This window comes from Herpailurus yagouaroundi, unplaced genomic scaffold (genome assembly GCF_014898765.1).
Source record: "Herpailurus yagouaroundi ecotype Mexico unplaced genomic scaffold, PumYag 181, whole genome shotgun sequence".
In the NCBI taxonomy this organism is placed as follows: Eukaryota; Metazoa; Chordata; class Mammalia; order Carnivora; family Felidae; genus Herpailurus; species Herpailurus yagouaroundi.
The window spans coordinates 37,524,176-37,596,264 of record NW_024412412.1 but is presented as its reverse complement, the minus strand read 5'-3'; the positions used below and the strand labels follow the sequence as shown (position 1 = coordinate 37,596,264).

General features: G+C 39.2%; 1 protein-coding gene across 3 annotated transcripts; it reads right to left on the bottom strand.

Annotated features, from left to right (window-relative positions):
- Nucleotides 1-49,254: 49,254 nt before the first annotated feature.
- On the bottom strand, nucleotides 49,255-71,322 carry SLC18A1 (solute carrier family 18 member A1). Of its 3 annotated transcripts, XM_040490411.1 has the most exons (15): nucleotides 71,199-71,322; nucleotides 70,202-70,565; nucleotides 69,308-69,366; nucleotides 66,368-66,451; nucleotides 65,134-65,226; nucleotides 63,476-63,565; nucleotides 63,184-63,227; nucleotides 60,598-60,658; nucleotides 60,419-60,514; nucleotides 53,742-53,820; nucleotides 52,789-52,840; nucleotides 51,241-51,304; nucleotides 50,862-50,981; nucleotides 50,509-50,642; nucleotides 49,255-49,608 (listed from the first exon to the last, which is right to left on the bottom strand). In XM_040490411.1, the coding sequence occupies exons 1-15, from the start codon at nucleotides 71,320-71,322 to the stop codon at nucleotides 49,495-49,497; spliced, it is 1,578 nt and encodes a 525-aa protein (XP_040346345.1). In that variant the 3' UTR covers nucleotides 49,255-49,494. The 3 variants fall into 3 exon arrangements, with proteins under 3 accessions (XP_040346345.1, XP_040346347.1, XP_040346346.1); XM_040490413.1 differs by lacking the exon at nucleotides 50,509-50,642; XM_040490412.1 differs by lacking the exon at nucleotides 60,419-60,514.
- Nucleotides 71,323-72,089: the final 767 nt, after the last annotated feature.

Sequence of the window (72,089 nt, the reverse complement as noted above, 5' to 3'; positions counted from 1 at the left end):
TTTTTATTAACTTGTTTTATTTTTTATTTTTTAAAATTTACATCCAAATTACATACAGTGCAACAATGATTTCAGCAGTAGATTCTTTAGTGCTCCTTACTCATTTAGCCCATCCCCCCTCCCACAACCCCTCCCGTAACCCTCACTTTATTCTCCATATTTATGAGTCTCTTCTGTTTTGTCCCCCTCCCTGTTTTTATATTATTTTTGTTTCCCTTCCCTTATGTTCATCTCTTTTGTCTCTTAAAGTCCTCATATGAGTGAACTCATATGATTTTTGTCTTTCTCCTCCCCTTTCTTAGGAACTTTTGATCTCACTACAGGAAAGAGTCATGTGAAAGTATTACTAACAGTTCTTTAGATACTAAAATCTTTTAAAACAAAGGCAAATTAAAAACTAGGTACATCAACATAAGAATTTAATTTTAGTTTAGGGATGAAAAGACCAACATTATAATTTCCAATGTACTTTTTAGGATCGGATTGTAATCATGATCTTCACAGCAATTTACTAGGGCTGGTATTTGTGGTGATGACCCTTAATGATACAAAAAAATTAGAATCTGCTCAATGTCATCTGTACAAAAGTCTGCAAACATATATTTTACATTGATTTCTATTCAAAGCATCTAGAATGTATTCATATTTTAGTGCTTAAAGGCATAGACTTTCACCCATTAAAATTAAAATTCTCAGAAATGGCTAATTCCCTCATGTTGACCATTCAAAATTTGACTACACTTTGAAGTTGAAGAGAAAAGGCCATGAAAGGTTTCTTGGAGGATGATCAGAGGGGAGTTTCCTCCAGTCTAGATAATCCTGAACAAATTTAGCTTGTAACCTCTGTCCCAGTTTCTGGTGGACATGTGTAGGTTCAAGGCACAATTTCCCCTTTTCTCCTTAAATTTTTTTTTTTTTTAAGTCAAGTAGCAGCATGATTCATACAATTACTTCCTCCTCCCACAAAGTCTTAAAAAAGGCCTTCTAAATGAGAACAGATTTAGTGGCAGGTCAAGATTAGCTCATTGAATTGCAAAATTTCCCTTTCTGATTTTTGTTCTGTGTTTTTATTCAGAAATGGAAATAGTTGGATAGTATTTATGTATGCATTTAGGTTTGTGCCCCCCCCAACTCATTCTTTGTGACCTAAAGAGCAGAGTTTCATCCAGTTATGAGTGGCAATTTTTTTTAATGTTTATTTTTATTTTTGAGAGAGTGAGAGTGAGAGAGAGAGACAGAGTACAAGAAGGGAAAGGGCAGAGAGCAAGGAAGACACATAATCTTAAGCAAGCTCCAGGCTCCGACCTGTCAGCAAGGAGCCTGATATGGAACTTGAACTCACAAATAGTGAGATCATGACTTGAGCCTAACCGACTGAGCCACCCAGGTTCCCCATGAGTTGCAACTTTAATTAGGATGTTGATATTCTAGCATCACAAAATATTTTCCTTTCTCATTGCTGAAGGTAAATAATTTAGACTATAAAAGAGAAGTGAGCCTCAATGAGCCTCACTTTCCTCATTTATTAAATGAGGATTAGGAGTATATATTTTGTCTACTTTACAGGCTTATTTTGAGGATGAAATGAGCAGTATTTTGTAAACTTGCTCAGTCATAAGAACTACTTACTACTTCAGTTGCTTGTTTTTAAAAAATACCAATTTACCTAGATTCCTATGTTTTCCAGAGAACTGAGTAATTCTTATCATTAGATAGGTTTGGAAAACAATGAGATAACAGGAAATGTAATTTTCCAGCTGGAGAAGATTCAGAAATATAAGATGCTTGATTTTCTGATAGTGTCTTAGAACTGTACAAAAAAATCTTTAAAAATTATTGTCATTTGTTGTCTTTCTTTTCAGAGTAGAGATTGTTTTACTATCATTATTGTTGTTAGTATTGTTGCTTAAGACCTGGGTTCTAGTCTCAACTCTGCTACTATTTGGGTAATTTGGGTGACTTGTTTTGTTTCACTGGGCCTCACTTTCTTATCTGCAAAGTGACTAGGTGGTATCCATGCTTGATGTTTTATTTTCCCTTGATAATCTTCTTTCCAATTCCTAGTCTCTAAGTGCCTAGTATTGTGAAATATTTGATTATTCAGAGTTTAACGTACCATCATTTTTAAGAAGTGATCATAATACTTCAAACATGTCAGTTGAGGATTTACTGTTTTTAAGATTCTATACTAGTATCACGGGGAATCCAAAGGAGTTCAAAACATTAAACAGTGTAATTGGGGAGAATAGAGATAAATGAACAATTACATGGGAACTCACAAGAGGACACTGATAATTGAAAATGAGAGATATAAGTGAATGTGCCATGAACACAGATGAAGGTGATAATACTGTGGGCAAGGGCAATCACAAAATGTTTTAGGAAGGTTTTATTCTTATTCTTATTTTTATTATTTTTAATGACAAAATTTTATTATTTCTTAATAAAACAAAGCAAATCATGTATATTTTTTAAAAAATCAATAGAACCCAAGAGTAAGTGATTACTTACTCTTGTAAGGATTACAATCCTCCTCCCTGATTAATTCCCAAACATTTCTTCCTCAGAAGTAAACTTAATGAATTCTGCATGTCATTTTCCAGAAGTTTTCTATATACACACATACACACTCATGTTGATGAGTGTTTTCAGGTCTTTTGGCTATTAACTAATCACTAAACAGTTCTTCATTGAATATCCTTGCACAATATGCCTATGCATGTATCATATGGTTTATCTGTAGGATAATTCTTCTAAATGGAATGGCTGGATATGTGCATTTAGGATTTTGAAAGATATTGCCAAATTGTTCTCCCTTTAAGTTGTAGCAATGTAAGAGTGTACTATTTCCCTACACTCATATAAAAATTTTGCTTGTGAAAAACTTTGATATTTTAATAGATAAAAATGGAACGTCATTATTTTATGTTTTGTATAATAAGGCTGATTTTGAGAATAAGCTAAGATTTTTATCTCCTTTTTTCTGCAGCTCTTGTCCATTCCTATTTCTCATTTTTATATTTGATTTGATTCTTATTTCTCTATAAACTCTTTATATTTTAAAAAATGAACCCTTTGTTTAACCTCATGTCTAACCAATATCATTCATTGCTAATTATTTTTGTCTTTTTGTTATGGTGTTTTTGTAAAGCACAAATTTTTATTAAATAAATTATCAATATTTTCCTCTCATAGTCCTGAGTTTTGTTTCTTACTTAGACATTCCTAACAAAATTATCCCATTTTTTTTCCTTAGGTACCTGTGGTTTATTTTATAATGTTTATATTTATGGACCACCAGGGAAATAATTTAATGTAAGAAGTAAGGTAGGGATTTATTTTTTCCAAATGGCTAGCTTGCTGTTTTCAAACTGAACCATGATTCCTCCCATGATTTGGAATGCCTTTTTTATTATATATTAAGTTCACACATACATTAGGTCATATTTCTTTTTTTTATTTTTTTTTATTTATTTTTTTATTTTTATTTTTTATTTTTATTTTTTATTTATATATGAAATTTATTGTCAAATTGGTTTCCATACAACACCCAGTGCTCATCCCAAAAGGTGCCCTCCTCAAGACCCATCACCCACCCTCTCCTCCCTCCCACCCCCCATCAACCCTCAGTTTGCTCTCAGTTCTCAACAGTCTCTTATGCTTTGGCTCTCTCCCACTCTAACCTCTTTTTTATTTTTTTTTCTTCCCCTCCCCCATGGGTTCCTGTTTAGTTTCTCAGGATCCACATAAGAGTGAAAACATATGGTATCTGTCTTTCTCTGTATGGCTTATTTCACTTAGCATCACACTCTCCAGTTCCATCCAAGTTGCTACAAAAGGCCATATTTCATTTTTTCTCATTGCCACGTAGTATTCCATAGTGTATATAAACCACAATTTCTTGATCCATTCATCAGTTGATGGACATTTAGGCTCTTTCCATAATTTGGCTATTGTTGAGAGTGCTGCTATGAACATTGGGGTACAAGTGCCCCTATGCATCAGTACTCCTATGTCCCTTGGATAAATTCCTAGCAGTGCTATTGCTGGGTCATAGGGTAGGTCTATTTTTAATTTTCTGAGGAACCTCCACACTGCTTTCCAGAGCGGCTGCACCAATTTGCATTCCCACCAACAGTGCAAGAGGGTTCATTAGGTCATATTTCTAAAACATCTATTTAATTGTATTGATTGATCTGTAAATATGTCATACTATAATTGTTTCAATTACTATAACTTCATAATATATTTTAATAACTTGTAGGATTTGTACCTTGATACTCTTCAAATTTTTTCTAGTTATTCTCATATGTTTATTTTCTATATTAAAATTTAAGAGAAGCTAGTCTAGCTTCTAAAAACATTTTCTTGGGTTGCCTGGGTGGCCCAGTTGGTTAAGCGTTCAACTTTGGCTCAGGTCATGATTTCACTGTTCATGGGTTTGAGTCCTGTGACGGGCTTTGTGCTGACAGCTCAGAGCCTAGATCCTGCTTCGGATTCTGTGTCTCCCTCTCTCTCTGCCCCTCCCCTGCCCGTGCTCTGTCTCTCTCTCTCAGTCAAAAATAAATAAAACATTTAAAAATTTTAAAAAATAATAAAAACATTTTCTTGGCGTTTTTACTGGGATCATATTAATTATAAATGATTTTGAGGAGACGTGACCTCTTTACAATATTGAGGTTTTTTTTAAATCCAAAACAAGTTATCTTGTTCCACTTATTCATATCTTCCTTGGGTAGTCAGAGCAGAGAGAAATGGAAATGTAAAGAAAGAACAGCAAGATCCAAGAGCTGTAAAAGAAACATTCTGGGAACCCTGGGCAAATTTACTGTTTGGAGTCAAAGGGAAAGTAGATAAGACTGGGTAATATAGGAGTCAGGTTGCTGAAGAGCCTTGAGTGCTAAGTTAAAGAATGTGGACTTAATTCAGGCTGTTATAAGTCTTGCTTCAGGAAGATTCTTAACAGCTATCAGTGGTTTTCAACCAGGAGTGATTTTGTATGCAATGTACATTTGACAACTTCTGGAGACTTTTATGTTTCAGAGTGGCATGGGAGGTGCTACTGGCATCTAGAAATATTGGCCAGGGATACTGCTAAGCACCCTGTAATGCACTGACCAGCCTACTACAACAAGAAATAATCCAACACAAAATTTCAATTGTGCCAAAATTGGAAATCCCTTCACTAGAAGGATTAAAGGGCAAAAAGAGACTACAATCAGGGAATTTATTTATAAGACTAATGCAGACACAGTGGGCTTTGCCCATGCTTTAATGTAGTTCCAATTGACATCTCCTTCCAGCATCTGCCATTCAAAAGCAGAATGGTATGAGTGAAGCCTTGAAAGTCCTGGTGGACCCCATGCCTGCAAAGGAATTGTTTAGTGGTTTGCACACTTCATATTTACCTACATTAATTAAAACATAGAAAAACCTCAATCCAGAAAATATTTTGAAAAATTCTTGTAAAACTTTCTTTCAAAATAAAAGCTTGTTTAGAGTTTAAATGCTTGGAATTACAGAAACCACACTGGGCTAATTTTAGAAATTCAAGTACTTATGGATGGTTTTTCTGGTCTTGAGAAAAATGAACAGCATTTCCTGCTAAGGAAGCACATCTCTGAAAATGTTATACCTCTCACTCATCAAAATGGTCTCTGTTCCTGGGCTTCTAAAGCAACACTTAGCATAATACATACAAATAGTAGGCACTGATGAATAAAAATGAGTGAATACATAGTAAGGGAAAAGTAAACATATAACTATATTATTTCAAATAATTGCATTATATAAGTGAATAACAACAATTAGGTTTATTTTGTGTTAATATTGTTCAAACATTCTTGAGTGGGTTATCTCTTTGACTTCTTACAACAATGTAATAATGAGGTGGGGGTCATCATTATGCATAAGGAAATAAGGCCCAGAAGGGAAGTGGATTGCCCATGGTCACCTAGCTAGTGAGTAGAGAATGGTGGTATAAGCAATCTGTCACTAGAATCCATCATTTAAAGCACTGGGTTATAGTGACTCTGCTACTCTTCTTACTAGTGATATACAATTCCCCTATCTGATTTGACTCTCACCATGGCCTGAGGGAGAAAAATATAGGATTCCATTTTGTAGTCATGGAATTTGAGGCTCAGAGTTGAACCTGCCTGAGGCCCTACATCCAGTAAGACATAGTACTGGATCTAGAGGAGCCTAATGTTTCTTGTAATATATCACAGTCTATATCAGCTATCAATGTATTGTCTCTCAGCTCAAAATTCACTCTTTATCACTATGGCAGATGGAGTTGGATCCTGCAAATATTTCTCTTTTGCCAGTTGACACAATGTTAATTTTTGTTAGTGGAATGCTGGAGAGACACTGCCAGAGGAGGGTTTTTTTCTCTTACTGGTTCCAGAGTGCTCCTCTCTCAAAGCTCTAGCAGTGCATGATCTGTCCAACATTAACTTCTTCAGGTGAATTACTTCTTCAGCACCCAGCTCCTTCAGGGCCCAATGCCCAGTAGCATTCCTTAGCAACTCCCTGGGAAGCTTTGCAATGAACTCTGAGGCATGACACCTCCTTGTAAGCAGCTCTCCCTGGCATGTTAGAGGACAGATTTCCAGCAAGTTCAACCAGCATGTTACCTGAGCAACTTCATGGCCCTCCAGGGAGTCATGACTGTGCCCTACAGGAGGTCTGGATCTCAGCCATAGGGAAAGTGACTTCTCTTGATATCTGCAATCCTATATTCTTCAGGGTTCTATTTCCTCCTTACTAACCAATACCCCATAACTTCAATGTCCTGTCATAGTTAATAACTCTTTATTTTAGGGACACCTGAGTGGGTCAGTTGGTTAGACATCTGAGTCTTGATTTTGGCTCAGGTCATGATCTCACAGTTGGTGAGATCAAGCCCCATATTGGGATTCTTTCTCCCCATCTCTGCCCCTTTCCAACTCATGTGCGTGTGTGCACGCACACATGCTTTCTCTCTCTCTCTCAAAATAAATAAATAAACTTAAAAAATAAATAACTCTTTATTTTAAACTTTCTCTATCCAACTGACTGTGTGGTCTGTCTCATGGTTGGTTCCTGACTAATGTAAGTTGCTTCCCTTCAGAACATCTTATTAAGATTAAGAACTGAAAATTACCTGGCACTCCATAAACATGAGCAAGAGAATCATGAAGCCAGGAGCCAAGGGAAATTTGCTTTTATCTTCTTTTCTTGGTCTGTTATCTAAGCTTCATGGAATGCAGGAAAAGAGATAAACCATATTGTACTTTTTATAACTGGTATCTATGAAATATACAAATGTTGATTGTTTAATGCTCTAAAAACAACTCAAATCCTGTTTACTTCTAAACATTTTTCGAATGTATCTGTAAGTATAACATTCAGCATCCAATTCTCCAACCATGGGCTTGACTGCTTTCCATCATTTGTAATCTCAATATGTCCTTTCTTCCAGGAATGAGTACATTTTATCACCAGCTTTCACAAGAACAATGCCGCTTCAAATGCACCCAGCAGCTTCAACCATTAAACCGTCAAAGAAGCTCCACAGCAAGTTTCACAGTCCCCTCTTTAGACAAGCAAAACCTGTCATTGGGAGAGTTAAAGGGCTCTCAAAAGGGCAAGTGATAAACATCAAAGCTGCAAGCTAGGACTGAAATCCATGTCTTCCAAGTTTATTGTTCTTTTTTCTATACTCCTTCTTCTCCCCATCTCCCTAATTTCTGGACACAAGCTTTATCCTCTGTTAAGGAATTTCAAAGAAAAGCAAACAGAAGAGTGTGGAGGACTATTTGGGGGGCTGCAGGATTCTTTTAGCACCTGTCATATCACTGTTGAGCAGAAAGTATCTCAGGTACTGGACCAGCTACACTCCCATCCCATAACAGAGGTGGGAGTTGGGTATAGGTGCGGCCATGAAAATGGTATTGCATAATCTGAATGGGACTTTAAGGTCTTTCCCCAGCAGAGTAAGACTGCATAGAAAGGGAAGTGAGTATGTGTGTGTGTTTTGGGGGATGGGGGTGTCAACAGTCATTTTGTCTGTCCTTCTTGAATACTAGCAATGCTTTGTGAAAGCTGTCTGCCATCTGAAGAGGCATGCAGGCTGCTCTCACGTGGTGACTTAGTATTTGCACACGAGCAGAGGACTAGCATCACTTTACAGATAAGATGCTGGTATATCATGTTTGTACGAGACTGTCTTGGTTTACACTACTCTAGAGAAATTAATTCCTGTTAATTATTTTTAGCACCCATTTCACTCTCAAAATTAAATTACAGTCACCCTGTTAAGTCTACCACAGACAGCAGACACTGGGATGCTGGACGAAAGGTTGTATAATGATGTCACCACTTTGAATGTGAATGTTCATTCCTTCTAGGGAAACACTTTGGTAGAATTGATGTTTTTTAAGTTTCCCTCATTTTGTGGAAAAATTCTCTCCTCCTCTTTTTGCTACTGATTCAGCTGTTTCTCTGCTTACCAGCACCTCCATTGAAGGTTTAGTAGAGTAAATCAAATTCATTCTCTAATTCTGTCATTCTTACAAAATATCTAAAGACACATTTATAAATCAATCAATCTATTTTATTTTTAATTTCCTAACAAATTATAGTACAGTTGAGTAAGAGTCAAATTGAGAGAAATCTAACTGGGGGAAAAAAACTATAGTAGATGTGAAAATTTCCAATTGAAATGTGTGTGTAACCAGAACACCTCTAGGCATCACCAACTTGTAACAATGATGGCAGCAATTATGACGACATTAGCAGTGACTAGCATTTATTAAGCACTTACCCTGGGCTATTGACTGTTCTAAGCATTTTATATGCACTCTTCTACTTACCCCCAAAATAGCCATATAAACTCTGAAGTGCTACATTTAATATAATATCCAAAAGGTAGTAGATACTTCTACTGTAGTACTCTCCCACACCTTACCAAAGATCTCCTAACCATACCCTCACCCAACTCCAGTTATTTCTGAAACCCTGGAGAGCCTCACATGTACTTGTGTTTTCCTTTTCTTTTTTAATTTTTCAAACTTCTCATTTTGAAATAATTTCAGACTTACATAGAAGTTACAAGAATAATTCAAAGAATTCTAGTATACTTTCATCCATATTCCCCAAATGTTAACATTTTATATAACCATAGTCCAATGATCACAGTGAATAAATTAACATTGCATAAATGACACTATTATCTAGTCTATTAATAATTGACTAATGTAACTTTTTATGCTCCAATATCCAGTCCAGAATCATATATTGCATTTTTGTTTGTCACTTCTCCTTAGTAACCTTGAATCTGACATAGTTTCCCAGTCTTTCTTTGACTTTCCTGACCCTGATACTTTTGCAGAGCACTGACAGTGTAGTGTTCTTCAATGCAACGCTGTTTAATGTTTCTTCATGATTTAAGTTCAAGTTATGCATTTTGGGCAAGATTATCATAGAAGTGATGTTGACCTTCTCAGTACATATAAGGACACACATGATGTCATTTGCCCCTTTACAGGTGACTTTAATTTTGACTGCTTGCTACAGTGCTGTCTGGTAAGTTTCTCCATAGTAAAGTTACTTTTTTTTTTTTTCCTTTTGGAAAAGTATGTTGTGGAGAGATATTTTGAGAACACATAAACACCATGTTTTCATCACACCTTTGCCAATTAAGTTTAGCCTATATTGATGTTTCTTGCCTGTAACAGTAATCACTGTTGTGTTTGCCAAATGGTATTGTCTTATTTCCATCAGTCCTTTTACATTTGTTAGTTGGAATTCTATGCTAAGAATGAGCTTTCTTTTATCCTCCACTTATTTAATGATTCGTTATTTATATTAGTATGGACATAAGAACCCTTATTTTATTCCATGGTTTTATAATCATCTCAGATTTGGCCCCTGGAGACTCTTGCAAGTTGGTGCCAATAGGACTCATGTTCTCTCTATCCTTTTTTAAAGTTTGTTTATTTTGAGAAAGAGAGAGTGCAAATTGGGAAGGGGCGGAGAGAGGGGGACAGAGAGAATCCCAAGCAGGCTCCATGTTGTCAACACAGAGCCCAACACTGAGCTTGATCTCATGAAGCAGGAGATCATGACCTGAGCCAAAATCAAGAGTCAGACACTCAACCAACTGACCCAGGTTCCCTGGACTCATCATCTTCTCTTGAGGCTCTTTCGTTATGGAGGTCTGTGTCTGAGAAGCCACTTTTTGTAGGAGGTTCTATATCATCATCATTGCCTGAAAATACTGCTTCTCTAACCCTGTATCCTGCTGGGCACTCCTGCTGCTGCTACTCTTTCTGTTTTTCTTCTCTTCTGAGGGACCTGGATGCTCTGGGTTTCAGGGCAGAAAGGAGACATTTCTCAGCTCTATGTGCACCTATGTCACTGGGCCTCAAGTGGCACTGCCCATATCCCAGAGTCACACATCAAGTGTGTGTGTTTTCAGGAAGTGACTTTCTTCAGCTTCTAACTTTCCTATCTTGTGCAGAGAATTTTAGGAGTCCAAACAGGAAAAAAGGTGGTGAGTCCAGAGGCTTTGTAACAACTGACTTCCACAGAAAAGAATTGAAAGAGTCATGGAAAGGTGAGCAATAAACTGTGAGGTGGAGGTATAGTCTCTGAAGCCAAATGTATTAGAAACCCTCCCATTGGAGGAATAATCACTTTATCAACCTGTTTCTGAGTAATTGTGAGCATCCCTCATACCATATGCAAATGTTTTTTCCCCTCTCAAATGGCTTTTATAATCATCATCTGTCTTGCTCTTGATGCATTTTTATGTAAAGAAGCAAAACAAGGTTGTTATTGTTTAAATCCTTATAAGGGTGAGAAAACTTAGGTAGTTATAGGATCATACAGGCTAAAGGGAGGATCTATACCTGATTTGACTATCTGATTCTCCAGTTCAGGTCTCTCTTAGGTCACAATGCTGATCAAGTCACTATCCTTCTCTTGGAAACTTGGCTGGGTCCTTCTATTATACAAAGGTATTGTTGGGTTCAGATTATTTTTATTCTGAGAGACATATCAAAAATTGGTGAGGAGATGATATGAGATTAAAAACAAAGCAGATTGTTGGTGGGAAAATAATATGGAGATGCCTCAAAAAGTTAAAAGTAGAACTGCCCTGCAGTCCAGCAATTGCACTACTAGCTTTTTACCCAAAGAACACAAATATGCTAATGCAAAGGGATACATGCACCCTGATGTTTATAGCAGCATTATCTACAATAGCAAATTGTGGAAACAGCCCAAGTGTCTATTGACTGATGAAAATAAAGAAGTTGTGGCATACATACACAATGGAATATTACTTGGCCATCAAAAAGGATAAAATTTTGCCATTTGCAGTGACGTGGATGGAGCTAGAGAGTATTATACTAAGCAAATTAAGTCAGTAAAAGAAAGACAAATACCATATGATCCCACTAATATGTGGAATTTAAGAAACAAAACAAACAAGCTAAGTGCAAAAAAGACAAAGAGACAAAGAAACAAACTCTTGACTCTAGAGAACAAACTGATGGTTACCAGAGGGAAAATGGGGAGGGGGGTGAGTGGAATAAATGATGGGGATTAAGGAGTACACTTGCTGTGAGGAACTCTGGGTATTGTATGAATGTGTTGAATCACTATATTATACACATGAAACTACTATTAAACTGTATGTTACCTAACTGGAATTTAAAGAAAACTTAAAAAGAAATAAAAAGAAATACAAAGCAGAGTTTTGATGTATTGCTTTTATTTATTTATTATTCTTTTCTTAATTTGCTTTTTATGGCAACACTTAAATTTTGACTAACCTAGAAACAGGCTATGAGATCTTTATGTTTGTCAAAAGGGATCCATACAGAAAACACTGCACAACACTGAACTGAATGGTAGGCAAGCTCTTATCCAGCACTTTCTTTTTTTTTTTTTTCAATATATGAAATTTATTGTCAAATTGGTTTACAACACCCAGTGCTCATCCCAAAAGGTGCCCTCCTCAATACCCATCACCCACCCCACCCTCCCTCCCACCCCCCATCAACCCTCAGTTTGTTCTCAGTTTTTTTTTTTATTTTTTTTTAAATTTTTTTTTCAACGTTTATTTATTTTTGGGACAGAGAGAGACAGAGCATGAACGGGGGAGGGGCAGAGAGAGAGGGAGACACAGAATCGGAAACAGGCTCCAGGCTCTGAGCCATCAGCCCAGAGCCTGACGCAGGGCTCGAACTCCCGGACCGCGAGATCGTGACCTGGCTGAACTCGGACGCTTAACCGACTGTGCCACCCAGGCGCCCCTGTTCTCAGTTTTTAACAGTCTCTTATGCTTTGGCTCTCTCCCACTCTAACCTCTTTTTTTTTTTTTCTTTCCCCTGCCCCATGGGTTTCTGTTAAGTTTCTCAAGATCCACATAAGAGTGAAACCATATGGTATCTGTCTTTCTCTGTATGGCTTATTTCACTTAGCATCACACTCTCCAGTTCCATCCACGATGCTACAAAGGGCCGTATTTCATTCTTTCTCATTGCCATGTAGTATTCCATTGTGTATATAAACCACAATTTCTTTATCCATTCATCAGTTGATGGACATTTAGGCTCTTTCCACAATTTGGCTATTGTTGAGAGTGCTTATCCAGCACTTTCAATCACTGATTCTAATACCATTTTCCTTAGCACCACCTATAATTTCATTTGCATATTTTGATACATATTTCCAAAACTCTCAGATATATTTGTTAGGTTTGCTTTTTAAAAATGTTATTCATATATGTATGTACATATGTATGTATTTATGGTAACTTAACTCAAAAAAGAGGGTTACATGATTTAAGATAGAATCTAGCCCAGGAGTAATGGAATAATTTGAAGATTTTACAAGGATCTTCCAGTTGAAGGTTCTAAAAAGGAAGTAGATACCACCCAAATTAAATATTATTGTGACAACCCAGAATATCCATGATTTGTCTTAGTAGAAGTTCATTCTAAACAAAGTGTTGTTAGAACTCTGTTTCCAGGCTATAAATTGAGCAAAGCCTCTTTGCAGAGAACTGGTTAAAGCAAATCCTGTGAATTCAGTATAAGGAATTAAATGTATGACTACACATTCTGCATGCCAGCTCCTTCTTTCTCCAAACTCTTCGATCTTGTGGGATCATCTTTAACTTAAATGAATGATCTGGAAATGGTTCCAGGTATGTTTCTGAATGTTTGTGGTATAGAGGTATGAATTGAAGAATAATTTTTTCTAGAAAGTAGAACAGTAAATTTAGCTCAGAACTTCTTTCCTTTCCTTCTCCTGCTGGATTGAAAGAAACAGAAAATCAAGTGTTTTTTTTTTTTGTTTTGTTTTGTTTTTGCAATCATAAATGATGATTGTCATCTGGATAAAAATCAGGTAAAACATGTATTGTAAATGGCTTTTGTAACCACCATTTTTACTGATCAATTACTCAGAGAAGGAAATAGGTTCATTTTACAGAATCTTCCTTTTAGTGTTCAGTGTTTAGTGGGCTGAAGTAAGGAGACCTAGATTTGAGTTCTGACTCAGCCATCCACTAGTTAAATGATCTGAGCATGACACTGGACCTCATGGAATGTCTGTCTCCATGTACACATTTGTGGAGCAAATAACACCTGCCCTGTTCATACTGAATCAAGTGAGGGGATTCTTATATGTTGTAAAGTGCCACAAAATTTTTATGCTGATATTATTATTGTCATTATTATTATTATTACTATTACTATTTGCCATCTGGGGCTTTTATCTGCATATCCTATACTAAATTTCCATATCTTCCAAGACCAAAGTAGACCCTGTCTATGGTTTTAAGGCTTGTCTCAGACCCACAAGGAAATAGGGGGTTGCCAGAGTGTGCTATTGTTCCCTTCCCCAAAACTGAATGTGCTGTGTGGCTCAAGACCCTTCAGCAGAGACTGCCAGAAACAGAATCCTCTGTCTTGATCTGAACACAACCTGGCATATGATAAGACATGATACAATGTTATTGTTCCAACAGACCCAGTTTCAGGCTAGGCAGCTTTTCAGCCAACTTCCTGTCCCAGGACACTGCAGAGCAAGGCTGATTCCACCTGGACCACACACTAGAAACCATTGACTTTAGTGTCAGGAATGACTATGTCTTCACCACATCTAGCGCACTAAGTAGCAGACTTGTGGGAAAAATCAAGGCAGATACTGCTTGTTGGTTTGAATTTTTTCTTTATTTGGGCTTACAGAATTGTGTGGACAATTTGATCAGGTCCTCTTTCACCTACAAGGATGTGTCTCTAGCTTTCCTTGCCAAATATAATGAAATGCCTTTACCACAGCTCTCAGGGGAGACATAGTCATATATTTTAGGAGCATTTGGCTCAACACTATGAGTTATGAAATGATTTTGAAAGAGCTATCCAGTGATATCCTGTTTGGATAGAAAGGGAATGTGGTATATTTTGTTGTTTTGCTTTTTAGTGGAAAAGTAAATCTTACAAAACCAGACCAATTCCCTCTGCTTTCTCTAGTTCCTTTCCCCTCTGTGTAGGGGAGAAAACATAGAAGTACTGTCAGTGTCTTCATGCTTCCTACTATACAGAGAAAGATTTCCACCAGTGAGCACTTTAATCCCACAGTGATCTCTCTAGTGCAGTATATTTCCTCAAGATTGTATGTATCTAGCACCTTGGGATATCTGATTATGGTCTATCTGGGCTGTTGTATGATTCTTGGCTCTCCTCATGCTGTTCTTTCATCTCTTTGGTACAAACAAGATAAAAATTTTGAAAGAGTTCCTTGGATTTCTGCACCCTACACCAAATTGTGCAATCTCCTCAATTCTGAGAGAAAATGAAGTCAGGGATTAACAGCTACAATATGGCAACTACAATGCAAGATCTGAGACACTGTTTCAGGCTCTCCTCCTATGGTAGGGGGCACTACTGCAGCCTCCTCCCCAGTCTGCCCTCTGTCGCGCATAGCCCTGCCAACATCATCTTCCTAGATGATAATTGTCAAGGGTTTCCTACCACCAGCAAGATAAATGCCAGCTTTCTCCAACCTGGCTTTTGAGGTTTCTTACAACCCAGGACCAGTATGCAGCTCCTTTGGCTCCCATTTTGATTAATATGGGACTTATTTCCTGTCCCATTGCCTGTCTCTGCCACTGTCACTGGTGTTTTGTTCAAAATATCTGTTTCATTTTCTTAAGATATATTTCTGGGATTTTTAGCCCAACTGAAATCAACTTCTTCTTGAGAGTGATGCTCAAACCCCATAGCTTCCATAGTACCTTCCTTCACATGAAGTGATGTCTCTATCCTTTGAATTGACTCAGAAATTTTCTGTATTTTTCACTTCAATCAGTCAATCTTCTGCAATTGTAATATTCAATAATGTTATGGACTGAATGTTTGCATGCCTCTAAAATTCATATGTTGGAATCCTACACCTCAATGTGATGGTATTTGGAGAGGGACCTTGGGGAAATAATTAGTGTTAGAAGAAGTGATGAGGGCAGGTGCCCTGGCCTCATGAGATTAGTGCTTTTATAAGATAAGACATGAGTTCTCTCTCTCTATTCTCTCCCTCTCCCCATCTCCCCACCCACTTCCTACCCTCCCTATTGGCAGGCACTAAGGAAAGGGCATGTGAGAACAAGGCAAGATGATGGCCATCAGTAAGCCAGAGAGAGGCTCATTACCAGAATCCAACCATGCTGGCCCCTGATCTTCAGGAGGACTTTCAGCCTCCAAAACTGGGAGAAAATAAAACTTCAGTTGTTTAAGCTAGCTAGTTTACAGTATTTTGTTATGGCAGCCTGCGCTAACTCAGACAAATATTTTAAGTCTTTTTCTGGGTAACTTCTCTTGTTTTACTTCCTACTTTCCCAACAGGATACCTTACACTCCTGGAGATCAAGGCCTTAAACACCTTAGCATCCCCCACAGGGCTTGATATTCAAAATATTAATTGGTCTCCTTTGAACTTAATCTTTCAGACCAATTGAAGAAAGATCTGTCTATATTTATGGAAGTATTTTTTTTTGAAAATAATTCAAGAGGTCCAGTTTTTATCCTCAAAACCATATTCTAAGTAGAATAATGTTTCCTAAAAATTTTGTTCAAGAAAATTCTTTTTGAGACTTTAATGTATAAATAGAAATTATTTGCCCATTCCCCTAGTAATTGGATATTCATGTGTATTCCTTACTCTTGATAAAATTTAAGTTAGTTTTTCATCCTTCCGACATAGTTTGAAACTCCAACCTGCTATCTTGTTTACACGATTTCTTCACAGGAGCCCTTTCTTCATAATTGCAAAGGTTAATGTCAGTTTATCCTTCATCCTGAACCACTGTGATTTTTTAGGAAGCTGAGTCAGAATTGGTGAGGTTTAACAATATAAGCATTTTACAAAATAAGTTTTCTTTTCCTAATCATTCCACATTTTGCAAAAGCTTTATTTTTCCCTTAGTGCTTCCACTTCTATATGGGAAAGAAAATAAAAAGCCTCCCAAAATGGCTGAGAGCTTGTTTCCCACTTCTTCCCTGCATGTGTGGTAGGGTTCTGACTCTCTGAAATGCATCCTGAAACAATTCCAAGAATAGCAAGACGGAAGGGACTGACTTCTGGGAACTCATTGCACTTCCACGTAGAAATTGAGGAAGGCCAGGTGGCCAGGAGATGTCAGCAGCTGATGAAAATAAGTGTGTAAGTATTAGACAAGTGACCTAATTCAGTGGGGCTGCTGTTCTTCAATGGGGAAAAAGACCACAATGCATTTTCTGTCCTCAAGCGGATGTTAGTTTGGCAGATGTTATCCATAGAAAGCATATTATTAAGAGCTCAGTTTTAACATTTATTTATTTTTGAGACAGAGAGAGACAGAGCATGAACGGGGGAGGGTCAGAGAGAGGGAGACACAGAATCTGAAACAGGCTCCAGGCTCTGAGCTGTCAGCACAGAGCCCGACGCGGGGCTCGAACTCACGGAACGTGAGATCATGACCTGAGCCGAAGTCGGCCGCTTAACCGACTGAGCCACCCAGGCGCCCCTAAGAGCTCAGTTTTAACCTGAGGACCTAAGCCTGATTTGGAGTGCCTTCCCATTTCTTCTTCTCCACTGGCTGCTCTCTGAGCATTCTGTTTCCTGCCTCTCTGATCACTGCTCTCTACTGCCCCTGCACTTATTGGTCCCAAGTGACTGTTCTTAGCATCCTTATTCAGAAACATTGGATGGTCCTTTAAAAGAGTCTACAACATTAATTACAAACGTCTTCAGAAAAATTTTGAAAACCCTCTACAATTTCTCTTCTTTAACCTATTCAGCCTTCTCTCTTATTATAACATCTCATACATGTTATCCATAACCCCATGGAGTTTGAACAGTCTAGTGCTTCCTAACTTTGCTCAAGCTATCCTTCTTCCACATGTCCCTTCCCTCTTTACCAACCTGGCCAGTGCTGTGTCAAGCTATCCAAATTGGAGTCAAGGCAAAAGGAAAAATACACACCCTCATATATACTTACCAAAATATGTTCTCATATTTGGAATCAAATGCAAAAGTTAATAAAATCTCTATAATAATAAAAAAAACATGACTATCTATAAATCTCTGTGTTTCCCAATCTGTTTGCAGGTCATTGTCAATCCTCATAAATTTATATGGTAGGGGATTGGGTACCAGGAGCTGATTGAAAATTACTGTTCCCATTATATAAGAATGCAGCATTACAAAACAAACATTCTTTCTTTACTGAAATGTTGATATTCTATTCATCATGGGCTCTTTTGTGTTTAATTTAAAAAATATATATATATTTCATTGAAATACTATTTATCTTGATAACTGAGGGGTTTTTCCCCCTTTTTTATTTCTTTTTCTTGGAGTACAGTTGACACATAATGTTATATTAGTTTTAGGTGTGTAACTTAGTGATTTGACAAATTTATGCACTATGCTATGTTCACAAGTGTAGCTACCATCTGTCACCATATACTGCTATTAGATTATCATTGACTGTATTCCTTTTGCTGTGCCTTTTATTCCCATGACTTATTCCATAACTGGAGCCCTGTATCCCCCTCTTGCTTTCACCCATTTTGCCCATCCCCCATCTCCCTCCCCTCTGGCAACCATGAGTGTTTCTCTGTATTGATAGGTCCGATTCTACTTTTTGTTTTTCATTTGTTTTTGTTTTTTTGTTTGTTTTGTTTTATTTTTTTAGATTCCACTTATGAGTGGAATCATAAAGTATTTGTCTTTTTCAGTCTGACTTATTTCACTTAGCATAATACCCCTTTGGTCCATCCATGTTATCTCATCCTTTTTTATGGCTGCAGAATATTCCATTGTACACATTATATATGTGTATATATTTCCTTATTCACTTGTCTGATAACTGAGTTTTTTTTAGTGGCACTCTTTTGCGTTTTGTACCCTACTCAAAATGGCTTATTCCCCTTACCTTAATCCCTGCCCTGAATCTGGCAAAACAGGGCATTCACAGCCTTGTTTAGGCTTTAATAAGCCTTAGCAGATCACACTCATTGAATTGATCTCTCCATCATCATACTTCCACATCATTCTGCTTAGGCCTGGGTCTTGTTCTTAACTACTCTGTTCTTTTTCTGATTATTGGCATGTGGATCTTGCTCATTTACCAGCTAAGGACTTATGGAGAAGTAGGTTCATACCTTTTTCAACTCTATATTCCTTGCTATGTTTAAAACAGCACTCTGCATATGTAACTATTTGAGGAGTTTGGCCTTGATTAGATAACAAATACTAATCCCCTCACCTGAAATCCCATTCAGATGTTATTTGTTATAAGATATAACTTAGTAGAAATTCTTTTATTGCAACTAAGGGGAATTTGGTTCCTGAAGTTCTGAGGATACTAAAAAGTAGTTCCATTATAGAGGGCTGGAGTGTAAATGCACAACAAAGAAATGCCCTCCTGCTCTTCTCTGTTAGAAATGCCCTCCTTGCTCTTCTCATTGGGAGGAGTCTCTTCCCATCTCTCCTCATTAGATCAGTGAGGGATTCCTTACAACCATGCTGCATACATTCTTTACTGTCTTTGCTATAGAACTAGGCTTGGGGCTCAATGCTTCCAGTGTTTCTCATATTTGTGCTTATTCTTGATCCTTTCCATTAATCTCTCTCAATCCAGTAGTATCTCTCACATGGGATAGGCCCCTGTTGCCCTAGATTACTAGGGAAGAAGGGAGCACTTGATCTTTCCTGATGAAGCCTGGAGACTCACTGTGCTAGGGAAATGGCTCTGGAAAGGAGAACCAGGGTCCCCGAGGTGCAACTGTCCCTGATTTGAAAGGCTTTGGACCTACTGGTAATTACCTAGGGAATTTGAAGATATTTCTCCACACATTTAATGGCATACCTTTTCATGCTTAAATCAAGATACTTTGTGTAAGAATTAAGGCAACTCATAATACTGGAAACTTTTTAAACCAAGAGAATAAATGAACAGCTGAATAAATGTCTAAGTAAAGTGGTCTCGGTGACCTCCCTATCACCCTAAAGGTAAAATATCCCTAGATGCTCAGGAAGAAAGGAGACGAAAGTGGGCCCTTTTATTTGTGGCAGGATACAAGGTTTTATAGGCTACTTATGACAAAGCTCAATTGGTCAGGGCCACAAAGGGATAATGCAGGGGATAAATTACCCCAAATCAAGGACTTTGACCTGATGCTTCTGGATTGAATCATCCTGTGGCTTGTTTGAGGCAGCTTGTAGACTTTGTTAAAGTTTACTGCTCCCTGCTGTAGACACCTAGTGCAGACTCTCTTGGCTGTGTGACCTAGCTTCCTAGTGGTGGCCACTGCTGACATAGCCACTAAGAATGCAGTCCAACTCACTGAGCTAAGCTTGGAAGCTCCTAAAGAGAAACAAATCACAACACCATGAATAAATTACAATAACCTTTAACTTAGGTTAATACTATACTTGCTCTATTCAACCTTTGCATCAGCCAATTCCACAGATTCCCAGGATTCTCTTGTTCCAATCCCAAGTTTGACAGTGGTGCTTACATGTCCCAACTGAGCAAGACTGGTGGGTGGTTTTGCTAGAATAATTCCCTACTTGGCCTCTCCAAGCCAAAGACAGGAACTGATAAGTCTTTTTAGGAATGATTTTCTCAATATTTTAAATTCCATTTTTCCTACATCATATCAGTGGGTGTGAAATGCGAGTGACACAGACATTTGTAGTTCTATGAGGTTGAGTACACCAAATTCCAAGGCTTATGGGCTTTAGACACATACTGAAACATACATGCTGGCCCACATATTTACCTTACTCTGTCCCCAGCAGTGTGAGCTACCAGTATATCTCTTTCCAAGCCCATTTCCATTGTTACTCCATGTTGGTCTTTGCCTCTTGAGTAAATGAGCTAGATTCATTCATTCATACATACCCTCACTTATTCACTTCCTCATCAAAAATGTTTTGAGTAACTTCTATGTCCAACGCATAGGTTAGGTGCTGTGAGGGTCTCAGAGATAACTCCAGAGTACCTGAGAGCCCTGCTAGCTGCCACTTTCTTCTCCCTGTCAGCCCCATTCACTATCATCTCACTTTAGGTTCAAATCTCCTATTACCCTTACCTCATCCACAATTCCCTGGATGAATTAAGTTTAAGTGTTCAATCGGAAAAGTTTTGGAGCCTTATCCTTACAGAAAGGGGAAAAACAAGATTCCTAAAACAAGCAGACTGGATTTTCAATTTGGAAAATATAAATTTGGGTTAGCTAAATACTACTGGACACCAGGAACTGTGTATGGGCAGAGAAATTGTTTGCAAGGCCTATACCAGGAGAGTCTGCTGCTCCGCTCCTGTGGGAGATCAATACAGGCTAATGTACTGACTCACCAGGGAGGCCTTTCTAAGAAATATGGCAGGACCAGTATTTTTCTAATGGTAAACATGGTTTTTCATGTGACTGGTTCACCCAACTCTATCCTGAAGCCTACTGAATGAGAGAGTTCTAGCTGAGTTTTTGAACACTCAATCTACCTAATTCTGTACTAAATATCAAGCAAACTGCAGTAACTAGAGGCTCCATTTCCTGGCTCAAAGAGCCTAGACGTGGATGTGTATAGAGAAGATCTACAGGTACATATAAACATGGAAATGAGCAAACACCATCAGGACTGCTGTCAACACTTGAGAAGAAAGAAATATTTTTTTAAGTTTATTTATTGAGAGAGAGAGAGAGAGAGAGAGAGATCACAAGCAGGGGAGGGGCAGAGAGAGAGGGAGACAATCCGAAGCAGGCTCTGTGCAACTAGCACAGAGCCTGATGCAGGGCTTGAACCCACAAGCCATGAGATCATGACCTGAACTGAAATCCAGAGTCCGGCACTTTTACCTACTGAGCCACTCTGGTGCCCCGAGAAGGAAGAAATCTTATTGTAAGGGACTCCTTATTAGGAATAAGTATGAAAATAAGAAACCTACAATTTGCTTGCCACATCAGAAGGCAATGTTTCAGGTGCATGCTGTTAAGCGTCACCACAGCCCCTGAAAAGCAGATGTTAATCTCATTTTCCCACAGGATAAAACTGAGGCATAAAGGTGACCTGGCTTAGCTAGTGTGACTATTGGCAGGACAGGGACGGTGACCCAAATATGTAAGTCTCCACATCTCTCTCAGGTCTTTCCCAGAAATCAGAGCCCTCATACAATCCCTTCCTCTGGGTCATGCAAGAGCCAGGGCTGCCCATTCAGGCAAGGAGGAGACCATGGCCCACTTGGTAGGATTTCAGGGGTGTTGCTTACTGAAAAGTTTCCCTCAATAGCTTGCCAGCACTGCCTGCTGGTAATCATATCATAATCGTTTCTTTGGTTGTTTACATTGTATTTATCTGCGTTCACTCTCTTCCTATTTGTAGATTTCTCCTCAGCCCCCATAAAGCATTCAACTCTCCCCATTTAAAAACAAAAACAAAAACTTTCTATACTTCTGCCTGTCCCCCTTCCCCTACTTATAGCCTCCTCTTCAGTGTTCCAACTCTGTAAAAGAAGTATCACAGCGCTGCTATATGTCTTTATCCTCCTATGGCCAGTTCTCATGTCCACTAAACCAAGCCCTCCTAAGAGACTCCTAGTTGTTACCTATAATAGTATTTTTTTTTTCAGCCTTTTTCCTACCCGGCCTTTCCATGGAATTCAATGCTACTGATCACCACTTCATTGAACTGCCTTCTTTCTCAGTTTTAGGCAATTTTATTTTATTTTTTCCAGATTTGTTGATGCTGGTCGGTTTTTCCCTCTTCTTTGCCTGAATGTCTGAATGGCTCTAATTAAAAGTTGATCCCTTGCTGTTTCTCCTTCTTTATTCTCACTCTTGACCAAAGGCATCACCATAGAAAACCATGTCATAAACTGGAGGCAGGAAGCCATATTTTTTGACACCTCCTTCTATTCCTCAGTCTCCACATTCATCCACACAAAGTCCTATAAATTCTACTTTTTTTTTACTCATCCTGTCTCCTCTGTTATCTCTGCTACTGCCCCTTTTGAATTCTTCTTTTTTCTCACTTGTAATAAAGAGATTCCCAACTGATGTGCTGCTGATAATATCTTTCCATCTCAGTGGAATCTCTACATGGCTGTCAAAGAGATTCTTTGAAAGTACAAATATGGCCATATCAGGACATGATAAAAATTTTAAATAATTCTGTTCCACTATAAGTTAGTATCTGAATTCCATGGAATGGCCTTTAAGCCTCTTTACAAGGAACCTTGCTGTACAGTTCTTTGTTGTATGGCCTGCAACCAATCCCACCATTCACTCGGCCTTCCAGACTCTCAGAAGAACCTGTCACTCCTGAAAAGCTATGCCTCCCCATCTGTGCTGTTCACTTCCCTTTGTCAGAAGCACACTCTTACCTGTCCCTCAAGGTCCAACCTAAATATTACCTCCTCTGACCAAGTACCTCTCTTCTCCCCTGACTCCTTCCCACAAGAATGGTGGAACTGAGGTGTCCTTTGTGCATCTGCAACACTGTAATCCTTCTGCTAATAGAGCCCCACCCCCAAAACCCCCTTAATGAGTTACTGGACAGGTAAGAGCCAGGTTTTATCTAACTTTGTTTTTCCAGTACAGTCACTGATACATTGTAGGAGCCAAATAAATGATAATGATGATCATGAAAGTACATGAACTAATGAATGAATGGATAGATGGATGAATGAATGGATGAATGAATGAACTAATGTATTTAAATTCTTTTAAGGGCTTTCAGGAAGGAGGAAAAGAGAGAGATGGAAGTAAATAAAAGGGGAAGCAGAAGCAATGAACAGGGTAGCATAACTTAGCTTATTCACCAGCTGTTTTTAAATGAAAGGGTTAGTTAAGTTTTATTTTGCAGAAAGCCAGCTGGCAGTTTAGCACTAGGGAGCTGCCTCAGGAACCCCAGGCCAGGTAAGAATCAGCAGAGAGCTGAGCCCAATCCCAAAAGTGGGACTAGCTATACACAGCCTCTGGATGCTTGTGCATTCTGAATTGAAAAAAGAAAAATTATAAAAACAAACACTTAATAATTTTCCCTTGAGACTTTTTGGGGAGTGACAGTTTTCTATGCCTAAAGAAAACTCCCTAAAATTGAAAAAGCTGCAAGTGTCCTAGGAGCTAGGTTTCCATAGTGTGGTTAGGGCTCCTCCTGGTGGATATCTACAAAATGAATCTTTCCTAATTCCATCCTCTTACCCATTTACTCAACATTCTCTCCATCAACTATTGCATGTGCCTTAGTTTTATATTGCTACTGTGACAAATTATCACAAATATAGTGGCTTAAAAAATATGAATATATTATCTTATAGTTGTTTAAGTGCCAAGAGCAGGCTACCCAAAAATGGAGCACTTTAGAGGAAGATAATTTGAGCTGAAGGCAATTGAGACCCTACAATTTGTTGGGGAGCAGGAATACCTGTCTCCTCAAAGATACTTTTAGCTTCAGTAATAAACAAGTTTACATGAGACAGATTAACAGGAAAAAAAATTTAATAGGCATACATTTGGAGAACCCACATAGACATAGAAATACCAAAGACAGGCAAAATAAAGTATATATGTCATTCTGAACTAAGGAAAAGGGGGTGGGATCTGGGATTTCAGAGGAAGGGAATGCACTTGACAGGGTGCTAAGAAGAGCAGATGTTTGGTAATTAGATGTTTGCATGGACATACAGATGGGCCACTCAGATAAAATTTGTATCTGTAAATAACTATTATTCTGGGAAAGACCCTTAATTTATATTCTTCTATGTGGTTAAGGGAGGGACAGAAGTTTCTTTTGAAACTCAAAAGGATCTCAAGTGACTTCAGCTCAAAAAAATCCATATGCCAAAGTGGCACATTCTGGGTTGGGGATGGAGGATCTGTCCTGAACCCCTTCAGTTCCCCCATCTGAAACTTTCATGGAAATATTACATATTAAAAGTTGAGCTGGACAAGGAGTTAAGATGGCAGAGGAGTAGGGAGGCCCTAGGCTTGCCTTGTCCTTCAAACAAATATATAAATATCAACTCATTTTGAACACCCAAGACACTGATTTGAAGACTGATAGAGCAAAAAACGCACATCTAGAGGTGAAAAAAAACCCCACCACATTATGGAAGGTAGGAACTGCAGACAGTTGATTGATTTGAGGGAGAGAATGGCTGTGGGCGCTGCAATGGAGAAGGAGCCCTGATAGAGAAGAAAGGAGAGAAAGAGATGGGGAATTGCACAAGAAAAATTCTTCCCACAAACCATCGACTGGGAATAGGAGACAGGAGGACTACCACAAGTTTTTAAAAGCAGCAGAGGGCAGAGCCTAAAGTTGCAGAAGTCGGAGACATCACCAGGTTGGCAACTGATGGGCTTAGCAGTGTTCTGGTGGAGAATGAGGGTAGAGAACAGGCAGCATGGTCTGAGGATCCCGGGATCCCCTGAGTTGGGGGAAAAGCAATTCCCCTGCTTGGAGTGCCTTTGGAAAAGGGGACATGATCTCTCTAGGGGCCAGGCACCCATCGGTTGCCATTGAGCTGCCCCGTTCACTAGCATAAGAATGAGGGCACTGGCTGAGAGCAGTGAGTCTTGGTGCTAGCTTTCTGCTGCACTTTGCCATATACTCCAAGCTGCTGTATGGTCGCGTGCCTGATTTCTGAGACAAACCGGCAGGTGGCAACACCACAGAGAGACCTTCCTCCAGGGGATCGGTGCAGGACCACACCCTCCAGTTCTCTAAAATTTGGAGTTTTGGAACCCAGCTGCGCACCTGAGATAAAGCACAAGAATCCTGCAGGGCCTGGCAGGCGGATAGCTGAGATGAAGGCAGGGTGAAGGCAAGGATCTGACACAGGAGAGGTAACTGCTCTTCTGTAAGGGCTTTCTGAAGGGTGCTGGGTGAGAACTCCCTGCTCTGGAGACCATACAATTTACACCCAACCCATCAACGCTGACAGCTTCAGGGAACAAAACAGCGCCACCTAGGGGAGGCCAGAGCCATTTACCCCAAGCCTGGCCACCTTGTGCCTGGCAGGTGCAGCTACACTAGGGCAAATACCCTTGAGAATTGGTGTGACAGGCCCCTCCCCCAGAAGACCAGCACAAAACCCTCACACACACGCCAAATCCACAGACCAGAGTGCTACGAAACTTCAGCTCTAAGGGAAATAGAATTGAGACCCTTTTTATTTTATTTTTAACTTTTATTTATTTATCTATTATAATTTCTATTTTCATTTTAATTAAAAATTTTTAAGGTTTATTTATTTGTTTTGAGAGAAAGAGAGAGGGAGCAGAGCAGAGAGGGAAAGAGAGAGAATCCCAAGCAGGTTCTGCACTGTCAGTGCAGAGCCTGACACAGGGCTCTGTCTCATGAACCATGAGATCATGACCTGAGCCAAAATCAAGAGTCTGATGCTTCACCGACTGAGCCATGGAGGTGACCCTTTTTATTTTTTATTTTGTTTATTTTAATTATTTACATTTTTTATTTTTGTATATATATGTATTTATTTACTTATATATGTATGTATGTATATATGTATGTATTTATTTATTTTTTTGCATCTAGGTTCTTTCAACAAGCACACCAAACCATCTAGGATCTAGCATACATATATATAATTTTTTATTATTTATTTTTATTTTTTAATTTATATCCAAATAATATAGTACAATAATGATTTCGGGAGTAGAATCCAGTGATTCATTCCTACTATATAAATTTTTAAAATATTTTATTTTGTGTACCTGGGAGACTCAGTCAGTTAAGAATCTGACTTGGTTTGGCTCAGGTCATGATCTCATAGTTCGTGGGTTTGAGCCTCACCTCAGGCTCTGTGCTGACAATGTGGAGCCTGCTTGAGATTCTGTCTTTCCTTCTCTAGCCCTCCCCTGCTCACTCTCTCACTCAAAATAAATAAGTGAACTTTAAAAAATTATTTTATTTTAGGGACACCTGGGTGGCTCATTCAGTTAAGTGTCCGATTTCCGCTCAGCTCATGATCTCATGGTTTGTGAGTTAGCACCCTGTGTTGGGCCCTGTACTGACAGTTCAGAGCCTGGAGCCTGCTTCAGATTCTGTGTCTCCCTCTCTCTGCCCCTCCCCCACTCACACTCTGTCTCTGTCTCTCTCTCAAAAATGAATAAACGTTAAAATTTTTTTTAAAAATTATTTTATTTTATTATTTTTATCTTTTGGATCTAACTTCTTGTAACAAGCAGATTAAAACACACCTAAGATCTAGTTTCCTTTTTTTGTTGTTTTTTGTTTGTTTGTTTGTTTGTTTCTTGTGGACAAAATGACCAGGTGGAGGAATTCACATTAAGAGAAAGAACGGGAATTAAAAGTAACAGCCCGGGATTTAATCAATAAGGATACAGATAAGATGTCTGAACTAGAATTTGAAATAACAATTATAAGGATACTAACTGGGCTTGGAAAAAAAGACACAGAAAAACCTAGAGAATACCTTATTACAGAGATAAAAGAAGTAAAATCTAATATGACTGAAATTTAAAATGCTATAACCCAGATGCAAATCCGAATAAATGCCATGAGAGCAAGGATTGATGAAACACGGGAATGAATCAGTGATATAGAAGATAAACTTATTGAAAATAATGAAGCTTAAAAGAAGAGGAAAAGAAAGGTACTGGATCATGAATGTAGACTTAGATAACTCAGCAACCACTTCAAACATAATAACATTTGTATCATAGGAGTCACAGAAGATGAAGAGAGAGAAAAGGGGCAGAAGGTTTAGTTGAGCAAATTATAGCTGAAAATTTCCCTAATCTGGGAAAGAACACAGACATTGAAATCCAAGAAGCACTGAAAACTCCCATTAAATTAAACAAAAACCAGTCATCACCAAGACATATCATAGTCAAATTCCAAAATACACAAAGACAGAATCCTGAAAGCAGCAAGGGAAAAACTGTCCTTAACCTACAATGGAAGACAGATCAAGTTCACAGCATATCTGTCCACAGAAACTGGCAGGCCAGAAGGAAATGGCAGGATATATTCAATATGCCGAATGGAAAAATATGCAGCCGAGAATAGCCTTTATCCAGCAAGGCTGTCATTCAGAATAGAGGTAGAAATAAAGAGTTTCCAGACAAAAAGTAATAAAGGAGTTCATGACCACAAACCAACACTGCAAGAAATATTAAAGGGGACACAGAAAGTTGGGGAAAAACACCAAAGTGACCAAAGAATAGAAAGGAACAGAGGACATCACCAGAAACACCAATTTTACATGTAACACAATGGCAATACATCCATATCTTTCATTAATCAATCTGAATGTAAATGGACTAAGTGCTCCAATCAAAGGAGACAGGGTATGAGAATGGGTTTTAAAAAAACACAACAAAACAACAAAACAAAACAAAACAAAAATGACCCATCTATATGCTGCCTACAAGAGACTGATTGTATCCCTAAAGACACCTGCTGATCTGAAAATGAGGGAATGCAGAGCCATCTATAATGCTATTGGATGTCAAAAGAAAGCTGGAGTAGCCACACTTATATCAGACTATTAGAATTTATTTTATTTTTTAAACTGTTTTTAATTTTTATTTTATTACATTTACATCCAAATTAGTTAGCATATAGTGCAACAATGATTTCAGCAGTAGATTCCTTAGTGTCCCTTACCCATTTAGCCAATCCCCCTCCCACACACCCCCATAACCCTCAGTTTGTTTTCCATATTTATGAGTCTCTTCTGTTTTGTCCCCCGCCCTGTTTTTATATTATTTTTGTTTCCCTTCCCTTATGTTCATCTGTTTTTTCTCTTAAAGTCCTCATATGAGTGAAGTCACATGATTTTTGTCTTTCTCTGACTGACTAATTTCACTTAGCATAACATCCTCCGGTTCCATCCATGTAGTTGCAAATGGCAAGATTTCATTCTTTGTGATTGCTGAGTAATACTCCATTGTATATATATATACCACTTTTCTTTATCCATTCATCCATCGATGGACATTGGGGCTCTTTCCATACTTTGGATATTGTTGATAGTGCTGCTATAAACATGGAGTGCATGTATTCCTTTGAAACAGCACACCTATATTCCATGGATAAATGCCTAGTAGTGCAATTGCTGGGTCGTAGGGTAGTTCTATTTTTAGCTTTTTGAGGAACTTCCATACTGTTTTCCAGCATGGCTGCACCAGTTTGCATTCCCACCAACAATGCAACAGAGATCCTCTTTCTCTGCATCCTCACCAATATCTGTTGTTGCCTGAGGTGTTAACGTTAGCTCATTTCTTCACTGGATTCTTTGTGTTTTGGGTGTTGAGTTTGATAAATTCTGTATAGATTTTGGATACTAACCCTTAATCTGATATGTCATTTGCAAATATCTTCTCCCATTCTGTCTGTTGCCTTTTAGTTTTGCTGATTGTTTCCTTCACTGTGCAGAAGATTTTTTATTTTGATTAGGTCCCAGTAGTTCATTTTTGCTTTTTTTCCCTTGCCTCCAGAGACGTGTTGAATAAGAAATTGCTGCGGGCAAGAACAAAGAGGTTTTTGCCTGCTTTCTCCTTGAGGATTTTGATGGCTTCCTGTCTTACATTGAGGTCTTTCATCCACTTTGAGTTTATTTTTGTGTACGGTGTAGGAAAGTGGTCCAGGTTCCTTCTTCTGCATGTCGCTGTCCAGTTTTCCCAGCACCATTTGCTGAAGAGACTGTCTTTATTCCATTGGATATTCTTTCCTGCTTTGTCAAAGATTAGTTGGCTGTATGTTTGTGGGTCCATTTCTGGGTTCTCTGTTCTGTTCCATTGATCTGGGTGTCTGTTCTTGTGCCAGTACATACTGTCTTGATGGTTACAGCTTTGTAGTAATAGTTTGAAGTCTGGGATTGTGATGCCTCCTGCTTTGTTTTTCTTTTTCAGGATTGCTTTGGCTCTTCAGGGTCTTTTCTGATTCCATACAAATTTTAGGATTATCTGTTCTAGCTCTGTGAAGAATGCTGGTGTTATTCTGATAGGGATCGCATTGAATATGTAGATTGCTTTGGGTAGTATCGACACTTTATTTGTTCTTCCTAACCAGGAGCATGGAATCTTTTTCCATTTTTTTGTGCCTTCTTCAATTTCTTTCATAAGTTTTCTATAGTTTTCAGTGTATAGATTTTTCACCTCTCTGGTTAGATTTATTCCTAGGTATTTTATGGTTTCTTGTGTAACTATAAATGGGATCGATTCCTTGATTTCTCTTTCTGTCACTTCATTGTTGGTGTATAGGAATACAGCCGATTTCTGTGCATTGATTTCATATCCTGCAACATTGCTGAATTCATGAATCAACTCTAGCAGTTTTTGGTGGAATCTTTTGGGTTTTCCATGTAGAGTATCATGTCATCTGTGAAGAATGAACGTTTGACCTCCTTCTGGCCAATTTGGATGCCTTTTATTTCTTTGTGTTGTCTGATTGCAGAGGCTGACTTACAACACTATGTTGAATAACAGTGGTGAAGAGTGGACATCCCTGTCTTGTTCCTGACCTTAGGGGGAAAGCTCCCAGTTTTTCCCCATTGAGGATGATATTAGCGTTGTGTCACTCATATATGGCTTTTATGATCTCGAGGTATGCTCCATCTATCCCTACCTTCTTGAGGGTTTTTATCAAGAAAGGATGCTGTATGTTGTCAAATGCTTTTTCTGCATCTATCGAGAGGATCATGTGGTTATTGTCCTTTCTTTTATTGATGTGATGAATCACATTAATTGTTTCGTGGATGTTGAACCAGCTCTGCATCCCAGGTATAAATCCCACTTGGTCGTGGTGAATAATTTTTTTAGTGTATTGTTGGATCCGGTTGGCTAATATCTTGTTGAGGATTTTTGCATCCATGTTCATCAGGGAAATTGGTCTATAGTTCTCCTTTTTTAGTGGGGTCTCTGTCTAGTTTTGCAATCAAGGTAATGCTGGCTTCATAGAAAGAGTTTGGATCTTTCCTTCCATTTCTACTTTCTGGAACACCTTCAAGAAAATAGGTGTCAACTCTTCCTTAAATGTTCGGTAGAATTCCCCTGGAAAGCCATCTGGCCCTGGACTCTTGTTATTTGGCAGATTTTTGATTACTAATTTGATTTCCTTACTGGTTATGGGTCTGTTCAGATTTTCTAGCTCTTCCTATTTCAGTTTTGGTAGTGTGTATATTTCTAGGAATTTGTCCATTTATTCCAGATTGCCCATTTTATTGGCATATAATTGCTCATAATATTCTCTTATTATTGTTTTTATTTCTGCTGTGTTGGTTGTGAGCTCACCTCTTTCATTCTTGATTTTACTTATTTGGGTCCTTTCCTTTTTTTTCTTTTTGATCAAATTGGCTAGTTGTTTATCAATTTTGTTAATTCTTTCAAAGAACCAGTTTCTGGTTTCAGTAATCTGTTCTACTGTTTTTTTGTTTGTTTGTTTGTTTCAATAGCATTAATTTCTTCTCTAATCTTTATTATTACTTGTCTTCTGCTGTTTTGGGGTTTTATTTGCTGTTCTTTTTCCAGCTCCTTAAGGCATAAGGTTAGGTTGTGTATCTGAGATCTTTCTTCCTTCTTTAGGAAGGCCTGGATTGCTATATACTTTCCTGTTATGACCGCCTTTGCTGCATCCCAGAGGTTTTGGGTTGTGCTGTTATCATGTTCATTGACTTCCATATACCCTTTAATTTCCTCTTTAACTTCTTGGTTAGCCCATTCATTCTTTAGTAGGATGTTCTTCAGTCTCCAAGTATTTGCTACCTTTCCAAATTTTATCTTGTGGTTGATTTCGAGTTTCATAGTGTGGTGGTCACAAATATGCATGGTATGATCTCGATCTTTTTGTACTTACTTAGGGCTGACTTTTGTCCCAGTATATGGTCTATTCTGGAGAACGTTCCATGTGCACTGGAGAAGAATGGATATTCTGATGCTTTAGGATGAAATGTTCTGAATATATCTGTTAAGTCCATCTGGTCAGTGTGTCATTCAAAGCCATTGTTTCCTTGTTGATTTTTTGATTAGATGATCTGTCCATTTCTGTGAGTGGGGTGTTGAAGTCTCCTACTATTATGGTATTACTATCAAAGAGTTTCTTTATGTTTGTGATTAATCAATTTATATATTTGGGTGCTTTCACATTTGGTGCATTAATGTTTACAATTGTTAGTTCTTCTTGGTGGATAGACCCCTTGATTATTATATAATGCCCTTCTACATCTCTTGATACAGTCTTTATTTTAAAGTCTAGATTGTCTGATATAAGTATGGCTACTCCAGCTTTCTTTTGTTGACCATTAGCATGATAGATTGTTCTCCATCCCCTTATTTTCAATCTGAAGGTGTCTTTAGGTCTAAAGTGGGTCTCTTGTGAATAGCATATAGATGGATCTTGTTTTCTTATCCATTCTGTTACCCTATGTCTTTTGATTGGAGCATTGAGTCCTTTGACATTTAGAGTAAGTACTGAAAGCTATGAATTTATTGCTATTATGATGCTTGTAGAATTCGAGTTTCTGGTGGAGTTCTCTGATCCTTTCTAATCTTTGTTGCTTTTGATATATATATATAAATATATATATATATATATATATATATATATGACATTTATCATATATATTATATATATTTCATATTTTTACTCTTTTCTCCCCTCAGAGAGTCCCCGTTAAAATTTCTTGCAGGGCTGGTTTAGTGGTCACAAACTCCTTTAATTTTTGTTTGTGTGGGAAACTTTGTATCTCTCCTTCTATTTTGAATGACAACCTTGCTGGGTAAAGAATTCTTGGCTGCATATTTTTCTGATTCAGCGCATTGAATATATCCTGCCACTCCTTTCTTGCCTGCCAAGTTTCTGTGGATAGGTCTGCTGCAAACCTGATCTGTCTTCCCTTGTAGGTTAGGGACTTTTTTCCCTTGCTGCTTTCATGATTCTCTCCTTGCCTGAGTATTTTGTGAATTTGACTATGATATTCCTTGTTGATGGTTGGTTTTTGTTGAATCTAATGGGGGTCCTCTGTGCTTCCTGGATTTTGATGTCTGTGTCTTTCCCCAGGTTAGGAAAGTTTTCCACTATGATTTGCTCACATAACCCTTCTACCCCTATTTCTCTCTCTTCCTCTTCTAGGACCCTTATGATTATGACGTTGTTCCTTTTTAATGAGTCACTGATGTCTCTAATTCTGTGCTCTTTTGCCTTAATCTCCCTCTTTTTTTCTGCTTCATTATGCTCTATAAGTTTGTTCTTTATATCACTGATTCTCTGTTCTGCCTCATCCATCCTTGCCGCCTTTGCATCCATCCATGATTGCAGCTCAGTTATAGCATTTTTAATTTCATTCTGACTATTTTTTACTTCTTTTTTCTCTGCAGAAAGGGATTCTAATCCATTTTTGACTCCAGATAGCATTCTTATTATCGTGATTCTAAATTCTCGTTCAGACATCTTTCTTGTATCTGTGTTGGTTAAATCCCTGTCCGTTGTTTCTTTGTGCTCTTTCTTTTGGGGTGAATTCCTTCATTTTGTCATTTTGAAGGAAGAAAAGGAATTAATGAGGTACAAAAATTAAAATTAAAAAAATTAAAATTAAAAAATATTAAAATTAAACAATTAAACACACACACATACAAAATCTAATAAACGATGCTAGATCCTAGGTGTGTTTTGGTCTGGGTGTTGAAAGTGGTTTGACAGATTAGAGAAAAAAAAGGTGGGGGGAGGAAATCGTTTGAGAGTTTGAAAAAATGATTACACTGAAGTAGACTAAAATGAAATGATAGGAGTAAAATAGAATTTGAAAAATTTACACAAAAGTAAAAAATATAGTAGGAAAAAAATTAAATAAAAATATTTTAATAGGAATTGAAGGTAAAAATGAAGTTTTTCACTTTCTGCATTCAAGAAAAAGAAAAGAAATGAAGTAGAGAAAAAAGAAAACAAGGAAATCGTTTGAAAACTTGAAAAGGTGAATACACTGAAGTAGACTAAAATAGAATGATGAAAGTAAGGTAGAATTTGAAAAAAAGTACACAAAAGTAAAAAATATAGTAATAAAAATTAAAGAAAAATATTTTTAATAAAAATTGAAAATAAAAATGAATTTTTTTTCTTTCTGTATTCAAGAAAAAGAATAGTGTAAAAGAGAAAAAAAAGAAAATGGAATAGATGGACCTGCTAACAGATTGAAATAGGACTGAAATTATTTCGTTTTCCCCTAGAAGTCAGACTACATAGTGCAATATAGTTCATAAACTAAGTAGGCGGTGAGACTTGTGTTCTTGAGGAGCGAGGTTGGCCCAGTTGGGCAGGGCTCAGCATAGCAGCTGCATTCTCCACTTGATGGTGCGACTAGCCCACTGGGGTGGACTGCTGCGGCACTCATAGGTGCCTATGTGCATGTGTGCAAGTGGTGAAAATGGTGTCACCCAACTACTCAGTCTCTAGTATGGGAACTCAGTTCTCTCCCATCTGCAATCGCTCACCCGTCCTCTGTCTTCAGCTTTCATCCACTCCCCACTTCTTCATTGTCCGTGACCAAGCCTAAGGCAGTACCTCCCTCCTGAGTCTTGTCTGAGATGCAGCTGTTTTCCCTGCCCTGTGTTTCTGAAGGACTGTGGGATTTACCTATTCCACCCCTCTGTGGGAGGGTCTCATTGAGCAATGGACAAACAATGGCCAAATGTCTGATGCACCCAGGAATGCTTGCTGGATCCTGCTGCTGCCAGAGCCCCAAGACTGTGGCCAGGTGCCAGCCCACCCCAGAAAAAGTTTGCGAGATAGTGTAGCAGCAGCTTTTCAGGGATTATGGAAAATCACAACACACATCTGGCACCAGGCTTCACCCTTAATGACCTTGTTCCAGCACCAGCCAATGTGGCCATTTTCTGAGGTCTGTTGGGACCAGGTGGTTTCAACAGTCTCTACCAATTGTGCTCCCAGCAGTGGAACCGCTTTTCCCCTGTGGCCCGAGAACCCCCTGGACCCTGCTCTGTTCCTGGGGATTTGCCCTTCCCACCAGAGCACCGCCAAGTATCAAACTGCATAGTTGCAGACTTTGTGCTCCCATTGTTTACAGTCTTAATGGAATTTAAACCCTCTACTTTCTTCTTTCTCCTTTCTCCATTTTTAGTTTAGTCCCTGTGGCTGTTTCCAATTTTCCACTTTCTCTCCAGCTGCTTTAGGGGAGGGGTGCTTTTCCCGTATTCTCCCCTCCCCCCAGTCTCTGTCCTCTCTCTGCCTGCAAAAGCAGCTCCCTGACCACCACAGGTTTCTCTCTCCCCAAGTTCACCTCTCTGCACCACTTACCTGCTGAATTCTGTGGTTCAGGTTGTGCAGATTGTTGTGTTAATCCTGCAATCAGTTTTCTAGGTGTGTAGGATGGTTTAGTGTTGATCTAGCTGTATTTCATGGACACAAGACACACAGAAAACTTCCATGCTGTTCCACCATCTTAGCTCCCCCCACCCTAGACTATTAGATTTTAAACCAAAGACTATAGCAAGAGATGAATAAGGGCATTACATCATAATTAAGAAGTATATCCATCAGGAAGATATAACAATTATAAATATTTATGCCCTCAATTTGGAACACCCAAAAATACAAATCAATCAATAACAAATATAAAGAAACTCATTGATAACAATACAATAATATTTGGGGACTTTAACAACACACTTATATACTTATGGACATATTATCTAAGTAGAAAATCAACAAGGATGATGACAGCTTTGTAGTAGAGGCTAAAGTCCGGGATTGTGATGCCTCCTGCTTTGGTCTTCTTCTTCAAAATTACTTTGGCTATTCGGGGCCAACGTGGATGGAACTGGAGAGTGTGATGCTAAGTGAAATAAGCCATACAGAGAAAGACAGATACCATATGGTTTCACTCTTATGTGGATCCTGAGAAACTTGACAGGAACCCATGGGGGAGGGGAAGGAAAAAAAAAAAAAGAGGTTAGAGTGGGAGAGAGCCAAAGCATAAGAGACTGTTGAGAACTGAGAGCAAACTGAGGGTTGATGGGGGGTGGGAGGGAGGAGAGGGTGGGTGATGGGTATTGAGGAGGGCACCTTTTGGGATGAGCACTGGGTGTTGTATGGAAACCAATTTGACAATAATTTTCATATATAAATTAAAAAAAAAAAAGAAAATCAACAAGGAAACAGTAGCGTTGAAGGACACATTAGACCAGATGGACTTAACAGATATATTCAGAACATTTCTTCCTAAAGCAGCAGAATACACATTATTTTCAAGTTCACGTGGAATAATCTCCAAAATAGATCACATACTGGATCATAAATCAGCCCTCAACAAGCACAAAAAGACTGATATCATATCATGCATAGTTTTAGACCACAACACTAGGAATCTTGAAGTAAAACACAAGAAAAAATTTGGAAACACTAAGAATACATGAAGGTTAAAGAATACATTACTAAAGAAAGAATGGGTTAACCAGGAAATTAAAGAAGAAATTTTTAGAAAGTACATTGGAGCAAATAAAAATGAAAACATGACAGTCAAAACCCTTTTGGATGAAGCAAGGCAGTCCTCAGAAGGAAGTATATTGCAATACAGGCCTATATCAAGAAACAAGAAAAGTCTCAAATACGCAACCCAACCTTACATCTAAAGCAGCTAGGAAAGGAACAACAAATAAAGCCTAAAACATGAAGAATCAGGAAAATAAAGATTAGAGCAGAAATAAATCATATAGAAACAAAAAAGCACATAGATAAATAAAACTAAGAACTGGTTCTTAGAAAGAATTAATAAAATTGATACCCTCCTAGCCAGACTATTCAAAAATAAAAGAGAAAAGACACAAATTAATAAAATCATAAATGAAAGAGGATATATCATGCTCAACACCACAGAAATACAAATAATTATAAGAGAATATTATGAAACTTATATGCCAAAAAGTAGGGCAGTATGGAAGAAATGGGCAAATTCCTAGAAGCATACAAACTACCAAAACTGGAACAGGAATAAATAGAAAATTTGAACAGACCCATAATCAACAGTATGGGTTCATCAGTAATGAATCAGTAATCAAAAAAATCTCCCAAAATCAAAAGTCCAGGGCCAGATGCATTCCCAGGGGAAATCTATCACACATTTTAAGAAGTGTTAATACCTATTCTTCTCAAATTGATCCAAAGAATAGAAGTGGAGGGAAAACTTCCAAACTCCTTCTATGAATACAGCATTACCTTGATTCAAAACCAGACTAAAACCACAGTAAAAAGTAGAATTACAGACCAATATGCCTGATGAACATGGATACAAAAATTCTCAACAAAATATTAGAAAATCAAATCCAACAGTACATTAAAATAATCATTCAGCACGATCAAGTGGGATTTATTCCTGAGCTGCAGGGCTGATTCAATAGTTGCAAGTCAGTGAATGCAATACTCCACATTAATAAAAGAAAGCATAAGAACTATAGGATCTTTTCAGTAGATGCATAAATAGCATTAGACAAAATACAAAATCCATTTTTGGTAAAAACCCTCAACAAAGTAGGAACAGAGAGAACATACCTCAATATCATAAAGGCCATATATGAAAGACCCACAGCTAATATAATCCTCAATGGGGTAAGAGACATTTAAGAACTGAGAACAAACTAAGAGTAGACGGGTGTTGGGGGAGGGGAAAGTGGGTGACGGGCAGGGAGAAGGGCACTTGTTGGGATGAGCGCTGGGTGTTGTATGGAAACCAGTTTGACAATAAATTATATATTTTAAAAATACTCAATGAGGGAAAAACTGAGAACTTTCCTCCTAAGGTCAGGAACAAGACAGAATTTTTGTTCTATCATTACTATGTAACATTGTACTGAAAGCCCTATCCTCAGCAATCACACAGTGAAAATACTTAAAAAGGCATCCAAATAGGCAAGGAAGAAGTCAAATTTTTACTATTTGCAGATGTCATGATGCTCTGTGTAGAAAACCAGAAAAAAAACGAAAAAAAGAAACAAAAAATCTCCACTAAAAAACTACTGGAACTGATAGAAGAAGTTAGTAAATTTGCACAATACAAAATCAATGTTCAGAAATATGTTGCATTTCTATACATCTATAATGAAACAGCAGAAAGAGAAATCAAGGAATCAATCCCATTTACAACTGCATCAAAAACCATAAGTTACCTAGGAAAAAACTTAAACAAAGCGGTAAAAGATCTGTAAGTTGAAAACTATAGAAATCTTATGAAAGAAATTGAAGGTTACACAAAGAATTGAAAAACATTCTATGTTCATGGATCTGAAGAACAAATATTGTTAAAATATATACACTGCCCAAAGCAGTCTACACATTCAATGCAATCCCTATCAAAATATCACCAGAATTTTTCACAAAGCTAGCACAAATAATCCTAAAATTTGTATGGAACCAGAAAAGATCTCAAATAGCCAATGTGATGTTGAAAAAGGAAAGCAAAGTGGAAGGCATCACAATTCCTGACTTCAAGCTGTATTTTTTATTTTTTTGCTTATTGGGTAGGATATTTATTTATTTATTTACTTAATTTTTTATTTTTTAATATGAAATTTATTGTCAAATTGGTTTCCATACAACACCCAGTGCTCATCCCAAAAGGTGCCCTCCTCATACCCATCATTCACCCTCTCCTCCCTCCCACCCCCCATCAACCCTCAGTTTGTTCTCAGTTTTTAAGAGTCTCTTATGTTTTGGTTCCCTCCCTCTCTAACCTCTTTTTTTTTTCCTTCCCCTCCCCTATGGTCTTCTATTAAGTTTCTCAGGATCCACATAAGGGTGAAAACATACGATATCTATCTTTCTCGGTATGACTTATTTCACTTAGCGTAACACTCTCCAGTTCCATCCACGTTGCTACAAAAGGCCATATTTCATTCTTTCTCATTACCATGTAGTATTCCATTGCGTATATAATTTCTTTATCCATTCATCACAATTTCTTTATCACAATTTCTTTATCCATTCATCAGTTGATGGACATTTTGGCCCTTTCCATAATTTGGCTATTGTTGAGGGTGCTGCTATAAATATTGGGGTTCAAGTGCCCCTATGAATCAGTACTCCTGTATCCCTTGAGTAAATTCCTAGCAGTCTATGGCTGGGTCACAGGGTGGGTGTATTTTTAATTTTTTGAGGAACCTCCACACTGTTTTCCAGAGCGGCTGCACCAGTTTGCATTCCCACCAACAGTGCAAGAGGATTCCCGTTTCTCCACATCCTCCCCAGCATCTATAGTCTCCTGATTTGTTCATTTCGGCCACTCTGACTGGTGTGAGGTGATATCTGAGTGTGGTTTTGATTTGTATTTCCCTGATGAGGAGTGACGTTGAGCATCTTTTCATGTGCCTGTTGGCCATCCGGATGTCTTCTTTAGAGAAGTGTCTATTCATGTTTTCTGCCCATTTCTTCACTGGATTATTTGTTTTTCGGATGTGGAGTTTGTTGAGCACTTTATAGATTTTGGATACTGGCCCTTTGACCAATATGTGCAGAAGTTTTTATCTTCATGAGATCCCAATAGTTCATTTTTGCTTTTAATTCCCTTGCCTTTGGGGATGTGTCAAGTAAGAAGTTGCTACGGCTGAGGTCAGAGAGGTTTTTTTCCTGCTTCCTCCTCTAGGGTTTTGATGGTTTCCTGTCTCATATTCAGGTTCTTTATCCATTTTGAGTTTGTTTTTGTGAATGGTGTAAGGAAGTGGTCTAGTTTCATCTTTCTGCATGTTGCTGTACAGTTCTCCCAGCACCATTTGTTAAAGAGATTGTCTTTTTTCCATTGGATATTCTTTCCTGCTTTGTCAAAGATTAGTTGGCCATACTTTTGTGGATCTAGTTCTGGGGTTTCTATTCTATTCCATTGGTCTATATGTCTGTTTTTGTACCAATACCATACTGTCTTGATGATTACAACTTTGTAGTAGAGGCTAAAGTCTGGGATTGTGGTGCCTCCTGCTTTGGTCTTCTTCAAAATTACTTTGGCTATTCGGGGCCTTTTATGGTTCCATACTAATTGTAGGATTGCTTGTTCTAGCTTCGAGAAGAATGCTGGTGCAATTTTGTTTGGGATTGCATTGACTGTGTAGATAGCTTTGGGTAGTATTGACATTTTGACAATATTTATTCTTCCAACCCATGAGCATGGAATGTTTTTCCATTTCCTTATATCTTCTTCAATTTCCTTCATAAGCTTTCTATAGTTTTCAGCATACAGTTCTTTTACATCTTTGGTTAGGTTTATTCCTAGGTATTTTATGCTTCTTGGTGCAATTGTGAATGGGATCAGTTTCTTTATTTGTCTTTCTGTTGCTTCATTATTAGTGTATAAGAATGCAACTGATTTCTGTACATTGATTTTGTATCGTGCGACTTTGCTGAATTCATGTATCAGTTCTAGCAGACTTTTGGTGGAATCTATCGGGTTTTCCATGTGTAATATCATGTCACCTGCAAAAAGTGAAAGCTTAACTTCATCTTTGCCAATTTTGATGCCTTTTATTATTTCATTTTGTTGTCTGATTGCTTATGCTAGGATTTCCAACACTATGTTAAACAACAGCGGTGAGAGTGGACATCCCTGTCGTGTTCCTGATTTCAAGGAGAAAGCTCTCAGTTTTTCCCCATTGAGGATGATACTAGCTGTGGGCTTTTCATAAATGGCTTTTATGATGTTTAAATATGTTCCTTCTATCCCGACTTTCTCAAAGGTTTTTATTAAGAAAGGATGCTAAGTTTTGTCAAATGCTTTTTCTGCATCGATTGACAGGATCATATGGTTCTTATCTTTTCTTTTATTAAGATGATGTATCACATTGATTGATTTGTGAATGTTGAACCAGCCCTGCAGCCCAGAAATGAATCCCACTTAATCATGGTGAATAATTTTTTTTACATGCTGTTGAATTCGATTTGCTAGTATCTTATTGAGAATTTTTGCATCCATATTCATCAGGCATATTGGCCTGTAGTTCTCTTTTGTTACTGGATCTCTGTCTGGTTTAGGAATCAAAGTAATTCTGGCTTCATAGAATGAGTCTGGAAGTTTTCCTTCCCTTTCTATTTTTTGGAATAGCTTGAGAAGTTTAGGTATTATCTCTCCTTTAAATGTCTGGTAGGACTCCCCAGGGAAGCCATCTGGTCCTGGACTCTTATTTGTTGGAAGATTTTTGATAACTGATTCAATTTCTTCGCTGGTTAGGGGTCTGTTCAAGCTTTCTATTTCCTCCTGATTGAGTTTTGGAAGTGTGTGGGTGTTTGGAATTTGTCCATTTCTTCCAGGTTGTCCAGTTTGTTGGCATATAGTTTTTCATAGTATTCCCTGGCAATTGCTTGTATTTCTGAGGGATTGGTTGTAATAATTCAATTTTCATTCATGATTTTCTCCATTTGGGTCATCTCCCTTTTCTTTTTGAGAAGCCTGGCTAGAGGTTTGTCAATTTTGTTTATTTTTTCAAAAAACCAACTCTTGGTTTCCTTGATCTTCTCTACAGTTTTTTTAGATTCTATATTGTTTATTTCTGCTCTGATCTTCATTATTTCTCTTCTTCTGCTGGGTTTAGGCTGTCTTTTCTGTTCTGCTTCTACTTCCTTTAGGTGTGCTGTTAGATTTTGTATTTGGGATTTTTCTTGTTTCTTGAGATACGCCTGGATTGCAATGTATTTTCCTCTCAGGACTGCCTTCACTGCATCCCAAAGCGTTTGGTTGTTGTATTTTCATTTTTGTTTGTTTCCATATATTTTTAAATTTCTTCTTTAATTGCCTGGTTGACCCACTCATTCTTTCGTAGGGTGTTCTTTAACCTCCATGCTTTTGGAGGTTTTCCAGACTTTTTCCTGTGGTTGATTTCAAGCTTCATAGCATTGTGGTCTGAAAGTATTCATGGTATGATCTCAATTCTTGTATACTTATGAAGGGCTGTTTTGTGACCCAGAATGTGATCTATCTTGGAGAATGTTCCATGTGCACTTGAGAAGAAAGTATATTCTGTTGCTTTGGGACGCAGAGTTCTAAATATATCTGTCAAGTCTATCTGATCCAATGTATCATTCAGAGCCCTTGTTTCTTTATTAATCCTGTTTCTAGATGATCCATCCATTGTTGTAGGTGGGGTGTTAAAGTCCCCTGCAATTACCACATTCTTATCAATAAGGTTGCTTATGTTTGTAATTGTTTTACATATTTGGGGGCTCCTGTATTCGTCGCATAGACATTTATAATTGTTAGCTCTTCCTGATGGATAGACTCTGTAATTATTATACAATGCCCTTCTTCATCTCTTGTTACAGCCTTTAATTGAAAGTCTAGTTTGTCTGATATAAGTATGGCTACTACAGCCTTCTTTTGACTTCCAGTAACATGACATATAGTTCTCCATCCCCTCACTTTCAATCTGAAGGTGTCCTCAGGTCTAAACTGAGTCTCTTGTAGACAGAAAATAGATGGGTCTTGTTTTTTTTTATCTATTCTGATACCCTATGTCTTTTGGTTGGCACATTTAGTCCATTTACATTCAGTGTTATTATAGAAAGATATGAGTTTAGAGTCATTGTGATGTCCATAGGTTTCATGCTTGTAGCGATGTCTCTGGTACTTTGTCTCACAGGAACCCCCGTTAGGATCTCTTGTAGGGCTGGTTTAGTGATGATGAATTCCTTCAGTTTTTGTTTGTTTGGGAAGACCTTTGTCTCTCCTTCTATTGTAAATGATAGACTTACTGGATAAAGGATTCTCGGCTGCATATTTTTTTTCTGTTCATCACATTGAAGATCTCCCTGCCATTCCTTTCTGCCTTGCCAAGTTTCAGTAGAGAGATCGGTCACGAGTCTTATCAGTCTCCCTTTATATGTTAGAGCACGTTTATCCCTAGCTGCTTTTATTTTATTTATTTATTTTATTTTTTTAACGTTTATTTATTTTTGAGACAGAGAGAGACAGAGCATGAATGGGAGAGGGTCAGAGAGAGAGGAAGACACAGAATCTGAAACAGGCTCCAGGCTCTGAGCAGTCAGCACAGAGCCTGACGCGGGGCTTGAACCCACGGACCGTGAGATCATGACCTGAGCTAAAGTCGGACGCTTAACTGACTGAGCCACCCAGGCGCCCCTCCCTAGCTGCTTTTAGAATGTTCTTTATCCTTGTAGTTTGCCAGTTTCACTATGATATGTCGTGCAGAAGATCAATTCAAGTTTCGTCTGAAGGGACTTCTCTGTGCTTCTTGGATTTCAATGCCTTTTCCCTTCCCCAGACCCGGGAAGTTCTCAGCTATGATTTCTTCAAGTACTCCTTCAGCACTTTTCCCTCTCTCTTCCTCCTCTGGAATACCAATTATGTGTAGATTGTTTCTCTTTAGTGCATCACTTGGTTCTCTAATTCTCCCCTCATACTCCTGGATTTTTTTTATCTCTCTTTTTCTCAGCTTCTTCTTTTTCCATAATTTTATCTTCTAATTCACCTATTCTCTCCTCTGCCTCTTCAATCCGAGCTGTGGTCACCTCCATTTTATTTTGCAACTCATTTAGAGCATTTTTTAGCTCCTCCTAACTGTTCCTTAGTCCCTATCTCTGTAGCAATAGATTCTCTGCTGTCCTGTATACTGTTTTTAAGCCCAGCGATTAATTTTATGACTAGTATTCTAAATTCACTTTCTGTTATATTGTTTAAGTCCTTTTTGATCAGTTCGTTAGCTGTTGTTATTTCCTGGAGATTCTCTTGAGGGGAATTCTTCCGTTTCGTCATTTTGGATAGTCCCTGGAGTGGTGCGGACCTGTAGGGCACTTCCCCTGTACTGTCTTGAATAACTTGCGTGGGTGGGTGGAGCCACAGTCAGACCTGATGTTTGCCCCCAGCCCACCGCTGGGGCGACAGTCTTCTCTTCCCCTCTCCTAGGGGCGGATTCACTGTGGGTTGGCGTGGCCCGTCTGGGCTACTTGCACACTGCCAGGCTTGTGGTGCTGGGCATCTGGCCTATTAGCTGGGGTGGATCAGCAAGGTGCATGGGGGCAGGAGGGGCAGGCTCAGCTCACTTTTTTTTTTTCAACGTTTATTTATTTTTGGGACAGAGAGAGACAGAGCATGAACAGGGGAGGGGCAGAGAGAGAGGGAGACACAGAATCGGAAACAGGCTCCAGGCTCTGAGCCATCAGCCCAGAGCCCGACGCGGGGCTCGAACTCACGGACCGCGAGATCGTGACCTGGCTGAAGTCGGACGCTTAACCGACTGCACCACCCAGGCGCCCCTCAGCTCACTTTTTGGGAGGGGCCCTGCGCCACCGGCAGGGAGTCACACCTGCCGCCATAGGGATGGATCTGCAGAAGCACAGCATTGGGTGTTTGCGTGGTGCAAGCAAGTTCCCTGACAGGAACTGGTTCCCTTTGGGATTTTGGCTGGAGGATGGGCAAGGGAGATGGCACTGGCAAGCGCCTTTGTTCCTCGCCATGCTGAGCTCTGTCATCCGGGGCTCAACAACTCTCCCTCCCATAGTTCTCCAGCCCTCCTGCTCTCTGAGCAGAGCTTTTAGCTTATAACCTTCCAGATGTTAAGTCCCACTTGCTGTCCGAACACACTCCGTCCAGCACCTCCACTTTTGCAAGCCAGACTTGAGGGCTCTGCTTTGCCAGCGGGCTGCCCCTCCACCGCCCCGGCTCCCTCGTGCCAGTCCGTGGAGCGCGTACTGCCTCTCCACCCTTCCTACCCTCTTCCGTGGGCCTCTCGTCTATGCTTGGCTCCAGAGAACCCGTCTGCTCGTCTTCTGATGGTTTTCTGGGTTATTTAGGCAGGTGTGGGTGCAATCTAAGTGATCAGCAGGATGCGGTGAGCCCAGCGTCCTCCTACACCGCCATATTCCTCCAAACTGACTTTCAAAACAAGTTCTGAGAAAATTCAATGGTGAAAAAATAGTATTTTCAAGAAGTGATACTGGGAAAATTGGAAATCCACATGTAAAAGAATGAAGTGAAACCCCTACATCACACCATATACAAAACAAACACAAAATGGGTTAGAGATGAGCTAAACCTAAAAACTGTTAGAATAAAATACACATATAAATCTTCATGGTCATAAAATAGCACAAAGCTGTAAAGAAAAAAAAAATGATACCTGGAATTCATCAGAACTACAAGCATTTGTGCACCAAAGGACATTATCAAGAGAGTGAAAAGACATCCCACAGAATAGGAGAAAATACTTGCAGATCATATATCTGTAAGGGATTTGAATGCAGATTATGCCTCCTTCTAGTTGTGTGATCTTAGGCAGCTTGTTTTCCCTTACTGAATCTCAGCTTCCTCTTCTGTGAGCTGAAAGAGTTGGAATAACTGATAGAAGAAAATAGCACTTAAATACTTTATGGTTTATAAAATGTGTTCTTATCCATTTATTATCTTATTTAATCCTCATTACAGCTCTGTTGTGAAAGCACTACTATTATTCCCACTTAACAAATAAGGAATTTTCTATTATAACATTTCCTTTATGTAGTGGAGTTCTACCACTGCTTTGTTTCCTCTCCCCAGGGCCTTGACATTCCATGATATGATTCCATGGTAGATGTAGGTTGAGCACCAGGCCATCTCCACATTGTCATGCACTACACCTTACCTTTTTTGTTTTCTTCTGAAGATTTCCCAAGCTATCTGTTGTGTCCTCCACCCTGTCTGCTGACCCAGAACACACACAGGACTTTGCAACCCTTCCTTTAAGAACAGTTGTCAGTTATTGAACTAGGCCAAGAGTCTGAGTAACCAAAAGAAGCAAGATTCTATTCAACTTCATTCTTGTCTCTTGTAATTTCAGGATACTTTATGATAACTCACTTTGGAGGATAAATGCAAATAGTCCTTGATCACTCCTCTTGCCTATGCTACCACTGTGCTCTTCACTCTATAAAGGAAGAAGAACAAAGACAAAAAGGGGGAGGAGAAGAAAGAGGAAGAGGAATTACATTTTATTTCCAGTAATTTCCTGAAAGCAGAAATTCAAACCTCAAGGGACATTTGTATTTCTGAGGTGATGTGTAACATTGGAGTGACCTCTCAGCTTTGACTCAGGCTCACAAAGGCCCTGCCTCTGGCCCTCAGTGGAAGTGCCCCCACATAATCCAATGGAGAAAGAAAACATATAAAGTTCTGCAGATGGTGACCCAAAAGCCCAGAGATATGAAATGATCCACTCCAGGCCACACAACTAAAATGTGGGGGAGCTAGATGAAAGCATTAGGATTAGGCCTGTCTACTCCTGACTTAATTTTCCTTCTATCACCTTATGACCTACACCCATTCCTCTCTTAAGACCTTCAATACAAGTATGGAGAGTGCTGTGTTCCAAAGCTACTTTGTTCCAATCCTCCTTTGTTTCAGAAAATGTTTTTCTCCTACAGACAAGGCTGCAGGGATGAACTCTGTAGGACTGAGTTGTGTAACAGTGGCTCTGGTGCACTGCCTATAAAGCTCAGCATACTTGGAGAGAACTAACGGGTATTAAAGACAACAGAGGTAATCTGCCACATCCCATCCAGAGATATTCAGGGATGTTAGGTGGAAGGACTGCATTCCCCTTTCTTTGTGTCAGCCTCAGAGGACAGACTCACACAAGCGTTACAGAGCTTTCTCCAGGAATAGGGTCAAGTCAGTTTGGGCTATATCTTGGAATAATAAATTCTGCAAGTAAGACAACACAGTAAAAGATAATATTCCCTAATATTAACTATCAGTTTTCTATTGCTTTTAGAGTGGTTCTTTGTGGAAGTGTTCTTAGACTCTGTGATCACTAAGACTGGGACTTTCTTAAGTATTTTAGCTACCTTAATCATATCCCCTCAGATTTGGGTCCCTCCCTGTAAGAATTTTCCTGTCTTGGGGTACATGAGTGTCTCAGTCAGTTAAGTATCCAACTCTTTATCTTAGCTCAGGTCTTGGTCTCAGAGTCATGGGTTCAAGCCCCTCATCGGGCTCCACACTGGGCATGAAGTTTATTTTAAAAAAAATCTTTCTGTCTTTCTCCACACTGCTCTTCCTGCCACACATTCATCAGAGTCCCCTCTGCACTTTCTCTGACTCCACAGTCACTGCCTTAATTTGTGGTGCTGTGGCTTCCACCCAGGTTTTGTATTTTGGAAACAAATGTCTTTTGGTTTGTTTCCAACAGTCCCTCTTAGAGTGCCTATTGTTTCACTGGCCTGTTGAACACAATGTCTCACTAGTCCCACTGTCTTTTCTGCTGCACCATAATTGATAATTCAGAGCCCATCATCTTATAAACATGTTTATGGTCTCTTCAACTCCTCTCTTTCCAAATGAGAAAATGCACATCATCTTTTCCACAGGGGAGGTCATCTGACATTGTATGCTATTTAAAAAATATATATTGTGGCTCATTTTGCTGGATTGATATTGTCATTTTTAGAAGAACTTAGTATCACTTATGAATGTGGAAAATTTATAATACATTCTTTTCTTCATATCATATATAGAGCCATGAATAAAGACCAATCCCATTTTCTATTTTTATAAGATTCTCCTTTTTTTACTCTTCCAAACATAGACTATGTTTATGATCTATTTGTGATCTAAAATAAAAAATGCTCCCTGATTCACTTTGTAGTATGTGTTGTTGACTTTTCTATAATAAATTATAATTACAATAAATTATATCCATTGTTTTTCCCTTAAATATATGTTTTATATTGCTTAAACAATGCTAACCGAGAAGTCAAGGATGAGTTCCTCTTTATTATTTTATTTTTTTAATGTTTATTTATTTTTGAGAAAGAGAGAGAGAGAGAGAATGTGAGCAGAGGAGGGGAAGAGAGAGACACACACACACAGGATACGAAGCAGGCTCCAGGCTCTGAGCTATCAGCACAGAGCCTGACATGGGGCTTGAACTCACAAACTGTGAGATCATGACCTGAGCCAAAGTTGGACGCTCAGCCAACTAAGCCACCCAGGCATCCCTGAGATGAGTTCTTTAAAAAATTCTTCCTATTTTTGAGAAGAGAGGGAAACAAACCACAAGAGACTCTTTTATTATTAATTTATTTATTATTGTTTAAATTTAAGTGAGACTCTTTATGATAGAGAACAAACTGAAAGTTGACAGAGGGAGGTAGGTGGAAGATGGCTAGATGGGTGATGGGTATTAAGGAGGGCACTTGTGATGAACACTGGGTGTGGTATGTAAGGATGAATCACTGAATTCTACTCCTGAAACCAATATTGCACTGTATGTTAACTAAAATTTAAATTTAAAAATTCTTCCTACTTTATAAATGTGGTACAATTTTTGTAATAAGCCCAGTCTTTATTATAAATTCTCCTCCACATGTAAGAGTGTATCATTATCAGTACCCCTGACTCTTCTGTGCCCTACCTTACCTCACTCCCACTTTTGTACAGGGATCCAGTGGCCATTCACTCAGTGTACATTTTTAGTTACAGCTTACATATTCTGACAAAGGATTTTCTAATTTTACCTTTGGGCTCTTCAAATTCTGAGACAATATCATCTTGACTAAAGGACAATATAAGCATATCTGGTTTTAAAAATCAGGTAAGTCTAGTTAATACTAACCCTCTAAAAACATATCCATAAATCAGCTATCCATTGTCCAAGTAATAAGGATTCACAGAGGTTCAGCTTGAACTTGTTCCAGTAATTTGGAGTTTGTACTGAGCCCAACAAACTCCTGCAAAGAAATGTAATAATCAAAGCCAGACACCATTAACATTTCAATCTGATATCCAAGTACCTCACAGCCTGCACCTGTGGGTCTTTCCATTTCTACCTCTGCCTCTATCTCTACCATTATTCCCACCCAGACTATGAGCATTTCTGCCTCTTTGTACTTGAACATATTTAACACAGAATGTATACTAACTTGCATTAATGATCATTTTCATACTGTGTATATCCTATTTGCTAAAATACATGGGAAGCTATTTACAAGTGGGTGCCATGACTCTCATCTCTTTAAAACCCCACATTTAATAAATGTTTGAAAAAGGTAGCAAAATGTCAAAATATTTATAGGACCTATGTATTTGCCCACACATTCTCTTTTGCTATAAAAGAGCATCTAGTTTACTATGTCTGAATTAGCTAATAACTTATTCATTAACAAGTGAGAACAATTCCTCATTATAATATTTGTATTAGGAAATCCGCCTTTTGAAGGGATTTCAAGGGAGTTTCTTTTCACTTCCTCTGATGAAATCTTGGATAAAAAAATGTTTTCTTTTTTCTGCCCTCCTGCTTTTATTTCTAAAATTGAAAGAAGTTTAGGAAAGGTAGAAACCCAGCCATCCATTCACCGAGGACAAAGTCACTTTAGCAGCTCTAGGTTTAGCCACAGAAAAACTACTCAGCTTCTAAGAACCAGGCAAACAATTTCCCACATTGGCAATTTGGCAGCAGTACAAGGTTGAGGAAACTTTCTCAACTCAGCTGAGAAAACTCAGGAAAGACCAAATGGAGGAACAGAGGACAAAGTTTTATGGTCTGTTAGGGATGTGCCAAAGAACATCAGATAATAGATGAAATGCAGTTTGTCATTTACCCCATTGGTTTCAGGGGCACACTGTGCTCAAAGCTGTTTCAATGGAATGAGTCACTCCTTGCAGAATCCACCACAGCTCAAGTTTAATCAGGCTTACAACAGCTTAGGAGAAAGCATAGCTATGTCCTCCCATAAAAGATGGGCCAGCTGAGGTAGCAAAGCATTAGAGGAAGAGCTATGGGTTACGTTGATAAGGAGAGAACCGGGGAATGGCACTCATGGAAGTCGGGGGTAGGGGGAGGTATACTCAGGGGAGAGGGAAGTAAAGCCTGTTGAGCAGCCCATAGAGATCTCATGATTAGGGAAAGAGGTGGTCACTCTTTGGTCACTGAAGTCCAAGGCTCATGGATCGAACATGTGACAAGGCTCAGAGACCACTTTCTGCTGCTACTGCTTACTGCCAGGCTCCTCGTCACTGTCTTCCCCCAGAGGAATTTCCCTTGTGGGCTTCTGAGTTGCACATATCCTGGTCTCCATGGGGCAGTCCTGGCTCAGAATTGCCTGAAGCAAGAGTCAGGAAGAGAAATTACTGCATATATTTTACCAGTCTCCCAGTTCCCTTCCCTCACTAGCTTACTCAAGTCTAGTATTGTTCAGGAAAGACTCAAGAAATGGGGTAGGATTCTTTTTCTGCTTCGTTTACAGGCACAGGCCTCCCAAGGCACCTAGGTGTAGCAACTCTAGTCAAGAGAAATATCTGGAATGCTTTTAATTGAATCTTAACAGTGGTAATACAAGCTATAGCAGGGAGTCAGCTGAAACTGGAACAATCCCCTATCAGACCCCTCTGTCTTCTTCCATCCCTTTGAGCAGCCCCCATATCCATCACTAAGCACCCTTAGGGTGCTCACGCTGCAATAAAAGGAAAGTATCTTATTAACTAAAATCATATGTTGTGGTTCTCTTCCCTGGGTTTTGTACTTTAAATGATGCCCTGGTAAAGATAATGGCAGACAAAAAAAAAAAAAAAAAAAAAATATATATATATATATATATATATATATATATATAATGGCAGACATGAATGAGTGAATTAATGAATAAATTAGCCTGGTGGAATTTTGCCTTCTTTGCGGAGATAATTTGGTAACTCATATTTTGCTAGTAACTAAAGTACAGGATGCTTTTGATGGCCCCCGCACCTAAGCTTCTCATTGTTCTTCTTTACTTAGGACCCTTTTTAACCACCTGATGTAAGAAGCAAAGTGGTTATATAGAAAAGGGAAAATAAGGAAGAAAACAAAGGAAAGATAAAGGTGAAAATTAGATCAGAAAACATGGCAAAGCAGAAAAACATTCAAAGAGGGAGGAAATGGCATAGGATAAAAACAATGTGAGAGAGATATGGAAAAAAAAAAACCCCAGATTATTATTTTTTTAGCAGCAGTCAGAGCCCCTTACCAGATTTTCCTCCTTGGCTGGGGGGCTTCTCAGGTAGTAACAGAGAGGAGCATACATGATGTTGATGACCCCAATGATGACCATAAGCCAGGGGAAGCCAATGGCATGCACAATGGCTCCCCCGGTGGATGGGCCTGTGAGGAATAAACCAAATTTACCAGTATTTATTGAGCCTTGATCACATAGAAGACACCATGCAAGGGGCAATAGGTGACCCAGAGGATGTCCTGAAGTCAAATATCTCCAGAACCTTAGGAGAATCAGCCTTCTGACTCTATTTCCAGTTGGTAAACAGTAAACAAGAGAAAATGGGAACCAGGTCCTGGGTGCTCCCTTCTCCCCTGCCAACATACCTATAGCAAAACCCATGCAAAAAGCTACATCAGCTATGGCATAGACACTCCCATACACTGAGGTATGACGCAGGTCCACCAGGTGTCCCATGATGGGCATCACAGAGGAATCCACCATACCTGTAGCCAGAGGAAACAGGACACTGTCAGCTCTACTCACAGTCCCTTCCATTTTTGTGGCATCTTTCCTTCTTATTCTCCTTTAGTCTTTTTGCCTGCTATCCTCCCACTCAGCACTGACACCTATTCCTGATAGGAGTTAGAAGTCCACATCTTTGCCAGCTGCCCTCCTGCTCCTTCTGCCTTTTCATATACCTCCTCTTATCTGACCCAAAGCCAAAATTCAGGAGGTTCTTATCTCCTTTAAAAGTACTCTTACCTATGGAAAAGCCAAGTCCTGCATTGGGGCCAATGAGACCAAAAATATTATAAGCCAGAGGAACCTGCAACAGGGAAGGGAGAAGAGTTCATCAGGAGTCCAGCTGAATCACCACAGAAACAAGGGGTTTTCATATGAAATGCATTTATTAGCCATGTGCTGTGTACCACATGTATTATCTATCTGGATTCTCACATCTCCTTATGAAGAAGAATCTTTACCTCCAATTTAAAGATATGAAAGCTAGATTGGTGCCATTTGAATTAAACATCCTATCCAAAGTTAAGATCTAATAAGAGGCAAGATTAAGTCTAAACCTCAAATTTGACTCCATTATACTATAACAGTGCTTGAGCTTCTGTTGAATGAGCCCTCCCCCTACTTTAACCACCGCCCACCCCCCTGCCCCAGACATACATTTCTGTCCTCACTATTCATTGAATAGTGTTTCCTCCCTTTTCTATTAGGAACATTCAAAGGTTTTAGTTAAATTCTAACTTGGTAGCCACTGGAGCAAGACAAAATACACCAACAACGAATTACCCATAATCTAGAGGGGCAGGTGGCATGTTTGGGGTGCTATATCAGCAAGCTTGTGAAACTCATTATTTTGCCTTACCAGTGCTCCACTGAGAGCCTTCCTTTCCTCTTTTGCTGATTCCTTACCTCCCTCTCTCCTTGAGCATCTGTTACCTACACCTGCCCCAAAACATTAACCCCTCAGAGGTTTAAAATAGCACTTAGATGTTAGTGGCTAAACACAATTTTAAGGATTATTCCCAAGGGGTATTTATATTTTACCAGCAGTTGTCTTAAGATTTACTGTGGGCTCACTATGTGTCAGACACTGTTGCTATTTATATGGACAGCCCTATGAAATGCTAACAGAATCCTCTCTACACAGATGGGGATACTGAGCAAAAAGAGGTGACATAAAAGTCACAAAGAGCAGCAAGTGGAAAATCTGAGAATGAATGTGGAGCTCATGTTCCTGATCAGGACCTCCAGCCTTTCTTGAACACTGTATTCAGTGCTTTACAGCTCTAGTCTCATCCCCCTCAAGCCTAGGAGACAATTGTGCTGATGATTCCCATTATGGAGAGGAGAAAATGAAGGTTTAGAGAGCTTGAAGGGGGCTCTTGAAAATAGGAAAGCTCTTCTTTCTTTCTTTTTATACCAAATATTCTGGCACCAGAGCCTGCAACTCAGATGATGGTTCCCCTAGGGTCCTGTCATGGTGGGATGAGTAAATTAAGTCATAAAATTCATCTCTCTGTTGGCCCCAGAAATAGATACCAACTTGGATAGTTTCATGTGTCCATACATAGGACCTCAGACCTCTGGCTACAGCTGCCCCGATTACACTTCCTCCCTCCTTCCCTCCTCCTTTAATGGGATGCCTGATGGCATCTCTCCCAGTTCTCAATTCCTACCTATGCAGAAACAGTCCTGCCAACAATCATTGCCAAGTTAACCCTCTGTTCATTTTAAAGAAAATGGTCTTTAAATGTCTCTCTCTCTCTCTCTCTCTCCTAGACTTATACTTACACAAAGCAAGCTGGTACCTATAACCATCATCCCAATCATGGAGCAGAGCCACCTGGAAGAAAAAAGCCATCAGCAAATAGTGCTAAAGGGAAATATTCCTACCACCCCTAATTCCAGGAATCCCTTAGGATGTGAGAAGATGAAGACATCTCTATATGACTTGTTTATAACCAGGTGAGAGATCTTTCCCTTTTTTTTCATTGCCTTCATCTATTCCAGGCTCCATATCTCTTTCCATAGTAGAAGCAGAGGAGGTGCAACGGAACATATTATTTCTTCCTCTAGAAGAGGAATCAACTTACTCAGAATGTACTTGCCCCTTGGTAGTAACCCTCAAACTTAATTCATGCTACTCCCAGTTCACACTATATCTCCCCTATTCATATTTTTTTCTGGTCTTCAAGGTTCATCTCAAAAACCACAGAAAATACCATACTTCTTTCCTTTTCTGACTTCCTATAGCAGGGGTTTTAAGAACTTATTTTTTAAATCTTTATGCTGAGCTCCAAAGATAAAATTAAAGCTGTTCTCACTGTAGTTGAACAGAATCCATACTCATATTTTTAGCCCTCAACCTTTTCCACTTGATGGCCTCTGAGGTCCCTCTAGAACTCTCTAGGGATCTATGGAACACAATCTGATAACCACTGCCCCCAAAGTACTGAGCTTTCTCATGACTGTTCTCTGTGGGGTTATTTTAGCACTTCAACTAGACAACAAACAACTGGAAATAAAGGTTATCCCTCACAACCAGCTCAGGGCCATCCTTTCTCTATATTGTCCTCACCAACTACCCACCCTCATCCTCCCTGTGGGCAGCTTTTATCTATGTGTACTTGTTCTAAACTTTAAATATCAGAGAAGCTGTTCATTATCCTAAGCTCAGGGACAACCTCAAAAGGCTCTCTCATCCTACATTCTTTTTATTCTCCACAGATTCCCAGGTTACATACCGACCCATCTTGTTTGCCAGCACACCAAAGAGGTTGGTGCCAATGAGGTAGGACACACTGGCAGGCAAAAAAGCTAGACCTGTGGAAAGACAAAGGTCCTCATCTTAGGACATTCCCAGTTAACTATTATATAATTTATTTCCTACAAGACAGTTAAGTCCCCCTATTACCTTCAAGGACCCCAAGCCACTTTGTTTTGTGGTTTGGAGATCCTTGTGCAAACCCAGAGAAGTTGACGTAAGGCTCTCACCTCCATTTTCCTCAGGAGTAGGGCTTTGTTTAGCTTTAATACAATGTGTTCCAAGCTCCCCACTTAAACTTCTTGAAGAATGGCTGTAATGAGCCATTCTCATGTATAAAATCCTTTTGATTATCATCATAAGATCATCAGCATTAGAGAGAGAAATAAATATATCTTGGGACGTGAAATCCTGCCTTGCTATTCACCTTTCTTTCTATTGCTCTGGTAATGATCTTGGGTATGTTACTAAATCTTTCTGAGCTTTGGTATATACATCTGGCAAAAACAAAGCTATGACTCTATCATACCAATTTACACTGAGAAGTAAATTGTATAATGTATGTAAAAGTATTTTGTAAACTGAAGCACCAGCTACATTGCTTTCTCCCACTGTAGAGCCAGGTGGTTTAGATCATGGGCTTTGGAGCCACACAGTTTGGGGTTCAAACTAGTTTCGCTACTTTTTAGTTCTGTGACTTTGGGCAACTTACCCTCTCTGAGTCTCATTCATTCATTCAGTTTACTTTTAAAGAGCTTTTACTATGTCTCAAGTGTTCTAGGATTAGAGGGGGTAAATAAGATAGACAAAATCTTAGCTTTTGGAGAGTTTACATTCCAAGAGAGGGGAGCCAGAAAATAATAAACACACAAACAAATGAATGAAAAAAGATAATTTTGTAAAATGATAAGTTCTGTGAAGAAAATTTAATGTGGTGACATGGAAGTGACCAGGAACAAGGCTAACTTCAGTTTGGGAGTTGAATGCTTTTTTGAGGAGATGACATTTAAACTGAGATTTGCGAATCAAAGCAGAGCATTCAAAGCAGGGGGAAAAAACACATCTAATGCAAATACCTTAAAGAAGAAACTATTCGTCTGTTATAGGAAAAAAAAAAGGAAGTCTGTGTGGCTGAAACACAATGAGCAAAGTGAAGAGTGATAAAAAAAATGTAGGTCTATGGGGGAATGGGTTAAATGGGTAATGGGCATTAAGGAGGGCACTTTTCAGGATGAGCACTGGGTGTCATATGTAAGAGATGAATTACTGGGTTCTACTCCTGAAGCCAAGGCTACACTGTATGTTAACTAACTTGAATTTAAGTAAAAAAAAGAAAGAAAGAAAGAAAATAGAAGCCTAGAATTTGGGATTTATTCCAAGTGCAAGGGGAAACTTTGGAGGGAAACGACATATTTTAATTTACATTTTTAAAAGTCCTCTGGGGGGCGCCTGGGTGGCTCAGTCGGTTGAGCGTCCGACTTCAGCTCAGGTCACGATCTCTCAGTCCGCGGGTTCGAGCCCCGCGTCGGGCTCTGGGCTGATGGCTCAGAGCCTGGAGCCTGCGTCCAATTCTGTGTCTCCCTCTCTCTCTGCCCCTCCCCCGTTCATGCTGTGTCTCTCTCTGTCTCAAAAATAAATAAACATTAAAAAAAAAAAGTCCTCTGGTTGTGGTTAGAAGAATGGGATCACAGGACAAGCATGGAAGTCAGAAGATTATTTGTAGAACCCAAGAGGAAAGTGACAATGCTTCAGCTTAGAGGTCACAATAGAAAGAAGTGAATAAAATCAGAGGTGTTATGGTGGTAGAGTCAGTGGAATTTTCTGTCAGATTAGGCGTGGGCATATTGGGAGTGAGGGAAAGAAAGAAATCAAGGATCACTCTTTTTTGTCTTAATTTGGTGTACTACTTAATTTTGTCTTACTTAATTTGGTAGAGGAAGAGCTTGAGGGAAAAAACATGAAAAGTTTGAAATGTGTATTAAATATCCAACTGGAGATGTCAGGCTGTGAACATACAAGTCTAGACTTCCAAGGACAGATCCTAAGCACAGATATAAATGTTTGACTCATTGGTTTATACATGGTTCTTAAAGCCATAGGGAGGGCTGGGATCACCTCTGAAATATCAGATAGAGAAGAATAGAAATCCAAGGTCTGAACCTTCAGGGACTCTTAACTTTAAAAGTTAGCAAAAGAAGAGGAGCTAACAAAGGTAATAAAAAGTAGCGAAAGAAGTGGTTGAGAAGGGATGGAATGCAGAAAAAGAAGAAGTAGAAGAAGAAAGAAGAGGAAGAGAAGGCGAATAAAGAGGAGGAGGAGGAGAAGGAAGAAGATAAAAGAAAAAAAGGAGGTGGAAGAGGGAGTTGAGTGAGGGAGGAGGAGAAGAAAGAGATGGAGATGGGGGGAGGAGGAAGAAGAAGAAAAAGTAGTAATAGTGGTGCTGGGGGAAGGTGGGGGTGAGGGTGGTGATGGTGGTGATAGTGGTGGTGGTAGTAGTAGTAGTATTAGTTGTTGTGGTTGTAGAAATAGCAGCAGTAGAAGTAGCTTGGCCTCTGAAGGAGTTGGGATGCTTCAACCATAAACAGAAGGCAACGAATGTGGGTACAAGTGCAGGGAATAAGTGAGTTCCTATCTCATTGCTTCTATTTTCTCAATGAATAGGAGATGACAAGGATGAAGGTAAAGGAATCAGGGTACAGAGGAAGTTTGAGTGGATAAGGGTAAAATTATCATTTCAGAAAGTTGGAAGGAGAACAAAACTGGGGACTTAGAAAAATGTTGTTGGGTAATATGAAAACCTACTTCAATTTTTGTAAAGTAGACTCCACAACCAGCAGTGAGCCCAATGCAGGGCTTGAACTCATGACCCTGAGCTGAGATCAAGAGTCAGACACTTAACCAACTGAACAACCCAGGTGCTCCTATGAAAACCTACTTTAGATTTGTAGCCATAAATATAAGGTTAAACTGAGAGCCTAGTTGTGTGTTTTCCTACAGCCCCAATCCACTACTCATGTGCAGACAAGGAGTGGGAAAACAGATTGGCTTAACCAGAATTAATGCTGTGCCAGCTGACAACCCTAGAGGGAGAGAAAGGCAAAGGAATTAGCAATGCTTTCAAAGGTCTAACATCATGATGGAATCCAAGCTGAGTAAATGAATAAGTGAGGATATGAGAAATGATGGAAATAGGAAAAGAATTGAGGCCAATGGATTGGTGAGCTTAGAGTAGCCAAAATTTGTTGATATGGAGATATTAGAATACCTGAGCAGGGAATATGTAAGTTGATAACCTGAAAGCTTGGAATTGAAATTTCAAAGGTGATACAATTAAAGGTTTGATTGGTTGAGGTGGAGAGGAGAAAAAAATTGCAAAAGATTATTGTAAGAAAGTAGATTAAGGAATAGGCCAAGATGTTGGTAAAGTTCTCCACCTGGATATTGAAGCCTCCAAAAGTGGCTATAGGTGTAAAGGATAAAAGAATATTAACCAGGTATTGACAACTTTAATGAATGAGAATGGGTAAGTAAGGGGTCAATAGGTGATTGCAATGAAGAGAGGTAGAGGAGGGTATAATATGATGACATGATCTTCAAGGGAGTTTGGGTCTTTGAAGGAGAATTAAGAAGAAATGATCCAGCAGCAGCAAAACTAAGCAAAGTCTAGAGGAATGTGGACTTCCATCAAGAGGGCTGGGAAAGGGTGTTCTCAGGAAACATTAGGGTTTCAGGGCAAGAGAAGATGAAGGAAGTGTTTGGAGAAGAAGATGAAGGCACTGGGACACATGTCAATGACAGGAGGTTCTACAAAGCCAGGGAATTTTTGGAGGGGAAAATAGGAAATTGGGTAAGATTAAGAAATTTCTTTTTTTTTAAATTCAAGTTAGTTAACATACAATGTAGTCTTGGCTTCAGGAGTAGAACCCAGTGATTCATCTCTTATATATGACATCCAGTGCTCATCCCAAAAACTGCCCTCCATACTGCACATATGAAATATGGTGTTAATAATAATTCCTACCAGATGGGCTGGTTGTGAGCTTTGAGATAATGTATGACAACCATTTTTCACAGTGTCTGGGACACAATAAGTGCCCTCAGAGCACCAGCCTTAACTGTTAACATCATAACCAGTGAGTAGCAGGATCAGGACTTGAACCCAGGCCTTCTCCTTCCGACTTCCTGTGTCTCTACTACCCATACCAGTGGTGTGAGAGCACAGATGGCTCTGGCATAAGGGACTGTAGAGAATGCAGTGTGAGTTTCTTCAAGTCTCACTAGGCTCTCTATGCCTTTCTGTAGCTATATGAAGCAGTGTTGCCTGATGGAAACTGTCATGATGATTACAATGAAACCCAAAGTACAACAATTCACCAGTTACTGGTCAATGGCTTGTTTGACTTTAATATTCTCTTCAATGGGGTGAAAGTGAAGCATATCTTAGTGTATTTGTCTATTTGTACAGGGCAGCAAAACTTTACCCAGTTGTTTATTTTTAATTGCTTTTAAAAATTTAAAAGTATACCTACTCCATTTTTTACCTGAGATCTGGAAATGAGCATCTCTAAGAATCCCACTAACCACTTAAATACATCTCCTTAATATTGCTTTGAATGACATGGAATTTTCTAAATGAGATTTTCCTCAACTAACGTGGCTTGTTCTTTAGGATCTGGGTATAGGTTGCATTTCAATAGTATTTTGTGCAAAATAGGTGTTACAAACTATATGTCTACAGACAAACATATATTTTTCACAGCATATCTTCAAAGAAGCAGGAAATTACACATATCTGTGACTGTCTAAATAATTTCTAGAAAAATAATGATGAAAATAATAATTTTTATTTGCTGAGTATAACTATCCTGTATTCTATGTACTATGCTAATCCCTTTAGAATACATAGATCTATTTAATCCTGAAAACAACCCTGAAAACATCTCCCTTTTTACAAATGGAAAAAAAAAGTGGTGTGAAGTGGTATGAAGAGGTTAAATAACTTATCCAAGTTCACAACCAGTAAGTAATCAGGATTCAAACCCAAGTGGGCCTATCTCCAAAGCCTGCGCTGTTTCCTCCACTTAGAGTGCTGGGTCACTTAAAAAGTGTCCGGTCACAGACTACAAAGCACCCTCAAAACTGCTGTCTCCAACTCCTAACAACCATGAGAGGTTGTCTCCATTTAGTGCAATATTTTTCAGTGTGGTCACTGATACCACATCAACATCACCAGGAAACTTATGAAAATGCAAACTTGATTCTGTCGAATTTCTGGGTGGGGCCCAACACTCAGAATTTTAACAAGCTTTCCAGATGATGTGAGACTTTTTGAAGCTAGACTTACAGACGCAGATAGCATTGAGGAAAGTTGTAAAGGATGGTGGGAGACAAAGCCTTATTGGTGTTTTGACTTACTCTCCAGAGGGCTTTCTGCTGCAGCCTCACCTCCTCCATAAGGGACTATGTGGAATCAACCCAGTGAATTTCTTTTGGTGTCACTAGCCTCTCTATGCTTTTCTGTACCTAGAGGAAATAGTGGTCCCTAAAAGAAACTGTCATGACAATTATAGTTAAACCCAAAGTCAACAATTCAGCAGTTATTGAAGGCTGGTTCGCTTTTCTCTCCTATAGAGTGAAGAAAGGCTGAAGAGGAGTTGTTCTGAGCTGTATTTGCCCACCTGCACCAAGAGCCTGAGCCAGCAGAGCCTTGGAGCAGAGGATACTTTTCTATTACAAGCACCAATTCAATTAATTGTCATGGTCAGAGGTAGTCGCAGCCCAGAAAAATTCAATTTGAGGCTAGGAGTGCAGCTTGGAGCCTTGCTTAGAATTGTCCCCTAAAAAATTAGATTTAGTGCTTTTTATCGTATACTGAATTTTATCAGATTCATATCAACTTCCCCTCTGGTCCCATAAGCTTCTCCTCTCTACAGTGACTGAATGACATGTAGCCTTCTATGTTCCCTTTTCTTAGGCTTCCTGAACCTAAGCTCATCTAAGCTCAGATGAGTCATGAGTACCTCTCACCATGAATCAGAGGAGGCTAGAGGCCTTTCTCACAGAACAACATACTCCATAAACACCTTGTTAGAGGTAAAAACATAGCAAAAGGGTAATCTAGAGGAAGGAGAGTTGAAGAGAGAAAAGTGTGGATGTTAATGGTGGTGCATATTAATATTCCACAGGTGCAAAGCATTTCTACAAATTATAACATGTATTCCTCATATTACCCTTTGAACTAGACAGTATTCTGATGCCCTCTTCAGAGATGAAAAAAATTATTCTCAGAAAATTGATGTGGTTTGCATAAGTTTGCATAGCCAATCAATGGAGCTGAAATGAAAACTGAGGTCTTTTGACTAAAAATTATTGATCATTCTATGACTTAGCTGGGCATGTTGACTCCATAGCCCCTCTCAATCCCTCCCACCCCGCCCATCTCAGGATGCTTCTTGGAGGTACTGCCTGGCCACTCAGGCTCAATTTATAAGTATAGAAAGAGAAAATACAAATAAAAAAAAAAAAAAGAAAAGTGGTGACAAAGGAAGTACATTGTGACCCTGAAGACCTGGACCTGATAATGCTTCTCAATTACCTGAGAAATGGCCATGGCACACACCTCTGGCCAAGCCCAAGTTGGGGAATAAGGTCACTTACCTAACTGCCACTCAGGGGAACACATGGTCTGCATCATCCAGAGGGGCAGTGTGGGCTCCAGCATGGCCACTCCCATGTTAGCAAAGCAGAGGGAGCCTGGAGAGACATTTCTGTGAGCCCCCATGGCTACCCTGAAGCCCGGACTCTTCCTATCCCAAAGGGAGGCATTGTCAGCTTACCTGCAGCCACCAGGATATAAGGGTCTTTGAGAAGTGTAAGGAGTGGAGTCCCCTTGGCACTCTGAGAACATGCACAACAAAAAAACATCCATTTGTACAGTGTAAATCTCTCCTATTTTCATAGAATCTGAGAATATGCAGACAGGACCTTAGAGACCATCTATGTCAGCTCCTTTACTGAAGAGAGCAGATGCACAAGTTAAAGGAGATAAAGTGACTTGCCCAATGTCACAGAGTCACCTGGCAGTTTACCTCCTGTGTGTAAGACAGACAATGTAGTAGTCATAAAGAGTAGGACAACATATTCCATACATGATTCCTGCCTTCAAATGATCATCAACCATATGAGAGTGGATTGTCAGCAAGACCAGCTTTGGACAATGGATGTCTGGACTTCTGGTCTTGGGCCTTACCACTAGATCTCACTGGCATTAATGTTTGCCCTGGGAGAACCACAGGCAAAGTACTGAATCCCAAAGGTGAACACAGAGGTGATAACTTAGAAAGCTTCTCAAGCATTCTGAATGCTTTATTCTAACCATTTTGAGCCATACTAGACAAGTGTAGCAGAAAGTGTTTGAATATCTAGATTAAAATGTGAGCCTATGGGCACCTGGGTGGCTCAGCCTGTTAAGCGTCCAACTCTTTGCTTTAGCTCAGGTCATGGTTTTGTGGTTCTTGAGTTTGAGCCCTGCGTTAGACTCCACACTGATGTGCAGAGCCTGCTTGGGATTCTCTCTCCCCCTCTCTCTCTGCTCCTCCTCTGCTCATGCTCTCTCTATATACCAAAATAAACTTTAAAAAATAAAAATAAAAATAAAATAGAGTTTTAAATATTCAGTTCTAACTTCTGTCTACCCCCAGCAAATTTTTATTCCAGCTAAACTCAGTCATTCCATCTTCTTCCCATTCATTTAGTGGGTTATTTTTGCCTAACTAACTTCGTGGTTATTTTTGCCTAATCTTCCTTCTCTCTACAGGTCCAAATCATCCAAATTCTATCCTTCTTCATAGTCAATCTTATTTTTTATTATTATTATTATTTTTTTAATTTTTTTTCAACGTTTATTTATTTTGGGGACAGAGAGAGACAGAGCATGAACGGGGGAGGGGCAGAGAGAGAGGGAGACACAGAATCGGAAACAGGCTCCAGGCTCTGAGCCATCAGCCCAGAGCCTGACGCGGGGCTCGAACTCACGGACCGCGAGATCGTGACCTGGCTGAAGTCGGACGCTTAACCGACTGCGCCACCCAGGCGCCCCCATAGTCAATCTTAAATAGCTCCTTCTTTTCCACAGTATTCCATGACTCAGTAGCTGGAGCTTCTCCCACTTTCAAACTTCCTGAATTCTGTGCCTTAATCCATGGTGCTAACTACATTTTATCTTGTAATAGAATGAATAGTTTTGGTATGATAATCATCTGTGCATACACACAGGGGTGGATTGAAATATTCAGAGGTATTAAAACTAAATATATAATTCAAATTAAAGAGAGAAACCTAAATCATAAAATACACATAAAGAAGTCCAATAAGCCCTTTGGCGCAAAAATTCCACCTCTAGAAATTTATTCTATAGATTACTTCCAATGTAATAAAAATGCATATACATAAAGTTATTAATTGTAGCACTATTTATAATTGCAAAGTACTAGAAACTACCTAAATGTTCAAATCTATGAGATTGAATAAAATATGGTACATGCACAATGGCGTTTCATACAGCCAGAAAAATAATAATTGAATTTTTTGCATATCTGTAACATTACCATCTAAGTCAAAATTATTGAAAAAGATATTAAAGGAAAATAATTTCTCCTCTCACAACACTTTTGACACTGAATGTGGGAACTTTCACCAAGCAACTCTTCAGTTCCTTGTGGGCACCAATTGGTTGTCCTAGAATGTAATTCAGTTCTGACACTAAGTACTTGGAGTTAGCACAGACCCCACAGATTAACAACTTGGTCCCACAAGACTGCCCCCACTTCAGATCCCAATTGCAAGTAGTGTGTTCCCATATTACCCACACTTCTGTCTGATGTGGCTATAAAATCAAGGTTTTTAGATCAAACTTACCCACATATTTTGTATTTACTTGTCTTTTATTGTATGTGGTTTGATATGAATTTCTCAGAGCCGTCTTTGGCTTGGGATCAGACAAATACCAACTCTGATACTTAATCATGATAGGATGATAGTGTGCAAAGATGCTCTTGGTGGAGAGATTGAGCAGCATCTAAAGTCTTCTCTAGCTCTGAGGTGTTATAACCATGAATTCACAGGTCCCAATGTCATTGCCTCTTGTTCTGAGTTCATATATATAAATTCTGTAATGTTTCTTTCATTTTTCATAAGGTCCTTCCTCCATCTTTGTCCAACATCAAACCAGACTCCCTCACCATCCCCAACATTACCCTAAATATGGAACTATCTTGGAATCCAGATATAGTTCTCACTTTCCATCACTCCACTCTTCTTCACCTTTCTTCTTACGGTTTGACAGGGATGATCTAGGGGAGACTGGGTCTCAGCACTTAACCACTCTATATATCCCTTGGCAATGGAGCTTGGTGCCCTCTTACCTCAGGAGAGACTTTGGAAGGCTGTAGGATACACAGCTGGAGTGCTAAGAAAGAAAGAGGCAGAGAAAGAGATAGTTTAGTTTGTCCACTGATTATTTGGAAACTCCAGTAACAGCCATACTGCTATTATCACCCTATCATGTAGAGATCTAACTCTCTGAATTTCTTCCTTCTTTCCAAGAATGGGGCAGTCCTTGATTTTTCAAGTATGTCAAGACTGACACCATAGCAGAGTACATTGCCAACCTGATTTAAGCTATCATCTGTCTGGTGATCTCTTATGGTGACTTACCTCCATTTAGTAGTGCCAGAAAGGCCAATATAAGGAAGGGTGAAGACCGCCCAACAAACACATACATCACACTTCCAAAAGGAGCTCCCACTGGAAAGGAAAAACAGATTTCAGAGGTAAGGGTCAATTCCTAGTTGGTGTGATTTGTCCACATATATCCAATGAGATTTACCAAAGCTCTCCTATGCACTGAGCTCCACATGAGGTTCTGGGGATTCAGAGATGAAGAAGACCTGGTTCCCAGGGGCTTACTTTCAAATAGAGAAAATGCATGTGATTGGGGTGGGGTGGGATGACCCAAATAATTAGAACATGGTGAAAAGTAAAGTTCAACAGGAAAGTTTCAATCTACAAAGTGCTGTGTAAACACAGTGCAGTGAGTTCAGGTGGCCACAAGGGCTTTGTCAAGTGGATAATACAGGTGGGGAAGAAGCATAAGTGAAGAACATTGAGGTGTCATAAAAGAGACTGTAGTTGGAGAAGAAATAGAATGAAGTCAGTTCAGTGTTCAGTCACTAGAATGTGAGTATTTGGGAGAGAAAGAGTAGAGGTGGGGAATGTTGATGCCAAATAGTCAAGTGCCCCATATATCCAGATAAAGCATGTATTTGGCCTTGTGAGCTATGGAGAAACATGTTTTTTAGCAGGGAAGAAATGCCACCAGCTCTGGGCATAGGACATTTTTTCTGGTGGCAACTTGGGGGAAGAAAAGAAGGTGAACGAGATCAGGCAGTAGGCTGGTTCCAACTGAGATGTGATGAGGAACCAACCTTGAGGAAGTGGCTATACAGAATATACTGGGCTTATCCATTTGAGAGTGAGAAGTGATAAAGGAGACCAAGATGAACCAAAATTTTAGCTTGGGTGGGAAAATGGATATTAACAAAGAACAGGGTTTTTGTTCCCTCTTCTCCCATGGTTGTGGTGGGAGGTGGGGTATGGACCAGGGAACAGACCTTTGGTGTTTTTCCCTCAATTAGATTGCAAGGAGGGGAGAAACAATGTGTGAGGCTTCTTACCCATATCCCCTCTGTCCTAACATTGTGCTTGGCATGAAATAAGTGCTCCGTAAAATATTTGACTTGTTGGACTAGTCAAATGAATCATATGAGAGATGAACCTCAAAGGAAGTATGTTACAGCTTGGGTTTTTAGGCCAGAAAATGTGAGTCTATATCCTGGCTCTGGCATTTTCTGTATGTGTAATCTTGGATGGTTGCTTAAACTTTTTAGTTCTCATCTGTATAATGAAGACAATAATTCCTCCTTTATAGTGGTGTGATGACTAAGAGAGATTATGTCTGCAATATATTTAGCACAAAATCTGTCAAGGAGCTCCTTTCATTTTGAGAGCACTAGCCACGTGTGGAAATGGAGGTGAGACAGTGGCTGCTAACATGGGTATACTTGCTCAACTTGAATAGACTAGGTTTCTGGACCATTCCCAGGCCCTCATGGGCTATTAAGCTTCTTAAGGGGAAAGAGACTTTGCCTTTTTTGGGAAACATCTCAGAAGGACTCCACATGTAATTGGACAGAAAAGGGAAAAAAAAATACTGTCTTCCTTGAACTTAGAAACACCTGCCTCCTGGAGCCATCTTCAAAGAGTATGCACTACCCTACCCTCTGAACCTGGATTTGGGTCCAGGTTACGCTTACTCAGCACTCCCAAAGCCAGGCCCCCCAAGGCAATTCCCATGGCATGCCCTCTCTCATAGTCATCAGTGTAGACACTTGCCAGCATCCCAAGACCTGAAAGAAGAGTTACATAATGGAGTTAGCATACAGGAGCCCTCTGTCTGCCTCTTTCACTGAATTCTTGGTCTATTAGTTCTTAGTCTTCTATCCCTATTATATCTTCAGGGATCATCTTACCTAGAGTTCCAGTTTGAGGGTTTTTATAAAACTTAATGCATAGTACTTTATAAATACTGTCCTCACTGGTCCCCCAAACTCTCACATTGCTGTCTCCTTCTGCTCACAATATTGTTGGAAGTGTAAAAGTCTCTGGGAAGGGTAATACAGAATACCACTGTCCATTGATTCTGCATTTCATTGCATTTTATCATTCCCTACCTTATTTTCCTGAAGGAATGTATATGAAGTAGGTCAAAAAAGGAAAAAATCTATAAACACAGAACACTATTCTATTCAATGGAGGTGCTCAAGGAAGACATAAACAGAGTATCTGGAAGACAGCATGGGTTGGGCTTTCAGGTCAGTTATTCATGTGAAAAATGGCATAAAATATCTACTTCATAGGATTACATTAAATGTTGTATTTGATGATACTTTGCAAAGTGTGATAGGGTTACTGGTAGTATTCACATTATTCTTTCTATAAAATGTTAAGAGGGGGACAGAGAAAAGACCATAGAGTAGCATTAAATACAAACCTGGCCTACTGCATGGTCTTACTGAGCTTACTTGGACCTAAGATGGCTATATCCAAATATTATCAGAGGAAGTTATGTCAGGCTTAGGTATTTATAACACTGCCAACAACTACAATTATATTGTTTTTGTTTATTCTTTTAATGTTTATTTATTTTATTTTTGAGAGGAGGGGGAGGTGGAGGGGGGTTGGGAATAGAGAATCCCAAGAAGGCTCCACGTTGTCAGCATGGAACCTGATGCAGGGCTTGATACTACAACTGTGAGATCATGACCTGAGCCAGAATCAAGAGTTGGACACTTAACGAATTGAGTCACCCAGGTGACCCAATTGTCTTGTTTTTGAATCATAATTTCTTCCTACTAGGATAGTTTCTTATCTATTCATATAAATCTTATAGGGTCTGAATATGGTAAGAGATGTATGGGGGTGTGTGTTGTGTGTGTGTGCGTGTGTGTGTGTGTGTCTGTGTGTGTGTGCATAAGATGTCAGTATTACCTGCAACAGAAGAAAATGAGGATCCAATGCCTTGAAGGGTTCGAGCCACAAAAAGTAGGGTATAGGTACCAGAAAAAGCAAACACTGAGTAAAGAGAACAGCAAGAATGCTCCAGTTAGCAAATTGTCTTTATCCCTGGCCACCAGAAAATATGCCCATGATATTATAGATATAAGCCATTAAATATATGTTTTAATAAAACATGATCACTGCTCTCTGTTTTTGGAGTTGTCTTTCTAATCTCCTATGCCTTATTTAGGATTTAATTTTCATTGACATGAAAACTGAGAAACCACAGAGACATAAACCAATTCACCACACAGTGGATGGAAGGCTGGATTTCCACATTTCCTGTCCAAAGCTCAACATCCTGTCCATTGGAATCATGGCTGTCCAAAAACTTTAATGCCTTTAGATCCTACTTCTCAATCCTTTATATTCAACACCCACATTTGACCTTTGCCATTGTTGGGCTCCATTGGGTCATCTAAAGTGAGGGGACAAAAGCTATGTGTAATTGAAGGACCATTGGCATTGGGTAGAAAATAATATCTTGTGATCCAATCAGGTATTTCCTCTTATTTTACCTGGAAGATCTTTTAACCAAATCAAACCAGTGAGTATGTGTTAAGTAATACCAAACACACATCTATCATATACATACTCTGTAGCAGATGTGAAATAAAGAAAACATCCAGTTCATGCCCTTTAAGAGGTTCAGCCTACTCAAGACTAGCATACAAAAAACTGAGTACCAAATAGAAATACATTATCAAAAAATAAATTACAGGGTGTTGGTGGTAAGCTTGGTAAATCTAGACATGTCTCACCTCCATTTCAGGACAATGTCCCTGAAAGAAAGAAGACTCTCTCCCAAAGTATTTGAATCAGCAGAATTTGAATCCATTTACCCTTTCATTACAGATGTGTTTGGTTGTTTGCTGTCTTATAATTTTCTCCCATTACTTCCTGACGTGATCACAGTCTCTCAAACATGCATGGACTTGGTTTCTCTTTGCAGGCTTTCTAATGCCTTCTCCTAAGCTTTCTGATTTTCAGTCTGTTCAAGGTTGGCTATTCCTATTTTCTTTGAGAATGGAGTTACCAACTTGTTACAGTTTGCCAAAGAGTTTGCATTCTAGAAGGCCCCTGAATCTCAGGCAAAATAGAATGGTTGGTAACCCTATGTAGGAAAACCAAAACAATTTCTTTCTCACTTTGCCCCCAAACATGGTCTGCCATTTCACTCCTAATTACATTAAGCATAGGTCTAAGCTGGAGGCCCTTAAGGGTAATAATGGGCATCAGCAACCTCTTTTCAGTATTTAAAAAACCCTAAAGAGATGCCACATAAAATTCTGTAAAGACCAAACATTTGCTAGAATTAGGCCAATTCAGTATAGCAACACTGGTTATAACATGGAAACAATAATTATTATTTAATTGCAGAGAATCAAGCAAGGACCTTATACTAAAGAGTTTGGGATACTATAGCATTATCTTATTTTGCAGGGTGCTTGTTTTATCTCCCCAGACACACATCATAAACCTCTGGACTGGAACCATGTCATTTCATTCTTTAACTCCCCTCAATGGCTTTTGCCATCAAGACATAATATGTGTGCTCTACAAATTTTTTTTGGTGAGAATTATGGTCTCATTTGGTAAAACAGAATCCTATTCATTTTTAGTCTATTATGTGGCATGGACTGAGATTCTACAAGTTCAATAAACATTTCTAACTTGAATTTCCTCATTTTCTTTTATTTAGCTAGAATTTTCATAAGTAAGCTGCAGTTCTCAGAACTTCACACATCAAGCTTCTGCTCTTTGCAGCTTTCCAACCCTGAATGCAACAAATTCCCGTTAAGCATTGGTTGATAAGAGTTAAGCCCTATGCTGAAAGGGAAGAAAACTTGAAGAGGGGCAATAGAAAAAGCAGAAAAGTAACAAAAAGGTGATAAGAAAAACAGGAGAGAGAAGGAAATAATGTTACTGGAAGCAGAGTAAGCAGAGGCAAGCTACCTTCTCCTGTATTAACCTCCCACCCCCCTTCATTCCTTCTTATTTTAATTCTCATGGTCAATTTCCAGACATATTTTGTTCACTTACTGTTTTTATTCCATCTCTATTTTATTAGAACATTTATATTATACAGGATAGACTGTTTTTCTTTTTCTTGTTTTTTTTAAACAAAATTATTTCTCTAAGCTATAACCTTTAATGTCTTTACTTGAAGGCAGTAGACTCTTTGGTATTATCCAGTTGCTATTGTCCAATTTAGATTCTTTGCTGGTGGCCCTTTACCTTTGTGTATCAAAATAATACAACCTTTCCCCAAATATGGGAGGTTTGTACTAAACTCATTCAAGGGACTACTGATACACACACACACACACACACACACACACACACACACACACACACTATAGCCCACCTATTTATTTTTAAAAAAAATTTTTTTTTCAACGTTTATTTATTTTTGGGACAGAGAGAGACAGAGCATGAACGGGGGAGGGGCAGAGAGAGAGGGAGACACAGAATCGGAAACAGGCTCCAGGCTCTGAGCCATCAGCCCAGAGCCCGACGCGGGGCTCGAACTCACGGACCGCGAGATCGTGACCTGGCTGAAGTCGGACGCTTAACCGACTGCGCCACCCAGGCGCCCCTATAGCCCACCTATTTAAAAAGTATTTACAATTTTCCCCAGCTGATGGAAGCAAAGTGTCTTTTCTTCTATAGCAGAATATACAAATTCCAAGTAGAATGATTTGCCACTACTGCTCTAGTCCCCATATCAAAAGCAGCAAAATATTTAAATCAGTGTCAGGCTATTTAGATACTACCTAGCTAGCTTGACCCTACTCTCTTTATTGTAGCGCATGTGATAAAATCAAAGGTAATCAATGAATGAAATAAAAGATGAAGCAAATTACTTACTAACTGTGGAGAGAAACAGGATAACAAAGCCAACAAACATGGGGATGTGATATCCAATCCTAAAAGAGAATTAAAAAGAAAAAGATACAGTCCCAGTAGGCATCCATATACTTGGACTATATATTTTTTTCTTATAATTGGGAATAGAAATGCAGTTATTGAGTACATGGAAAACATGTCTCTGAATGCAAGTTTAGAGATGAATATGACATATGAATGTGTATAAGCAAATAAACAAATATGCAAATTTACCCAGAGACCAGGGCGAAAATCTTTTTTTTCAGGAAGGATGCCCTAGTCAGAGTATATATCCCTTTGAAACATCAGGGTAATCCCAAACACTTCTTTTTTTTTTTTTTAATTTTTTTTTCAACGTTTATTTATTTTTGGGACAGAGAGAGACAGAGCATGAATGGGGGAGGGGCAGAGAGGGAGGGAGACACAGAATCGGAAACAGGCTCCAGGCTCTGAGCCATCAGCCCAGAGCCAGACGCCGGGCTCGAACTCACTAACCGCGAGATCGTGACCTGGCTGAAGTCGGACGCTTAACCGACTGCGCCACCCAGGCGCCCCCCAAACACTTCTAACAAACCAGTGTTCTAGATTGCAGTAGTCCTGCCTTTGAGATATGTTCCAGAGCACTGAAATAACATCAACAGTATACTTCTGACCACTGGTTCTTTTCTTGGTACTCAATAGTCATTACATCATTAAGAAAATTTGAGCTCCATGGCATTTCATCAATACCATGTTGTCCTTTGGGTAAACAGCTGACTCCCCAGAGATAGACAAGTGAGTTATTTTCTTCCTCTAACTACCTTTATGATACCACAGCCCATCCTCTTACTTCTGAGCCAGTGAGTACCATGTAGAGCACTGAACTTATTGAGATACCTGTTGATGAAAGGTCCCACGAATGGGTTGACCAGAAGTTGCATCAGAGCCTTTGAAGCAAACAGAACCCCAACCCGTATGTTCTCTTCCTCCAAAAACTCTGTGCCTTGCAAGCAGTTGTTTTGTTGTGCTGGGATGGCTTCAGTGACTAGAGGAGGGATGGTACCAGAAGTGTGATCTGTCCATGCTGTGCCACTGGGTGCACTTTCTTTAATAGCCATGGAGTCATTTCCAAAGAAGGAGAAGATTGTGGAAAAGGCACGAGGAGTAAGGACATGCTGGGAAACTGTGGTGGTGCCAAGGTGCAGAGGAGTGTTGATTTCTTTGAACTCTGTGGCATATAGGAAGTTGGGTACAATGGGCACTGAAAGTCAAGAAGGACAAGTGATGAGGGCTAAGGATACTTTTTAATGCTAATTGGTTCAAAGACATTACTATAGGCTCTATATCATGCTCCATGTGACATGATTTGAAGCCTACTAAAAGACTGTGCCATCCAAATTATCCTTTTAGATTAAGTAAATTCCAACTAACATAAAATTGGTCACATTACTCCTGGATTCTGTATGGGCCAATCACCTACTCACTAACATTTATTTTTAATCACAAAATCATTATTTATGGAGTTTTCACAATTTTTCTCAAACATACATACAGAGAGTGGGGAAATTTTCAACTCACCAGATGCTCACTTTCACAGCTGAGGTTGAACAAGGCAAGCTTTGTCTTACTGTTTCAGTTTTCATACAGAGATGGCAAAGAATGGAGATGGTAGGGTCAGGGAGGTATAGTGCAAGAAGGTCTAGCTCTGGGATCAGTTGGACAGAGCTTGAACCCCAACTTAGCATCTATTAGTAGGGAAGTCACAGAACACTTCTGAACCTCATTTACCTTTTGTGTTTTTCAAGTCCACTCACTGCTAAATTTTAGCAGGGTATGTGCTCCCTGCTGGAGCCCAGAGCAAATTAACCCCCAGGGCAGAGACATCCAAACATACCCACTACCGTAAGTAGCATGTTGTCCAGGAGCAGAGCAACAAACACCACCACCAGTACCAGCTTCCGGGACTCTCTCCTCTCCTTTAGCAACTGCTGAGGAGCATCCCAAACTATCCTGAGCATGGTGAGAGCTGGGCTGAAGGTGTCTTCTCCAGTTTCTTATGGAAGGTCCTCTTACAGCTATAGGTCTTCTGCAGCCTTTACAGAAGAGGGGAGAAATCCTGCCCAGACAAGTGGAACTCACGATTAAAATAAAAAAGTGCAAATAGTTGCAGATACTAGAATGGTATTTGAACCATTTCCATGCCTGTGTCTCTGTTCACTTATACATCTCAACAATTCTACTGGGTTCCTGGAATGCCTTATAAGAAAGCACTGCTTACCAGCTTTTTATATCTGGAATTCTACCTAGCATATTTTTTTTCTTTTTTTCAAATTTTTATTTAAATTTTTATTTGAATTCTTTATATATATACATATTTAAATATATAATATATTAAAAATATAAATATTATTTTATTTAAATTCTACTTAGTTGCACTAAATACAGTACAATGTTGGTTTCAGGAGTACAATCCAGTGGTTCATCACTTACATACAACACCTAGTGCTCATCATAACAAGTGCCCTTCTTAATACCCATCATCCTTCTAGCTCATCCCCCACCCACCTCCTTCCATCAACTCTCAGTTTGTTCTCTATGAGAAAGAATCTGTTATGGTTCATTCCCCCTCCCTTTTTCCCCTTTCCCATATGTTCATCTTTTTGTTTCTTAAATTCCATGGATGAGTGAAATCACGGTATTTGTCTTTCTCTGACTGACTTATTTCACTTAGCATAATACTTTCTAGCCCCATCCATGCTGTTGCAAATGGCAAGATTTAATTCTT

Excerpts from the sequence above, each read along its gene's own strand:
- SLC18A1 (XM_040490411.1), bottom strand. The coding sequence starts at position 71,322 with ATGCTCAGGATAGTTTGGGATGCTCCTCAGCAGTTGCTAAAGGAGAGG. Across the intron at positions 60,515-60,597 it reads TTATATCCTGGTGGCTGCAG|GCTCCCTCTGCTTTGCTAAC; the intron begins GTAAGCTGACAA and ends ATGTCTCTCCAG. Across the intron at positions 51,305-52,788 it reads TAGGTACCAGCTTGCTTTGT|GTTCCTCTGGCTTATAATAT; the intron begins GTAAGTATAAGT and ends TCCCTGTTGCAG.